Source organism: Dipodomys spectabilis, unplaced genomic scaffold (genome assembly GCF_019054845.1).
Source record: "Dipodomys spectabilis isolate Male_0828 unplaced genomic scaffold, ASM1905484v1 ptg000207l, whole genome shotgun sequence".
Taxonomy (NCBI): Eukaryota; Metazoa; Chordata; class Mammalia; order Rodentia; family Heteromyidae; genus Dipodomys; species Dipodomys spectabilis.
In genome coordinates, this window is record NW_024870884.1 from 13,074,348 (window position 1) to 13,141,638 (window position 67,291).

At 42.7% G+C, this 67,291-nt stretch overlaps 3 protein-coding genes and 3 pseudogenes across 3 annotated transcripts; 5 read left to right on the top strand and 1 right to left on the bottom strand.

The window, feature by feature from the left end:
- The first annotated feature begins 7,627 nt into the window (after window positions 1-7,627).
- LOC122122366 (olfactory receptor 2AP1-like) lies at window positions 7,628-8,584 on the top strand. The gene has a single exon (XM_042696523.1). It carries the CDS (start codon window positions 7,628-7,630, stop codon window positions 8,582-8,584), a length of 957 nt encoding a protein of 318 aa, XP_042552457.1.
- A 4,845-nt stretch (window positions 8,585-13,429) lies between these two features.
- LOC122122242 lies at window positions 13,430-15,512 on the top strand (annotated as a pseudogene).
- A 788-nt stretch (window positions 15,513-16,300) lies between these two features.
- Window positions 16,301-16,970, bottom strand: LOC122122243 (annotated as a pseudogene).
- Window positions 16,971-34,169: 17,199 nt separating this feature from the next.
- Window positions 34,170-35,155, top strand: LOC122122338 (annotated as a pseudogene).
- Window positions 35,156-43,956: 8,801 nt separating this feature from the next.
- Window positions 43,957-44,936, top strand: LOC122122346 (olfactory receptor 13A1-like). Its single transcript, XM_042696504.1, has one exon. The coding sequence runs from the start codon at window positions 44,010-44,012 to the stop codon at window positions 44,934-44,936; it is 927 nt and encodes a 308-aa protein (XP_042552438.1). The 5' UTR covers window positions 43,957-44,009.
- A 3,033-nt stretch (window positions 44,937-47,969) lies between these two features.
- On the top strand, window positions 47,970-51,613 carry LOC122122365 (olfactory receptor 6C75-like; the record flags this gene model as incomplete). Its single annotated transcript, XM_042696522.1, has 2 exons — window positions 47,970-47,991; window positions 50,685-51,613. Coding segments are annotated over 2 exons (951 nt in total), but the record flags the coding sequence as incomplete, so codon positions are not given.
- Window positions 51,614-67,291: the final 15,678 nt, after the last annotated feature.

The window sequence follows — 67,291 nt, forward strand, 5'->3', positions numbered from 1 at the left end:
TAAGAACATAACTTCTATTCACTATTTATTGGAAAAGTTGTAGTCACATTGCTTCACCATGCTGCAAGGGAGTCTGAGAAATGTAATCAAACAGGGAAGCTATATGCACTAGAGAAAGGAAAGTTGCATTTTGAAAAATTAGTGATAGCCACAAATATGCAAGAGAAAATCTGAAGATATTTGAAAATAAGACTGGTAGTGAGAGTAAAGTTTATGGTACTCTCAAAACCCAGACTGACCAAAAAACACAAAGGTAATTGTTTTATACTTCTACCCAAAGGAGGGGGAACGTAATTTAAAAAATGGAAGAAATAGAGATATTTCTACAATATATCCAAAAAGAGTCTCAATGTAGCATAACTTTGAGGATGTCCAGTGGCTCAACAGGTACCATGGGATAGAGAATACTGGAAAGCAGGAGTGCAGAATAATGCAGCAAAAAGAGGTGGGCTCTGAGCTGTGAGATCCACAGACAGGAGAGACCACTGGCCAAGTGAAAGAATATGTTTGGAAGCTTGGGAAAACTTAAGGATGTCCTGTCTGAGAAATGCTATGCCCCACGTTTCCTCAGCCCAGGCCCTAACAGCTAGGCCAGGCCACTGGGGGCGCAGCTCTGTGGTAAAGTGCATGCAGTGAGCCCTAGATTCAGACCCCTTGAACAAAAAACAATCCTTTTAATTCATTTCAGCTTGTTTCTTATCATCCAGCCATAGTCCTTAACACTTCAAGTTATTAAGCCCTGCCTTCTTTTTTCCCACCTCATCCCACTATTGGGCTCGCCTCCTACATGCTCCCAAAACATCATCCATCAAGGTTCCTAATTCTATTCTTCCCATCTCAGTATTTCCTGCACTTTTTCCTTCAGTCTGTCCATCAAACACTATCTTCTGTGCAGGTTTTCTGAGACCCAGCCACTAGGAAAGCTCCTTGTTCCCCTCAAGCAGCATAGTTATTTTCTTTCAGTGTCCATATTGGCTTGGGATAAAATGTAATTTCCATGCCAGGTGTTATTTTCAAGCCATTTATTCAAACAAGAAGGAAAATACACTCATAGCAAGAAAGGGAGTCGAAACAACACTGAAACAACAAAATCAATAAAATAAAATCAGTAGTCGGAGTCATTAGTTATTATAACCTTATTCCAAGCATGCAAAGAGATAGGGACATGATTGAGCATAAATAGAAGCAGAGAAGATATGAAAGGAAATTGAATCCTAGAGATACAAACTACAATGTTAAAAATAAATATTGTAGAAAAAAAAGACAAAGTGAATCTGCCAAACATAGATAGGAAGAAAGAAAAAGAGCAAACACAACAGCACAGTCCTAAATCATAAGACAACTTAAATAGACTAATATATACAAAATTAGTTCCTTAACATTCATGAGGGCTTGGAGAACAGAAAACAATATACTTCTATGAAAACAATATTTGTGGGGCTGGCGATGTGGCTTAGTGTAGAATGCTTGCCTAGCATGCATGAAGGCCTGGATTCAATTCCTCAGTGCCACCTAATCAGAAAAACCGAGAAGTGGCGCTGTGGCTCAAATGATAGAGTGCTAACCTTGAGCAAAAGAAGCTCAGAGACAGTGCCCACGCCCTGAGTCCAAGCCCCAGGACTAGCAGAAAACAAGAAACAAAAAAACACCCCCCAGACACCTTCACCAATATTTACATGAATCTGATTAAACTTTTTCCATATGTAATTAAAAATATGAACCTAAAAAGCCAATAAGCTCAGAGAACCAAAGCATCATAACCATGAAGAAATCACACAAGACACAGGCTGCACAGTGGGAAACTTGAAATGAGCCAGAAGAGAAAAGGGCACACTAAGAACAGAGAAAGATGTGAATTATAGATGATTTCCATAGAGAAATGTGAGTAGGAAGACAGTAAGTAAACATCTTTAAAGTACTGAAAGAAGTGGTTGCCAGTGGCTCATATATGTAATCCCAGCTATTCAGGAGGCTGAGATCTGAGGATCATGATTTGAAGCCCGTCTAAGCCGAAAAGTTTGTGAGACTCTTATTCCCAATTAACCAGCAAAAAGCTGGAAGTGGAGCTGTGGCTCAAGTAATAAAGTGTTAGCATTGAGCAAAAAAATCTAAGGGCAAGTGCCCAGGCCCTGAGTTCAAGCACCAATAGCAGGGCTTATCCATTTATTTATTTACAAAACAACCTCATTTACAGAGATAAATAGTGAGGGTGGACATGGTCATGCCCATGGACACTTGAGGTTTAAATTGCTCATTTGTAGGTATCCACATACCTGCACACCTTTCTTCCAATATGTATTGAAATATATAGAACACTGAAGAAAATATGCACCAATACACATAATCCAAATTTTGTCATATTGTGCTACATGTAATAATGAAATAATTTTGTGAGGCTATTTAATGAAGCTAGTTCTGGATTTCATTCTAGCTAAAATTTTCTCTTTTCTTCGAGGATGTGTGTGTGTGTGTGTGTGTGTGTGTGTGTGTGTGTGTGTGTGTGTGTGTGTGTGTGTACTGGTGCTGGGGCTTGAACTGATGGCTTTGAGATCTCACTTGGCATTTTCCACTCACAGCTAGTGCTCTGCCACTTGTGCACACCTTGCCCCCTTTTTGCTGGTTAATTGGAGATAAGAGTCTCATAGACTTTTGTGTCCAGGCTGGCTTTGAACGCTGATCTACAGTTCCTAGCCTCTTGAATACCTAGGAGTAAAGAAGTGAGTAGCCAGCACTTGGCACAAGAATTTCTATTTATGTTTTTACAGTATCTGCATGTTTATATTTCCATGGAGCCTTTTATGATGAGCTTTTAAACTCTGCCATGTAAGTCTGTCATCTCTGTTATCTTGGCATGGGAGTCTATCAATTGTCTTTCAAAACAACTGAGATCTTCCTAGTTTTTGTTTGACCAGTGGTGTTCTCTAGAAATGGACCTTTCAGATTCTTTGAAATGCTAGCACTCATTTAAGCTTTTATTTTGCCTTCTTTGACATGCTGTGACAGACAAAGGGGGAGCTCTTCCCCATTTCTGACAGGTTGAGTTCCCTACTTGACCTCTCAGCAAAACTTAGCAACATAATATAATTTGAGATGTCATGAATTTGGCTACAGTTGCACAGATCCCACTTTTAAAGATTTATGTGGCGAACAATTCAGACGGTTAGGAGTTCATATAATTGTATTTTCATAATACACAGTGACTTTACGAGTAGCACCTGAAACAAGAAATTTCTCTTTCCAGCAGTGCTCAATTAGCAGCCACCAGGGATCCTAGAGGGACATTGGTCTCAGTGGCTTTGTTCTTCCGTTTGCTAATGATCAGTGCAGCCACTGGTCCTGCTGGGCCCTGATTGGTGTGGAGGCTGACCAGTGCTACACAAAGGTTAGGGGAAGTTCATACCTCTTTCATTGCTGTATCCTCCCCAGTCGTGTGTGTGTGTGTGTGTGTGTGTGTGTGTGTGTGTGTGTGTCTGTGTGTCTGTGTGTCTGTGTGTGTGTCTGTGTGTGCTTCTGTGAGAGAGAAAGAGACAGAGAGTGCTTTGGAATGCATTTTGGAGGAACACTATGCATAAAGGGTGAATTTAAGTGAGAAGCCTGTTTTCTCCCATCCTTCCCTGAATTTTCTATTGGTGCTGGGGCAGGACTAGGATAGGCTCTGGGTGAAGGGGGATGCCAAAGAGGGTATGAAAGCTTCCTGGAATTCCAAGTGAACTCGCTCAAGTTACAGAAGCACATTTCCTTACTCCCTCCCTACTTCCATCCTCTTTCCTTCCTTCCTTCCTTCCTTCCTTCCTTCCTTCCTTCCCTCCCTCCCTCGCTTCTTTCTTTTTCTTTCTTTCTTTCTTTCTTTCTTTCTTTCTTTCTTTCTTTCTTTCTTTCTTTCTTTCTTTCTTTCTTTCTTTCTTTCTTTCTTTCTCTCTTCCCTTTATTTTTCTTTCTTTGTTCTCTCTTTCTTTCCCTTCCTTCCTTCCTTCCCTCTTCCCTTTATTTTTCTTTCTTTGTTCTCTCTTTCTTTCTTTCCCTTCCTTCCTTCCTTCCTTCCCTCTTTCCTTCCTTCCTTCCTGTCGCCTTTTCTTCTTCCTTTCTTTCCTTTCCTAGTTTTCTGTTATCTTCCTTCTTTCCTTCCTTTCTTCTTTACCTGATTTTCTTCTATTTCTTTCTTTACTTTCTTTCCTCTGCTCTCCTTTCTTTCCTTTCTCTTTCTCCCTTCCCTTTGCTTTCCTTCCTTCCCTTTCATCTTCTTCATTTTGTTCTCTTTTGTTTCTTTCTCTCTCCTTCTTCCTTTCTTCCTTTTCTTTCTTTCTCATTCTCTTTCTCGCTTTCTCTGTATTTCTTTCCCTCTCTTTTCTCTATCTTTCTTTAACCCTTCCTTCCTTTCTTCCTTCCTTCCTCCCTCCCTCCCTCCCTCCCTCACTTCCTCCATCTCTCTCTCTCTCTCTTCCTATCACTTCTTTATTTCCTCTTCTTTTCATCACATAAGATTTCCAGCAACTGTCACTTTTTTATTATCTTACCCTTGGAAATGGAAAGGACCGAAGTATGATAATGGGCAGATGTGATGGGCGAACTGACTTTTTCTCTGGGACAAATTAAGGGCATCTCAAATGAAACTGTTCATTACACTAGATTCCAGCTGCCTAGACAAGTGCTCTGGAGTTTTGGAGGAGTGAAGGGAGAGAAGACAGAGCCCTGAGCTGCCTGTGGTAAGTGTGTGCCCAGTGAGACTGAAGGGCTGTCCACGCATTCACTTCAAACTGAAGTGGTCTGTTTCTCTCCAGATTGATTTCATAATACTCTTTGTAAAGAAAGGGCAGCTTTGATTTGGCTAAATCAGAAGCTAGGTCAAAGATCTGAGATGAACACTAGCAAATTCTGTGTATTTAAAGGGAGAAAGAAAGCATGTGTTTTACTTGGGCAAGTAATAACAGGGAGAATGATGAGAAAATGCTAGCTGAAACTAAGTTATGCAATTCACCAGACTCTGGTAGGCATTTCTTAAATATCCAGTCAGAAGGTAAGAAGACAGTTTCTCCCCTGAACTGACAACCTAGCATCCTAGCATGAATAGGACATAGAGAAAGCATTCTCTGTCTCTGTCTCTCTCTCTGTCTCTCCTTCCTTCCCTCCCATCTACCCTTCTTTCCTCCTTCCTCCCTTCCTTCCTTCCTCCCTCTCCCTCCCTCCCTCCCTCCCTCCCTTCCTCTCCCTCCCTCCCTCCCTCCCTCCCTCCCTCCCTCCCTCCCTCCCTTCCTTCCTTCCTTCCTTCCTTCCTTCCTTCCTTCCTTCCTTCCTTCCTTCCTTCCTTCCTTCCTTCCTTCCTTCCGTCCGTCCCTTTTCTTTCTCCTATGGCAATACCAGTGATTGAACTCAAGACCTCAGTCTTGCTCAACTTGTTTGCTTGGTGGCTCTCAAGCAGTTGAGCCAGGACTCTAGCTCTGCTTTTTGCTGGTTATGTTGGAAATGGAATCTTAGAATTTTCTGCCTGACTTGGGACCATGGTCTTTAGAAGTTCACTCTCTAGAATAGCTACGTACAGAGACATGAGCCCCCAGTTCCAGGCTCAAAATCACTTCTTTTTAAAACTAAACTACTTCAGGCTCTAGCTCAACATGAACCCTGTTAGAATTCACTGATTGCTCCTTGTATCTAATTCACTCCAGGGGACTGTGCTGGGACCACAAAAACAGGTTTTCGTTTGTTTGGTTGTCATTAGGTACCGTTCTGAGGCTTGAACTCAGAGTCTGGAGATTTCTGTGAGCTTTTTTGCTCAAGCCAGCACTCTACCACTTGAGACACAGCTCCACTTCTGGCTTTTTGGTGCTTACTTGCAGATAAAAGTCTCAAGGACTTTCTTTCTTTCTGTCTTTCTTTCTTTTTTCTTCCTTCCTTCTTTCCTTTCTCTCTCTCTCTCTCTCTCTTTTTTTAAGTCAGTCATGGGGCTTGAACTCTGTGTGCTGTCCCTCAACTCTTCAGCTCAAGGCTAGAGCTCTACCACTCGAGCCACAGTGCCACTTCCAAGAGTCTCAAGGACTTTCTTACCTGGTTGCTTTGATCTGTGATCCTTATGTCTCAGATTCTTTTTTTTTTTTTTTTTATGTCTCAGATTCTTGAGTAGCTAGAATTACACTGGTGAGCCACCAGTGCCAGGCAAAAAGTTTTGTCTGAAAATGACCCTTGAATAAAAAGAAAAACAAAACCTAAAAAGGAAGATTTCTCTGATACTTATAATTCTATGTCCCCAAATGGCAACAAACGCTCAGGTACAATGAATGTATATATTTTTGTGGCTTGCTAGCCTTCTGTGGCCATCTATGGATATTCTTTTGTTTATTTTGTTTTTGTTTGAAGAGGTGCTGGGTGGGAGGGACGGAGGGAGGGGAGGGAGGGGGAAGACTAACACATACTAGGGAAGGCCTTGGCCACTGAGCCACAATTCATACCAACTTTTCTTTCTTTCTTTTTTTTTTGTTATAATTTTAGTTTTGCAACATACATCTTGTGACTAATGGTGTGAATACTACCTTAATAGAATCTGTCATCAAATATATAATTATATAAGTAACTTTCTCCAACTAAGCAATGAACTGTTTGAGAAGGTGATTCCTTCTGGTAAAATGACACTGCCCTTCATTTCCATGGGTTGCTACTTACATGGTTCTTGTTCATCTACTGCTTTTGCTGCATGCAATATGAACATGGCTGTAGATAAAAACAAATATTTTTACTTTACAATAGGCAAAAATAAGATGCTCCTTTGGGTGCTGGTGGCTCACACCTGTAATCCTAGCTACTCTGGAAATTGAGAGCTAAAGATCACAGTTCAAAGGTAGCCTAGGGCACTTGTTTCCAATTAACCAATAAAAGCCAAAAGTGGAACTGTGCTCAAGTGATAGAGTGCCAGCCTTGAGTGAACAAGCTAAGGGAGAGTATCTAGGTCTTAAATTGAAGCCCCAGGAGTGGCACACACACACAAAACACACAATATGCTAAATATAGAGCTTTAAAATAATAAGTACACCAAATGGTCATGTCTGCTTATTTTACATAGTTAATAAAATAAAGTTTTCTGTTATTCAGGGATTTTTATTGTTTTGTTTGTTTGGTTGTTCGTTGTTGGTCATGGGGCTCGAACTCTTGGCTTGGGCACTGTCCCTCAGCTCTTCAGCTCAAGGCTAGCATTCTACCACTTGAGCCACAGTGTCACTTCCAGTTTTCTGGTGGTTTATTGAAAATAACAATCTTATGGAGTTTCCTGCCTGGGCTGGCTTTGAACTGCAATCCTCAGATCTCAGCCTCCTGAGTAGCTAAGATTACAGGTGTGAGCCACCGGCATCTCGCTGTACATTTTATTTTTATTTTACACTAGTACAGGGATTGAACTCAGGGCTTCACACCTGCTTTCTTCACTCAAGGCAGGTGCTCTACCACCTAAGCCACAGCTTCACTTCCAGCTTTATTGTGGTTAATTAAGATAATTGTGTCGAAGACTTTTCTGCCGGTGCTGACTCTGAGCCACCATCTTCAGATCTCAGCCTCCTGAGTAGCTAGCATTATAGGCATGAGCCACCAGTTCCTGGATATTCTTCAGTTTTGAAGTGATCATGTAGCTCAATGACAGATGGAGAGAATGGAAAAGCTGCTGGTGGAGGAAGTAAGGAATAAGACTGCAGCCCAGGAGTTCATCTTGGAGGGATTTCCTGCCTTGCAACGCCTTGGCACCATCTTCTTCCTCATACACCTGGTGGCATACTTGACATCCATCCTGAGCAACATGCTCATAATTGTCATCACAGTGGCCGACCCTCGCCTCCACATACCTATGTACTTCTTCCTCAGCAGTTTCTCTTTTGTAGAATGCTGTTTTATCACCACTGTGATTCCCAAACTGCTGACCATCTTTCTGTTAGGGAGACAGACCATTTCCTTTGTAGCTTGCTTTGCACAAGCCTTCCTCTTTCTTTTCCTGGGGGCGACTGTGTTCTTTCTCATGGCTGTACTATCCCTGGATCGATACCTGGCCATTTGCAGACCTCTGCATTACCCAACCATCATGAGCCGGAAGGTGTGTTTCTTGCTGGTTGCTTTCTGCTCGGTGTTGGGATTCCTCTTTATGGTGATTCCAGTCCTGGCACTCTCTCACTCATCATTCTGTGGCCCCAATGTCATCCCTCATTTCTTCTGTGATTTTGGACCCCTGTCCAGTCTTTCCTGTTCTGATACCAGATCTACTGACAGTTTGTTCTTCATGTTGGCCTTATGTGTTCTCTTCACATCCCTCATGACAACCATCGTGGCCTACAGCAACATAGCAGCCACCATAGTGCGTCTCCCCTCAGCCAAGGAGAGACAAAGAGCGTTCTCCACCTGCTCCTCCCACCTCATGGTCCTCTCCCTGATGTATGGCAGCTGTGTCTTCATATATGTGAAGCCGAAGCAAACGAGCCACCTGAACTCCAACAGAGAAGCTGCGCTGGTGAACACGGTGGTGACCCCCCTGCTGAACCCTGTCATCTACACCCTACGCAACAAGCAGGTCCACTGGGCTCTCTGGGTTGTTCTGTCCAGGCTGAAGGTGCGGAAGTAGGAACATACATTCAAAAGTGGAAGTCATCTTCTGTTGGGCCTTTTCAGATTCTTCTATATATTTGGAATTTTCTATAGAAGTTGATTGTATTATTCTCCAGGTTCTGCTAGTTTAGAAATAGCTAATTTTCTAACAACTGGATCTGAAATTTGTATTAATCTTCTTTATATTGATATGAAAATATTTTCCCAAATCTTGTTTTTATTGGTTCTTCTTTTCTATTTATTTATTTAATTTATTTATTTATTTTTATGTTGTTATTACAATGGTGAAGCACCCAGGGATTACAGTTATATAAGACAGGTAAAGAGCACATTTCTTTTTGGACAATATCTCCTCTTCCCTTGCTCACTTCCAGTATTTCTCACCTGTCCCCACCCACAAGTTGTATAGTTTATTATCAACATAGTGCCTAGTGAGTACCACTGCTGCATTTGTTCACCCTTTGTCCCTACATTTCTGTTCCCCTCCCCTTACTCTCCCAAAGACAAACAAAGGAACAAAAAAGATAAAAAGGAAAGAAAACAAAAACAGTAATAAGGAAAAATCTCTTGTTTTCAATTCCAATTCAGAAGGTTCTATTTCATATGATCAGATGCAAATAGGCATTGTGTCTTTGTGTTTTCTCTTAAGAGTATCCTCCTTTGGTTTCACTGTGAGTGAATGTCTACAGCCTTGTATAACTTACCATGTTCCAGTATATATTAGATCTAATTCCACATATGAGAGAAAACATCCACCATCTGTTTCTCTGAGCTTGCTTACCTCACATGTGACTTGTTATAGGTTCATCCATTTCCCTGCAAATGACATATTTTCTTTTACTGGCTGTGTAAAATTTCATTGTAAATAGGCACTACATTTTTAGAGTTTTCTTTCTTCTTTTTTTATTGGTTGGGGGCTTGAACTCGGGGCCTGGGGGCTGTCTCTGAGCCTCTTTGTGCTCAAGGCTAGTGCTCTACCACTTGAGTCATAGTGCCACTTCTGGTTTTTGAGTGGTTAACTGGAGGTAAGTGTCTCATGGGGACTTTTCTACCCAGCCTGGCTTTGAACCATAATCCTCAGATCTCAGCTTCTTTAGTAGCTAGGATAATAGGCATGAACCAACGGTGCTCAGCTAGTTATCTTTCTTAATGAGTTAAATATGTTTCTATTTACTTGCTTCGATAAAGTTAAGAAATGATTAGGCTGTGTATTTGCTTCCTGTTGTACTGACATCTTGTACACTTTATTTTTGTGTCAGTGGTGAGGCTTGAACTCAGACTATGGGCACTGGCCCTGAACTTTTTTGCTAAATTCTATTGCTCTACCACTTGAGCTCTGCTTCCCGCTTTGTTGTTGTTGTTGTTTATTTGAAGGTAAGAGTGAAAGAAAAAATGTAACCTAGGCAGAAAGTGACCCAAAAGAAAGTAACTCAAAAGACCATATAGACAGAAGTCAAGTAGAAGAAAAGATTTATTGCCAGCAGAGCTGAGAAGGCCATTTTCAATGAAAGGCTCCTTCACATCCATTCCTGGGGACCATGCAGAAGCAGGCAGGCACAAGAGAAAGATTATTATAAGGTTTATTAGAGGAGCTATATTTCTCCCGGAAAGGGAGAACATGGCACCCTCAATTCTCCAGCAGGGTCTGGGGGCAGGAAGTGAGGTAGATGGGAGCTCAGGTGGGTCTGGGAGGAAAGAGGGAGAGACCAGCTGTATGGTGGGAACTTCAGGGCTGGGAGGAGCTCAGGTCTGGGTGGAGCTGAGGGCCTAAGGTGGGCATAATGCTTACAAAGAGTCTCATGGACTTTCATCCCAGAACTGGCTTTGGACCACAATTCTCACATCTCAGCCTCCTGAGTAGCTAAGATTACAGTCATGAACCACAAGTATCTGACAAATTTGTATATTCTGGTATGAACACTTTTCAAAAACTGTAACAACTCAAGAGCTGAGGCCAAGACTATCCCCCCAGAAAGGGGTAGAAATTGGTTCCAGTTAGAACTGTAGAATGAGACTAGTTTAAAATGTGAAGTAGCTGTAAGCTTAGAGACATCATTAAAGTTACAAAATAACAAGTGCAAAGCATGCTGAGCCCTTTACTAGGGCCTGACATTCCAGTGGCTGATAGGCTATATCCACAGGCTGTAACTCTTCTTTCCTGGTCCATTAGATTTCCATTCCTCTAAGCAAAAGATCCTTAGAAACAATAATTGAAAAAATATGAATCATTGAAGTTGACCTGGGGATCAATTCCTAAAGAGATAACCGCCCCAACTCTGAGATGACTACCCATGTTGTGCTGATTTAATGACTTCCTGTACTTCTAGTTAAACCTCACAGGCTCAGATACAACAACAGGCTCAGATACTCAACAAACAACAAAAGCCAGGCAAGAAAAAAATGAATGTTCTGTTCTGTTCAACAACAAGCCAACATAATTTTGTTTTCTCTGGGTATTTTTTGTTGTTGTTGTTGTGCTGGTAGGTACTAAGACTTAACTCAAGACATGTCCTTACTTGGCTCTTTTCACTCAGTGTTGGCACTCTAATGCTTGTTACACCTCCATTCATGGTTTTTTGCTGTTTAATATTGGAGACGAGAGCCTCTCTGCTTTGTCTGGCCAGGCTGACTCTGAAGTAACTAGGATTATAGGTGTACATGACTATCCTTGGCTCCAAAGGTGTTTGATGTTAGAATTTCAAGTAACTGGGGCTTTGGGGTACAAATATTGAATGGGAAAGACACAGGAATTTGATGGTAAAATTGAAATATGTATAGCTTGATTTGTGAACAGAATGTGAACAGAATAGATCTATACCTATAAGATTTGTATGTATTGGCGCATATAAATTGTATCTCATGTATATCATGTAAAAAAAAGAGCAAAGAGGAAAACATAAAAAGTTTAAAAAAAAAAGTTTCACTAGTTGGGCACTGGTTGTATATGCTTGTAATCCTAGTTACTCAGAAGGCTGAAATCTGCAGATTTAGATTCATAGCCAGACCTAGAAGTGCCCTCAGCCTTTCATTTCCAATTAATCAGCAAAAAGCTGGACATGAAGTTGTGACTCAAAAGTGTCAACCTTGAGCAAAAAAAGCCAAGCAAAAGTGTGAGACCCTGAATGCCAAGCCCCAGGATTGGCGTGTGCATGTGCACTCACACACGTATGCACAACCAACCCCTCCATCCCTCCACGCACACAGGTCTTTCTAATTTGAGTCTGTGTCTCTTTATCACTGCCCACTCCTTGGGGGCAGGCATGGTAAATCTAGCTCTGAAGACTGTCACAGAGGAGCGTGTTGAATATTAAGGCCAGGGGTAGTAATGTTGCCATACCCAGTAAAATAGTTTTGTCCTTTGTACTGAGATTTTCCAGTTCTAACAATGTCCTTGGGGATGCTGTTCCTGTGTCAGTGCCTCCCATTGCTCTAATGAATGTTCAGCGGTTTGTCCTTTTGGACCTGTGTGGCCTCTCCAGTGACACTTGTGTGTACTGCTGTATTAATATGATGAGGACCATACAATGCACCTCCTTTATGATGGCAACAGTCCTCACCTATTCACAATGACAGGCAGCCAGAGTGGATGAGAAAATGGCTACTGGGGCCCATGAACAGCAAAAGTTAACCTTTATCATCTTCTCACGCTGAGCCTCTTTTGGGATGGATGCCCAAGGTTCCAGGTTTGACTTTGACTATGGATTATATCACCATGCCCTATAGACATATGGATGTATGTTCTGGGACAAGTGTGTTATCATGCCTCTTAGAAGGAATTCCAAATAGTTAGACTCACCAATGTTAGTATAGATTTGGGTATTTTTAAGTTGTCAAATAGTGTAGGACCTCTCTAGCTCACTGTCATAGGGACAGACCGACCATGAATCAACACTTTGGAAATGTCTGTCTTCTTTAAAAATAACTTGTCTTAACAATTTTCTATTAAGTCAAGTCACCCATTAAGTCTGTTTTCTAGATCAAGGAGAGGTAGACCTCAATCCAGAGTGCTCTTTTTTCTTTTTCATTTCTTTTACCCTGGGAATTCCTGGTTTGTTGGGGCGGCGGGGGGTGGGGGGAGAAGGAAAGGTATAATCAATGGAGCCAGCCCCCCCCAACCCCAGGTGTAATCAACAGAGCTTTATCTCCAAGAAGCAAGCTGCTTCTTGGTAAATAGTTGACCCTGAGGACAGTTTGCAATTTAATGGATCTGATTCTTAAACTGGAAACAGATTCTCTTTAAATTAGAACTTTGGATCCTGTAGAGTTAAAACAATAGGTTTAGCTGGGCGCCGGTGGCTCATGCCTGTCATCCTAGCTACTCAGGAGGCTGAGATCTGAGGATCATGGTTCAAAGCCAGCCCGGGTAGGAAAGTCCATGAAACTCTTATCTCCAATAAACCACTAGAAAACCGGAAGTGGGGCTGTAGCTCAAGTGGTAAGGGCTTAGGGACAGCGCTCTGGCCAAGAGTTCAAGGCCCACAACCAAAACAAAAAAACAAAAGAACAAAAAAATAGGTTTACACAATTCAGAGAATTAAATTAAACACAGTTTAATTATAGGGACATAGAATATATTCAGAACATCTGCTTTCTATATGGGAAGTAGATGTGTGTGTGTGTGTGTGTGTGTGTGTGTGTGTGTGTGTGTGTCTGTCTGTCTGTCTGTCTGTCTGTATCTGTGTCTATTTGTCAGTCCTGGGGCTTGAACCCAGGGCCTGTGCTTTGAGTGTTCAAGGCTAGACCTCTACCACTTTGAGCCACAGCTCTATTCCTAGCTTTTTGGTAGAAAAGAGTCTCATGGATTTTCCTGCCAAAGCTGGCCTTGAACTGGGATCCTCAGCTTCCTATAATACTATCTAGGATGACAGGTGTGAGCCTCCTGGGGCTGGCTGGTAAGTGGCTTTTTTAAATAAGTTTTTTATTGTGAAAATACTGTACAGAGGGGTTACAGTTACATGAGCAAGGAAATGAGTACATTTCTTATCAAGCATTGTTGCCTCCTCCTTTGTTTTTCCCGTACCATCCCTTCCCTCGCACCTCCACAACTACACTCTCCCCTCCCCACCACCCTGGCGTAAATTGTAAAGTCCGTTGTTTAACAGTGTCTTGTACAACTCATTGTTCCAATAGGTCCACCTGTACCCCTATTTAAACATTTTGTTTTTTCCCTTCCCCTCCCCCAAATTATACCAACATCAATACAGTGAAACAGGGGTTATACAGTGGGGGAGGAACATACAAAGCAACAAAAAATCACGTAGTACCTTATAAATACGTTTGAAACAATAGCAAGAAAGAAAAAAACCACTTTTGTCCCTATCTTGGGGTTCATTTCACTTAACTTCATCTTATCTGGTCATATGTACATAGTTTTTGACCTTTTCTGGTTGTCCCAGACATATACTAGTTAATGCAAATCAGGAAAACCATAGGACCTATGTTTCTTTGGACCTGGCTTACTTCACTTAATATAATTTTTTTCCAAGTCTTTCTATTTCCTAACAAATGGGACGATGTCATTCTTTCTGATGGAGGCATAGAATTCCATTGTGTATGTATGTATGTATGTGTGTGTATATATATATATATATATATGTATTTATATATATCACATTTTCTTGATCTATTCTTCTACTGAGGGGCATCTGGGTTGGTTCCATATCCTAGTTATGGTAAATAATGCTTCAATAAATATAGTTGTGCTGGTAGCTCTAGTATGATCTTGTTTGTGATCATTTGGGTAAATGCCCAAAAGTGGGATTGCTTCTGCATGGCGAAGGACATAGCTAGCAAGATCAATAGAAAGCCCATGGATTGGGAGATGATCTTCACTAGTCATACAACAGATAAGGGTCTCATATCTAAAATATACCTGGAACTCAAAAAATTAAATCCCCCAACAACAAATCCTCAAAGAAACAACTGCCCGATAAATAAGTGGGCTAAAGACTTAGAGAAACTTCTCTGAAGAGGAAATAAGAATGGCCAATAGACACATGAAGAAATGCTCAACCTCTCTAGCCATAAAAGAAATGATGGAGCTGAGGAACGAGACAAGAGTCTCCGAGTTTGTCCTGGAGGGCTTTCCTGCACTCCAGCCCACCAGGAGTTTCCTCTTCCTTGTGCACTTGACAGCATACTTGGCGTCTATCATGGAAAACACTCTCAGCAACTCAGCCAATTGGCGCCTACACACCCCCATGTACTTTTCGGCAAGTTCTCCTTCTGTGAGTGCTGTTTTATCAGCACAGTGGTTCCTAAGCTGCTGGCCATCTTTCTTGTAGGCCAGCAGACAATTCCTTTGACCTCCTGTCTCACTCAGGCTTTTTCTTTTTTATTTCTTGGCTCAACCATTTTCTTCCTCCTGGCCATGATATCCTTTGATCAATACCTGGCGATTTGCAAGCCTCTGCACTACCTGGCCCTCATGAGCCCCAGGGCCTGTCTCCTGCTGGTCTTTATCTGCTACCGCATTTCCTTTGTCTCCATGCTAGCAGTGGTCCTGCGGCTTCCCAGCTGTCCTTCTGTGGTCCCCACCTCATCCCTCACTTCTTCTGTGACATTGGCTCCTTAATTCATCTCTCCTGCTCTGATACCAGCCCGATGAAATGATGGCCTTGGCCTTGTTAATCCTCTTCACATCCCTCACTGTAACCATCGTGGCCTACAGCAACATGGCCACCATAGTGGGTCTCCCTTTAGCCAAGGAGGAGCAGAGAGCTTTCTCCACCTGCTCCTCCCACCTCATGGTCCTCTCCCAGATATATGGCAGCTGTGTCTTCATATATGGGAAGCCAAAGCAAACGAGCCACCTGGACTCCAACAGAGAGGCCACGCTGGTGAACACGGTGGTGACCTCCTTACTGAACCCTGACATCTACACCCTACGCAACAAGCAGGTCCACCAGGTTCTCCGGGATGTTGTGTTCAGGATGAAAGTGTAGAAGTAGAGACATCAATTAAGAAAACGAGGTAAGGGGTGGGGTGGGAGGGATGGGTGAGAATGTTCAAAGGAGTGAGATGATCAAGATGCCCTGTATTCATAAACAGCTTTGTTGAATGACAACTACTTAAAGATAATTTTTTAAAGATTTCAAAACAATAGGGCCATAAGCTTTGGATTTCTTGGTCATTTAATTCAATGTCCCACTGTGATAGAAATCTCAGTAGAGTTTCTTCCGTTGTGATTTACCTTATGCTAAAATTCACCTAGATGAGTGACATCCAGCTCATTTTACTGCTTGAAAATCCAGTTTGGTTCCCTTATATTGTGTTGAAAAATATCTTCTATGATTTCTTATAGGTAGTTTTATATCAGTTCAATTCAGTAACATTTATGTAGACCCTAACATATATAAATTAAATAATTATTTTTTTACTTCTGTGGTATTCTGGGTTTTCTTTGGGTGGTTAATTGGAGATTAGAGTCACAGAGATTTTTCTGCCTGGGTTGGCTATGAACCTGGATTCTGAGTTGCTAGTATTACAGGCCTAACCTATGGGTCAATCCTTTTCTAAACACATAAAGAAGAAAAGCCTTTTAAGTGATGCATTCTTTTCTTGTAATTGACATTGCCATGCCCTGGACCCAATAGGTTGCTCCAAGATAGGTGATTCCAGCACCAAGATCTTCAAGGTATTTTCTGCTGGGTGATGGTTGAGACAGGTTAATTTCTTTGTTCTTTCCTTTTCGATTTTTTAAATTATTTTTAAGTAGTTGTACAAAAGGGTTTCAATTCGACATGACAGTTATTGTGAGGGATGTGAAATGAACAACCGAAGAACCATCAAAGGCCATCATTTCAGCAGGTCTGGAGTCTGAGTAGGAGAGATGGATCAGGGGGTTGAGGTCACAGAAGAAGTGAGGGATGGTGTGGGGACCGCAGAAGGTCAGCCGGGAAACACTCACCAGTAGACCAGTGATGAGTAAAAAGCTGGTGGCAAAGCCGGCGATGACCAGCAGGTCCTCGAGTTCATGATGCTGGGGTAGTGCAAAGGCCTGCAGATGGCCACGTATCAGTCCACAGCCATCACGGCAATGATGAGAAAACTGAATGATCCCACAAATTTAAAGACAAATGCTTGTGTGAAACAGGCAGCAAAAGAAATTGTCTGCCTGCCAAGAAGAAAAATGACCAGCAACTTGGGAATAACCATGCTAGTGAAACAACATCCAATGAGAGAAAGAACGCAGAGGAAGAAGTACATGGGTGTCTGGAGAAGGCATCGGCCCAGGTAATGGTGACAATGACCGCATTTCCTGTGATGGTAACCACATAGGCCAGCAGGTGCACGGAGAAGAGAATCTTCTCCAGGTGCGAGAAGAGAATCTTCTCCAGGTGCTGGACAGCTGGGAAGCTCTCCAGGCTGAATTCCTGGACATTCCCCATTTCCAGAGTCATTGCCTCCTCTTTCATATTAACCTGGGGTTAGCAGATTATAGTGTTGGCTTCTGAGGAGTCAAGACTAAGTCATTTCCCAGCATGCTCATGTGAGGGTGAAATCAGACAAACCCTGCTTTTCCCTTGTGTGATATATCTGATATGTGTGATATGGCTTCCAGTGGATTCCTACAGTCCGATGCTGTGATGGATGGCAGGTTACTTATTCTTTCAGATCATCACCACCATTACTATTGCCACCGCCACTTCACTGTCATCACCATCACTATCATCATTACATTCTACTTCCTCATTCTTATCACTGCTTTTTAATAATGAGTAGTAATCTGCTGGTCAGTTAAATATAGTATTTCTCTCCCTGATTCTGCATCAGAGAAATCTCAGTCTCCTCTAGTCTAGTGAAATCAGATGGGATTTAGCTAAGACTCCCGCAGAGCACAGCTCCTGCTGATCCCACAGGCTGCAACAATGCTTGTAACAGGACAGGCACCATCTCTCAATAGTTAGAAGTTAGCTGCATTAGTCTTTTTTCATCTTTCAGACACACGGGGGTCTGAGCTGATCCAGTGTGTGTGTGTGTGTGTGTGTGTGTGTCTGTGTGTGTGTCTGTGTGTGTGTGTGTGGTTGTGTGTGTGTGTGTGTGTGTGTATGTGTATATGTGTGCCAGTCTGGGGCTTGAATTCAGGGCCTAGATACTGTCCTTGGGCTTTCTTTTTTTTTTAACTCACAATTAGTGCTCTTGAGCCACTTGAGCCACAACTTGACTTCTGGCATTCTGGTTGTTAATTGGAGATGAGTTTTATAGACTTCCCTGCCCAGACAGGCTTTGAACTGTGATCCTCAGATCTCAGCCTCCAGAGTAACTAAGATGACAGGAGTCAGACACTGGCTCCTCTTACAGAATCGAGGGAAGATGGCCATACTTGAACACTGTGTTCAATGACATGTAACAATGGGTTATAAATCAAAGATAGTCTGTGCCCTTGGGCTGCACGTACAAGACATGTGAGGAACATGTGTGTCAGCCATACATGGAACTGACTGGCACGAACAGGAAGGACAACATGCCAGGCTGTCTTCTCCCCTCTATCAGGGCTCACGGCACCTTCCCTTCCTCTCAGATGCCTCCTCTCATGACAGCATTCCACAAGTAACACAATAGAAATAAGCTGAGCTAATGACAAAATTCCTTTCCAACTCTTAATAGTTAAAAAAAACTCATCTCTGCTTGCATAACAGCTTCAAGGAAACTTTTGGAAATGTATTTACATAATTTAAATATATTTACATCAGGAGTTGGTCCTGATACAGAGAATGGGAATCTATTTTCATAAAGAACTGAAACCACCTTCATAGTGTTTATTTTTCTCACATATTGTAATTCTAACACAGGAGGGCCAGGCAGAGGAGGATCCCCTGACAGTGAAGCAGGTCTTAATTTAGTAAAACCCAATCTGCCAGCTTGTCCTTCTAAACATGCCTCTGTGCTTAGCACTCACAGGGTTGACGACACACTGAATGATCCCAACTGAAGGTAGTGCAGATAAAGATGTAATAAACGGTCGTGTCATATACTAGTTTCTGGGTAAACCACTATTCTCATTTCTCAGACAGATGCTCAACTGTGCCATTGTTGGGCTGTAGGATGGTCTCAGGTTTCGTTTTGTAAGAAACTATCCAACAGCTGCTGAAGAACCTGTGCCATTCTCCATCAAGTCCTGCCAGGCCTAGATGGCCCTGGCTCTGTGCCCCATGTGATGGTGCCTTACCTGGTGTTTGGCCATTTTGTAGAGGGTGTGAGGACAGCTCACTGAAGGACGGCACTGGACAGTACTGGACAGCTCACTGTGTAGAGGGCTAGAACAGATCACTGTGGAGGGCAGAGGGTATGGGATGGCTCACTGTGGCAGGGCATGGTACAATTCACTGTGGAGGATTCAGGATGGCTCACTGCGGAAGGCAGAGAGTGTGGGATGGCTCACAACAAGAGGGCACGGGACAGCTCACTGTGGTTCCACCTTGCTTTTGCAGTGGCTGAAGACACCAGCCTTGCTTTGTGTGTGCCAGCCCTGGAGCTTGAACTTAGGACCAAGGTGCTGTCCCTGAGCTTTATCGCTCAAGGTGTGAGAACCTTGGGGCAGAGGGTTCTACCTTGTGCTGATGTCACCACCATGCCTCCCCTCCACCTCTCCTTCCCTTCTGGCATGGCAGGGCATCAAAAGGGCTGGGCCAGATATGGAGGGGTGGTTCCAGGGGAGGGAGGAGAAAAAAGAGTGGGGAGAAGAGTTGGGGGAAAAAAAAAGAAAAAAGAGCTGGCACCAATGGCTAACACCTATAATTCTAGCTATTCAGGAGGCTGAGATCATAATTTGAAGCCAGACCTGGCAGGGAAGTTCATGGGACTCTTATCTCCAATAAACCACCAGAAAACCAGATGTGGTGCTGTGGCTTAAATGGTAGAGTGCTCACCTTGAGCTGAAGAGCTGAGGGACAGCACCCAGGCCCAGAGTTCAAGCCCTATGAGTGACCGAGAAAGAGAGAGACAGACAGACAGAGACAGAGACAGAGAGAGAAAGAAAGAAGGAAGGAAGGAAAGAAAGGAAGGAAGAAAGGAAGGAAGGAAGGAAGGAAGGACGGAAGGAAGGAGGGAAGGAAGGAAGGAAGGAAGGAAGGGAGACACACCATGGAAAGGGAAGCAGCAAGACACACCAGAATGAGAGAGCCTTAAGAGAGGTATGTCTTGCTGTGGGGCCTGTAGAAGCCTGTGAGAAGCCCATGAGTCCCGTGAGACTGGTGGAGAGGCCCACAAGAGGAGGAGGCCAGCATAGAGGCAGAGAGTCAGAGAGGCCAGCAGAAAGCTGAGAGTCCAGTGGAGAGGTAGAGAGGCTGGCAGAGAGGCTGGCGGAGAACTGGAGAGGCCTACGGAGAGGTGGAGAGGCCTGCAGAGAGGCAAGACCTCTGGGAAGGAGGGGAAAAAAAAAAACCTTGCCCCTTGAAGGTTTCAGCTGCTCCTATTTCTGAGGTAGCCCAGGACAGGTAAGTTGCAGACCAACTAATAAAACTCTTTTGTTATGTTTAACCATGCCCCTGTGGATTTTCTTGCTCACAGGTTATTACATTTGGAGGCCCCAGCAAGACGATCCATCTGGATGGCATCGGGCCGTAAGCCCTGGGAAAACCCCTCATAGGTAACTGTCTCAGCATTTAGGGAAGAGGGCGTGTCTCTTTCCCAAGGACCAACGTGGATAGAGACATTTGGAAACCCTCCAGGGGTGAATCTGGGTAGACCTGCATCTGGGGAGACACAGGGGAAGGCTAGACGCAGTATTACTTCCTGAGTCTGAGTCTGCAATGAGACATCTCCCCCACCTCCTGGGCCTTCCTTGAGAAGCCATCTGGGACCTCCTCAAGAGGTCATGTGGGGGTTCCTTGAGAAACCATCTGGGATGGGCAGGCTGGCATCTGGGGGACTCAGAGTAAGGCTGGACACAGCGATACTACCAGAGTTTGAGGCTGGGACGAGATGTCACCTGTGCCTCCTGGGAATTCCTTGAGAAGCCATTTGGGCCTTCCTCAAGAAGATGTAGGACATGTGGATTAAGTATCTGTGGCTACTTGACTGTGTTGGTTTGTTATTTCTATCTGTGTCCTTTATACTCCTCCACTTATTCCTTTCTTCCAGGATGTGATGAAGAGCCTCTGTGTTCAGCCCTGGAATGTATGATTAACTTTTTTTCTTCTAAACAAAAAGCATCCCACTTGGGATCTTCCTGTAATCCTTATCATCTTAAGATCCTCTGTGAATTACAGTGGCCTTCTTTTGATGTTGGGTGACCATCTGAAGGAACTTTTGTCCTCCCCACAACATATAGGGTTCAGCAAGTTATTTTTAGAAATCTGATCAGGTTCCTATATTATGGTGTAAATTGACTTGATGACTAATAAGTCTCCTTGGTTTGGGGAGTGTTTAAAACAATGTCCTAAAGGTCTTGTATATAAAATTGTAACTAAAAAATCTTCCTTGCCCGCCTCCCCCCACCCTCGGTGTTACAGGATCCCCTGGGAGAAGACCCACTGGTGCACACTTCCCCTTATTCTGCGCCATCAGCACCTCCAATATTTAGTCCCCCCAATAGCAGGAGTGGTTCCTTGTACCAGCCTGAGGGCTTGCCCCCTTACTACGCCTGAGATGGACATCAACCCCTGGGGGAGACTATGGGCAGGCCCCCTTTCTAGTGTATGTTTCCTGTATAACCAGAAACAACAAAATTTGGCCTTTTCTCAAAAACCCCAGGGGCTCATCTCATTGATGGAGACAGTATTCTTCACACACCAACCCACCTGGGACAACTGCCAGCATCTACTACAGGTGCTTTTCACCTTGGAAGAAAGGAAGCACATCCAGCACAATGCCTTGAAGGTGGTCTTTGGACCACATGGTTCCATCACTGATGACCCAGGCTGTGTGGAGCAAGTCTTTCTCCTGACTTGCCAAAGCTAGGACCACAACAGTGATCAAGGTAAGGAGGCACTTACCAATTATCACCAGACTCTGTTAGCAGGGATACAGGCAGTGGCTAGGAAGCCAACTAACTTATCTAAGGTGAGTAAGACTGTACAGGTCCCCACTGAGCCCCCCCTCTGCTTTTCTGGAATGGCTCTTGGAGGACTATAGGACCTATACCTACAGATCCTGAGGCCTCAGAGAATCAAAGAGCCCTAAATATCACCTTCATTACCAGACATTAGGAAAAAGTTTCAAAGGTTACAAGATTTTGAGGGAAAGGTGTTATCTGAGCTTGTAGCACTTTCTCAGCTGGAGAAAAACCAGCTAAAAAAGGTGGTTCCAGTTTTAGTAGCAGCATCAGGACAAGGATCAAGAAACCTTCAGCAATGGCATAACTCATTTGCAAATGGCAGTAGGGAACCTCTAGGACTAGACCAATGTGCTTATTGCAAGCAAAATGGACACTGGAAAAAGGAATGTCCAATGAGGAGAAAGATGGAAAGTGACAGATTAAGTATGCACATTAGCTGCCTGGAAACTGTTCAGATCCTCTGAGAAACAGGGAAAGGATCTCGGGGCTTTGACATACAACTTTGTTGAACTTAACAATCAGCTCTCTGAACTTAACAAAACATGTGGCCAAGGCCAAGAAAAAATTCACACATTCCTGTCTGAAAACACTGGCTTGAAAAAGACTGTGAACTTCCGGTATTTGCCAGTCAAAACCCACAAAGAGGTTAAAAGTGCATCGGACAACATGCTGGAGAAAACTAAGGAAGAATTATCGGACATGAAGAAAAGATTTGAAGACATAAGTCAGGAACTTGTAAAAGTCGAAGATGAAAATAAAATGCTCAAAAGGAACTTGAAAAACACTCAGAACCAAATAAAAGCCAAGTACATCAGACTAGGTGAACTCCAGGCCAAGCTGGACGCCATAGGTCAGAGGCTGAAGCTGGTGCAGGATGCCAATGCTGTCATCCTTGTTGACTACAAGTAGGACCAGTAGGAGATTCTGACACTGAATGCAGAAATCAAGGCCCAGAAAAGGAGATGGACACGATACAAGAATGTATATTAGGCTAAAGTACATGCCGATGAACAGATTTGAAGAATGTGAGTGAAAATTCAAAATGAGAGAAAGAACTGAAAGAGCAGTTAGCAGAGCAGACACAGAAGTCCTGGGTCAGAGAAGACGAGGTCAAGAAAAGTGAGCAGGAAAACAACAGGCTCAAGAAGGAAGACTGTCAGTCTTCAGAAAGAGTTAAAGGACACACATGCTTTGATGGGAAGTGCCCAGGAAAGGGAAAGAGCATTAGGCAAAGAAAAAAAAAAAAAAACAGAAGAGCTAAACAGTTAAAAGATCTGTTGCAAAATACACCAAAGTAAAAAACTACTAGAAAAAAAAGGCCAAACAGACTTCCAAGATCCTCACCATACAAAGTGTAATACAGAAGCAGCATGTCCCAATTGAACAGCTGGAGGTGCGACAAAAGTCCCTTAGTAGCACCACTGAGACCTTCAATGAGGAGCAAGCAAAGGTGCTGTGAGAAGGAGCATCAGGCTGCGAGCAGGCTGCAGCAGCAATTGGACACTAGAAGAAACTTAGGATGCCTTTGAGAAGGAGGATGAAATCATGAAAGTGAGCTTGAAAGGAAGGACAGTCAAAACAAAACAGAGGTCTCCAAGCTCCACATTGGGTTCAGAGTACTAAACAGGTGTTAAAGAAATTAGAGACCTCTGAGATTCAGGGAAAAAACTGAGCTGATCAGGTAGCTCAGGAGGCCACCCTAAAACCAGTAGGGCCTCTACATCTACTAGCCATTTTTAAGGAAGAGACAAAAAAATAGTGGTAACAAGTGTGTAAATGTGGAGACTGCACTTGCGAAAAGTGGTTACAGGTTCAAGCCTTCTTTGTTTATATCTGGTTATTTGTCACCCTGGTAAATTACCTAGATACTCTGCCTGTCTTGAAAACCAGTGGGCCTCTGCCTGCCACGCCTATATAATGTATGTAAAATGTGGCCAACAGGTACATGCTGGAGAGATAGAATATGTGGAGAGGGTATGCATGTGAAGAACCTCACCTGGTGAATTTTGGGAAGTGGACTTCACAGAGGAAAAGCCTGAAAACTATGAGTATCAATATCTGTTAGTACTAATGGACTTTTTCAGCCTGGGCTTAGGGATTCCCAACAAAACCCAAAACTGCTCAGGTAACTGTTAATTCCTCGATTTGGCTTACCCTTAGCAGTAGAGTCCAACAATAGTCTGGCCTTCATGGCCCAAGTTACTCAATTATTAGACAAAGCCCTAAAATAAATTGGAAATTACATTGTATAGACCTCAGAGTTCAGGACATGTGGAAAGAATGAACAGGATCTTAAAGGAAATTTGAAGTAAATTAATTACAGTCTGGCCATGACTGGGTAAGCCTTCTCCCTTTTGCTCTTTGCTGAGCAAGATGGATTATTCAGAGACACAAGAGGATGCCCTAAAGATAAGATTTACCAAGTGTTAATATGTTTCTTGGTTTTTTTTTTTTTTTGGCAGGGATGGGGGTGGGGGTGGGGGAGGGGTAGTCCGGTCATGGGGCCTGAACTCTGGGCCTGGGCTCTGTCCCTCAGCTCTTCAGCTCAAGGCTAGCACTCTTCCACTTGAGCCATAGCACCACTTCCGGCTTTTTTCTTTTTGCTTATGTGGTGCTGAGGAATTGAACCCAGAGCCTCAGGCATGCAAGGCAAGCGCTCTACCACTGAGCCACCTTCCCAGCCCCATGTTTCTTGTTTTTGATGCATTACTATAGGAAGAGATTTTTTGCCCACACCTTTGTACAAGCAGCCTGGTTTTTAGCAGCAAATTTTTTATTGTGATTAAGTGATTATATAAATTTCACAAATTTCACAGTATTGTGAGATAGTGATACTTGCTAAAGTCACAAACACATTCTAACCTTCATGGGACAAATTGTCCTTATCATGGTCTATAAAGTTTATGAGTTCTATGAGCTTTGACAATACAGTTTTTTCTTCCACTTTGGGTGATATATAATTTCTTTCCTTTTGCTTAGTGTCAGCTGTTCCCTCTTTCCCACTCATTCCCTCCCTCCCATCGCTGCCATTGAGTTGCTTAGTTCGTTTTGATCAATATCCAGTGCAGCTAATGGGTCCTGCTGTTGTATGTTTTCCCCTGTTTCCCTCTGTTTCTGTTTCCTCCTCCTAGTTTCCCTCAGATGTGCACATATATACCATATATGTGGTCAGCAGCATGGGGTCATTTAATATTCATTCAACCAGCTGAATGGAGGTCTTTTGGTTCTCAAGTCTTGTTTACTTTGTCATATCTCCTTATGTTTTGGATTTAACATTCACTTATCAAGGAGACCATGTGCCATTTGTCTCTTTGCTCTTGGCTTACCTCACTCAACATAATTTCTTCTAGTTCCATCCATTTCCCTGCAAATGCCATTATTTCATCCTTTCTAATGACTACATAATATTCCATTATATATAGGTACCACAATTTTTGGATCCATTCATTTGTAGTGGGGCATCTGTATTGTTTCCATATCCTGGCTATTGTGAGCAGCAAGGCAGCCTGTTTTTGTTGGATTTGCCACACTGTAAGCCTGTTTGATGGAGGAGTGGGGAAGTTTAGGATTTGGCCCAAAAGAGGTATGTAAAAATCAATGATTTGATTGGACAGAAAAACAAGTGGGGAATGTGAGAAACAGCAGGGCAGAGGGTTACGCCCCCTGCTGATGTCATGGCCATTCCTCTCCCCTTCTGCCTTCCAGAAAGGGAGAGGTATGAAAGGGAGTGGGGCAGTGGGCAGCTTGGGGGGTGGGCCACTGGATACAGAAGGGAGTTCCCGGGGAGAGAGGAGAAAAAAAAAAGCAGAGAGGAGGCTTGAAAAAAAGACAAAAAGAAAAGAGACACAGTGGAGAGAGAAGCAGCAAGACGCACTGGAATGAGAGAGCCCAAGAGAGGTGTGTCTTGCCTGCAGGCCCTGAGGAGAGGCCTGCAAGAGGTGTGTGAGGCTTGGGGAGCCTGTAGAAAGGCCAAAGAGGTGGAGAGGCTGACAGACTGCTGAGAGGCCAGCAGAGCTGGAGAGGCCAGGAGAGAGCTGAGAGGCTTGCAGGGAGGTGAGACCTGTGGGAAGTTGGGAAAGAAGAAAAAAAAAATATCTGGCCCCTTGGAGGTTGCAGCTGCTCCTAGTTCTGAGGCAACCCAGGACAGGACAGTTGCAGACTGACCAATAAAACTCTTCTGTTACCTTTAACTGTGCCTGGGTAGATTTTCTTGCCTGTGGGTTGTTACAAGGATTAGCACTGTACTGCTTGAATCACACCTCCACTTCTGGCTTTTGGCTAGTTAACTGGAAATAACACTCTCACAGACTTTCCTGCCCGGGCTGACTTCCAACCTTGATCCTCAGACCTCAGCCTCTAAGTAGCTAGGATTACAGGTATGAGCCACCAGTGCCAGGCTGACCCCAAGCATCTTAGATTTGCTTATGGCCATCCATGACTCCTTTGGATGGAGGATCGGGTGTGCCTCCTGCCTGTGTTCAATCTGGATTGTTCCTACATTGTGTCCTATGGCTTCATCATCTCCAGCATCCTGAAGATGAGGACATCAGAGGGAAAGCAGAAAGCCTTCTCCACCTGCTCCTGCCACCTCATCGTGGTGTGCATGTATTACACAGCTGTGTTCTATGCCTACATCAGTCCCGTGTCTGGCTACAGGGCAGAGAAGAGCAAGGAGTGGCGAGCCCCACCCTTAACCCCCTCATCTACACTTTGAGGAACAAGGAGGTCAAAGCCGCCCTCAGGAAACTTGTCCCTTTCTTCAAAAGCTAATACACCTGAACTCCAGGAAATGGAAGCAAGAGCTTTTATTCTTTATTGTTGTTGTTTTCTTTTGTTTTTGTCCTATTTATCTGTCTTAGGAGTATAAGCAGAGGGGCACTGAAATGATGGGACAAAGGTAAACAAATGGAGCAATGGAATTCTCTAGATACTATGTGGAAAATGAACTATACAACTTGTGGGTGGGGTTGAGAGGGAAGAAGTGGGAGACAGGGAGGGGAGAGATGACATTGTCCAAAAAGAAATGTACTTTACCCGACATTTGTAACTATAATTCTTCTGCACATCACCTTTATAATAACAAAAAATAATAATTAACAAAAAGATACCCAGACTCCTGAGCTCATACCTATAATTCTACCTATTTAGGAGGTTGAAATCTGAAGATCGTGCTTCAAAACTGATGGACAGGAAAGTCCGTAAACTCTTATCTCCAATAAACTACTCAGAAAAAGCAGGAAATGGCACTGTGGCTCAATGGTAGAGATCTAGCCTTGAGCAAAAAGAACTCAGAACCAGTGCCCAGGCTCTGAATTCAAGACCCAGGACTGGGAACAAATAAAACGCTACATAAAAATACACCTTCCCAGAAGCTCTTCTACTGGGAGGCAGCAGTTTCAGTAAGGCTTGGCCTTCCTTCATGAGCACAGAGTACTTTGTGGGGAAAAGGCTGTTGGAGGATTGTATTTGGTTGAGATCAAAAGCCTGGAAGACGCTGGTTTTTTTTCATCATTCCGAAGGTGGTTCAGGGTTTTCTGGCTGTGAGACAACCCTTCCTTATGGAGGACACATGTGCTTCAGATTCACAGCTGTGTGAAAGTGACTCTTTCCTCTTTTTCTTTAAGAATATTTAGAGTAGGGACCACTAGTTTCTGGGTCCTGCTGCTCATTCTCTTGAGTGGCTTCACTTTCTCATTACTGAACAACTTTTTTACATCAATGAAAAATATTTAGGATATAAATCTGTAAATCACACCTGATAGTTGTGTGGTCATCCACAACATTTGTGGGACTGTCGAACTGGAGTTCTTCTATGGTGACAGTGTGTCTTGGGTTCAATTCTGTGCCTTTTATTTGACCTCATTTACTGTCACTAGAGCACTATGGTGACTGTGATGCAGGCTCTTTCTTCTGTTCTTCCCTTTCTCCTCACCAACAATAAAGGTGAGACTATCCCTTGACTTGAAGGTAGAAATTCCTCCTTTAACAGTAGATTTGTGGTATATGAACCTAGAAAAGCAAGAGTTCTCATGTATTGAGTTGCTGTCGGCAGTGAGGATCTGGTCTGCCTCATTGCCCTGGAGTGGGGAACATGGATGTAAATGACCTGTAATCAGAATGTTCCGGGCAGGCAATGCTGTCCTTCCATTGTTCCTGAACGAAAGCCAGTGCACAAATCACCTGGAATAAATAATAAAGGCAAGTCTTGTGTGCCAGGAAACAATCCTGGAAAAGCTACTTCTCTATCAGGATGACAGAAGCTGAAGGTGGGTGTTTAGTTACATCTTCAGAACTCACCGCAGACACATTGCTCACTACTTGACATGGAAGCTGAAAGAAGAGCTTGATTTTTATTTCAAATAAGTGAATGGAATTTGGCTTTACTTTTGGGCAAGTACAGGTGCACTGTGCAGGTGCAGATGTGGCCCTGGCCTCTAGATGGTTATGGACCAGGTCTGTTCTCTCCGATAGAATTTGGACCCATAAATAATATGTTGAGTGGTCTTCAATGGTCTCGAAGACTTTCCATTACACTACCACCAATGCCTCTGGGTGATTACTGACAGATTTTTATGACATCACGAAGAGTGTTTGTTCTGTTTTTGTCTTACTTGCCAATTTTATATTGGGGGCATTTTATAGTATATTTAAAGAACTAAATACTATTGCAGCATTGAGAGTTGAAGAGTACATTGTCACATATTCAGAATCTAATCCTTCAAAATTGGATGCAGAAAAAGAAAACAAAGAATTCTTCAGGGTTAACGACCAGCAGTGGAAAGTCAACGCAGAAGGTAAATAGAGTGAATGAGATTAAACCATCTGTGTATATGAAAACATATTGATGACACCTGTTGAATATTTTTTCACCAAAGAAAAAATTGAGAAAGTGTAACAGAAATATATTCTTTGCATATATGAAAATATCATAGGGAAACATCTTTGTGCAATTGATATATTACGTATAATTAAACTATAAAAATGTGTATTCACAAGTAAAGCATGAAACTCAAGAGTTGATTGATATCCTGATTGAACTGACAATCACAATAAACAGATGACGTCAACATGGCACCTGTGTCATCAATGCAGAGGGAAAGGCACAGGTGCTCCTGTACTCGTGGGGTGCAAAGTCATAGACATAGCAGAAGAAAGGTACATGGATCACAAGCTTTGATTTGGGAGGAGGAAGATCTCAATTTGAATCCACACATTATTAGAAGCAATCAAATGAACTGAGCCCTAATTTCCTTCTAAGAATAATCACAGACCCTAAAGATCATGAGAATCTCAAATTCTTGTATTGAGAAGTGCTGGGGTGCTCCTGTTCTTTGAGGTACAGAAAGTCATTTTTGGCCAGCCTGGCCCCCAGTCATGTAATGAATCTAATAACTCCCGTTTTATAGCTGTGTATATTCTCTTCATTCTGTTCTTCAGCACAGCTCTGACTTGTACATTTGATTACTTCCTTTCTTGCAGTTTTATGGAGGGATAATTAGCATACTGTGCAATCCAGAAGTTTTAAGACTATCATTCTATGAGCAGCCACTTTTCCATTCCCACAGTCATCCCTCTAGCCAGGGCAAAAATAAACATACTTTTTGTCTCCATATATTTGTCAATTCTCAACATTTCATATACCTAGTATAATGTAATATGTGACCTTACGGCTTGCATCTGTCACTTAGCCTAATGTTCTCAAGGTTGTTCTATGATACAACTTTAATAATATTATTTAGTACATAATATCTCATTTTATACTTATTCTACATTGTGTTTATCCACTTGAGCCACAACTGCATTTGTGATGTTTTGCTGGTTAATTGGAGATAAGAGTCCCACAGACCTTCCTGCCTGGGCTTCCTCCACACCATGATCCTCATTTCTCAGTGTCCTGAGAGGTTGGGATTACAAGATTACCACACCTGCCCAGCACCATGCCAGTTTTGTTCCTAGGATTCTGTCATATAATAAGAAGTCAGGTATTGTGGTAGCTCCAGTGTATTTAGTTTGGGATTGCTCTGTCTCTCCAGGGTCTTTTTTGTTTCCAATCAGAATTTTAGGATCGGTTTTCCTAGTTCGGTGAAGAAAAATGCTGATGAGGTTTCCACTGGATCTGTACATAGCTCTCAGTAATATGCATATTTTCATATGAATTCTGCTTCTCTGCTATGGAGGATTGTCTTTCCACCATCAGTGTCTTTCTCAATTTCATCTGTATGTTGTAATTTTCACTACAGAGATCTTTTATATTCCTGGTTGAGTTTACCCCTAGTTTTATTAGTGAGTGGGATCAATTTCTTGGTCTCATTCTCAGCATGTTTGTGGTTGGTATCTATTAAAAAGTACTGATTTGCAATACCACTGTTTCCAAAACTACTCATCACATCTACAACTTTTCTGATAGAGGCTTTAGTGCTCTTCACTATAAGACCCTATCATCTTCAACTAGTGATGATATGACTCTTCCCTTCTCATGTAGATACTTTTCTCTCTCACACACTTCTTCTAAGACCTAAAGCACTACATTGAGTAAACATGAAGAAATGTACATTTGTCTTGCTTAGGGGAAATGCCTTTAAGCTTTTCACTTGAGTCCCAGAATGGGTATAAGTTTCATTCACCAAGGGTGAATTTTCCATTACCGCTGGAGCTTACACCCATCTCCCCTGTTTGGACTTCAGCGTGAACTGTCCTTAAGGCCAGCACCAAGGACAACTAAGTCCCATGTAGAGAGATGTAATTTAATTACTCCTTCAGGGTCCACTTAGAGCAGCAGCTGTGAAATCCTCCCAAGGGCTTCCCACAGAGAAGGACAACTCTGGCTAACCCTGAATCAAAATTTCCTTTCAGGCTTGTTTTAAATAAGGGACAAAAACATTCATTTGTTCAGATGGATGATGATGAAAATTCTACACATTGTCCTAGAGTTTCCAACCTCCACTGTGACAGAGAACAAGAGCATACATACATACGGTAGCTCCATAGAGCTGAAAGTTGTTTTCAAGGTAATTATGAATGTTTTAAGGATTATTCATTCCTTAGGACAATATGTGAAATGAGAAAAATCTGCTCATAACTAACTACTAGATTTGTCCAAAAACCTGTCAAGTTTTGTTACCCTGGAGCCAGTAACATGAGAAGTCTTTTTCCTAGGTATTATTACTGTTTGTAAAATAAATGAAATCATAGAGCAAATGATGTGCCCAAATGAGCTGAAAGGTTATTGTTTTGTTGCATGTTCCAACCATAAAAAGGATCATAACAAATCTTGGTTTATATTTATATTTCTTCATTATTTTGGGACACTGAGTATAATTCAGAAAGGCAATGGAGAAATTACACAGCAGAGAACTCTGAACTGGAATTCCAAAGCCTGGGAATTGTCTGTAGGTTTCTCACATACATTCTGTGTGTCTAAGTCACAAATTCTCTTGTGAAACTCCAATGAAAAGATCTAACAAAGTAATTATGAAAACATCTTTCAGCTTCAAAGATGAACATTAGAAATTTTTACATGCTCTGAATTTTTAGCTTGGTATTCTTAAAATATGTTTATAGTAGGAATGAGTAACATTTAAAAGAGAAAGACAGTAGATTAAGAATGTAGTGTCTGTGGCAATCCTGAACATTATAAATAAAAAACAAAATATTCAAGTTCCTCTCTATTACTTAAAGATATTTAAACAGCAATAATATACAATATATAAAATTGGAACAATAAATTAAATTAAGGTGATATCACTAAAAGTGCATTGAATTCCATGCCAAGCTCAATCTGCTTTAGGATAAATTTCACTATGAACCAGAAACATCGAATGTCAGGGATTTTGATGACACCTATTCCTGTGTTTCTAAAGTGATGAAAGGTATCCACCACACACTATTTTTGTCCTGGAAGTGGACCTCAGGAGGTTGAGAACACCACCCAGTTACACAGCCTGCACCGGGCCTGCGGGGGAGAGGGGGCCACTGTGTTGTGATTATAGCATGACTTAGCTGGGTCATGGCTATCTGCAATCTTGTTCTTTCCACAGGTGCCTGGTCCTTATCCTGTGAGCTGGATGAGAATTATAGCCAATGCTATAGAAACGTCTTTGTTCCTCTCAGAAGAGCAAATGACTGGCTGAGGTTGAGGGGAGGATTCATGGTCTTTGTCATGAAATCTACTTACTGTCCTGATTCTGGATGGGATAAGGACCTGTCCTGCCCTGGAAATCACAGCAAGTATGTCTTTATCTGGGGGTAATTTGTTCTCTAAATGTGGATGGGTGCTGCAATTTCTTGTATTCAGAACCTGTGCAGACTGCTCATTCACACTAGAGGTGTTCCCTTATTCGTCTCTGCAGCTGAGTGAAGACAAGAACTGGGTTTGAGTTTCCAGTGAAGGGGTCTCCTGATGCCCAGCACATGGCAATCAATTGCTCTGTGGATATAAGAGACAGATGAGCTTGTGTGCTCCAGTTGCAGTTGGGGAAGTGTGACTCTGGCTTGTCACTAATATGAGCTATGGAGTTGACCAATATGGCTGGGAGTCATAGCAATGTTGTGCCCTTTAGTCAAACACAGCTGCACCTCAGCCAGATGTTTCAGGCCTGTAACCCTAACTACTCAGGAGGCTGAAATCTGAGGATCACAGTGTGAAGCCAGCCTGGGCCAGTTAGGTTTTGAGACTCATATCTCCAATTATGTACCAAAAAAAAAGCTTTAAGTGAAGCTATGACTCAAGTGGTAGAATGCTAGCTTTGAGCACAAACATTTGAGGACAGTGCTGAAGCCCTGAATTCAATTGTCTGGTTCGACACACACACACACACACACACACACACACACAAATTGTTGAACCTTACAAATAAGTGATATAACTTGAATGGTAGGTGATGTTTGGACTTTTTGTGTAAGCCTTAGTTTAGGATGGGAAATGTGTTTTTTGAAGTTGGACTGAAACTGGAATTCTTAAATTAAAAGTACACATTAATCCTTTTTGTTTTTAAATGAAGAGGTGAAGAAAACAGCAAATGGGGTAGGTACCAGCACATTGGATATGTTGGAAGGGAAGTGAGGACCTGGAGGAAAGGGGGCGCTGGAAGAGCAGTTGGGAGAATTTCCTTCTCAGTGAGCACTGTGTGGTGTGGAAGGGCTGCTACAAGGAGATTTTCATGATACATCTAAGGGAGATCATTCAAGAGAAAAATAAAAAGCACATTGACAAAGAAGGAAATGAAAATCAACCACAAGTGTCCCCACCATGAAACTCTGGTCTCACTCACCTGTTGGTTTTGCATATACCCATGTCCATAACCCCTGCAAATCAGTCCATGTTTGGGCATGTTATTTCAATTTTTTATACTATTTTAAGAATGATCACTAAGACACCTCAAAAATATCATACAGCATGATGTCAATATACAACAGAAAACTCATCTTTAAGAATAAATTTTTTTTAAATCAGTCATAAATATTGCGATACAGATAATTTGAAAATTTTTTTTTTGGGTCCGGTCGTGGGGCCTGAACTCTGGGCCTGGACGCTGTCCCTCAGCTCTTCAGCTCAAGGCTAGCACTCTACCACTTGAGCCACACCGCCACTTCCGGCCTTTTTCTTTTTTGCTTATGTGGTGCTGAGGAATCGAATCCAGGGCCTCAGGCATGCAAGGCAAGCACTCTACCACTGAGCCATCTTCCCAGCCCCCAATTTGAAATTTTTTTAATGACAGTACTAAGACTTGAGCTCCGGACCTGGATACTGTCCCTAAGCTTTTCTATAAAGGCTGGCTATCTGCCACTGGAGCCACAGCTCCACTTCTGGATTTGTGCTAGACCATTGATTTTTTTTTAAAGACACATGGATTTCCTACTCAGTCTAACTTTGAACCTGGATTCTCAGATCTCAGATTCCTAAATATCTAGGATTGCAAGAATGAGCAACCATCATTGGCTTGAAGGTACTATGTATAGGGAGCAGGGAGGATGGTTGGACATGGGGCTTGAACACAGGGCCTGGGTGCTGTCCTTGAACTTTTGTGCTCAATGCTAGTGTTCTAACATTTGTGCTACAGCTCCACTTCTGATATTTGGGTAATTGAAGATAAGAGTTTCATGGGCTTTCCTCCTCGGGATGGCTTCAAACTACAAATCTGAGATCTTACCCACCTGAATTAGTTAATATTACAGGGTGGCCTGAAAACATTTTAAATATCTTTCTAAAGACAAATTTCCAGAAAGAAAAGTTGAGGCTCAAATGGAATACAGATATATATCCAAGAACTGATGGAAATGCTAGGCAACATCTAATTTTTCCAACCCTGTACATTCCTGAAAAATGAAGGGAGAGCATCCATTTAATAATATACCTTTTTCTGTTTTACTGTATTGAGTGATACTTACTGAGGTTAATTGCTAATAAAGGTTAGAAATGATTAATTTGTATTTGTAGTTTATGAGCTGAATGCTTGTTTTCTTTCTTATGCAGTATTGGTATGTGTGCCTTAAACAAATCTACTGCAGCATTCAAATGCTCAAATCATGTTATCATGTATGCAGAAAACATGGCAGCCTTTCTTAGGAAACCAATTATTTTTCATTCTAGCTGTGATGTCACATGCAGCTGTGGGTAGAGATCCTCCTGGTAGTTCCTGAAAACCCTCTCAGCCCAGGACCATGAACAACCACACAGCAGTAACAGAGTTCATCCTGCAGGGCTTCTCAGAGCACCCGGAATACCACATCTTCTTGTTCTGCTGTTTCCTGTCCCTCTACTGTGTGGCCCTCACAGGCAATGTCCTCATCATCATGGCCATCAGCTTCAACCCTGGCCTCCACACTCCCATGTACTTCTTCCTGCTCAATTTGGCTACAATGGACATCATCTGTACCTCATCTGTCATACCAAAGGTGCTGAAGGGGTTGATGGTAGAGAAGAGCTCCATCTCTTTTGGGGGCTGCATGGCCCAGCTCTACTTTCTCACCTGGGCTGCTTCTTCAGAGCTGCTGCTGCTCTCAGTCATGGCCTATGACCGCTATGCAGCCATCTGCCACCCCTTGCATTACAGCACCATGATGAGCAAGGCCTTCTGCAGCCTGCTAGCTGCTGGAGTGTGGGCACTCTGTGCCTTTAACTCAGGCATCAACACAGGGCTGACGGTGAGACTGAACTTCTGTGGACCCAATGTCATCACCCATTTCTTCTGTGAAATCCCTCCTCTGCTCCGTCTCTCCTGTAGTTCCACTTATGTGAACAATGTCATGACCACACTGGCTGATGCATTCTATGGCATATTGAACTTCCTCATGACCATTGTGTCCTATGGCTTCATCATCTCCAGCATCCTGAAGATGAGGACATCAGAGGGAAAGCAGAAAGCCTTCTCCACCTGCTCCTCCCACCTCATCGTGGTGTGCATGTATTACACGGCTGTGTTCTATGCCTACATCAGTCCCGTGTCCAGCTACAGTGCAGAGAAGAGCAAGGTGGCTGGAGTGCTGTACACCATGGCGAGCCCCACCCTCAACCCCCTCATCTACACTTTGAGGAACAAGGAGGTCAAAGCTGCCCTCAGGAAACTTGTCCCTTTCTTCAAAAATTAATACACCTGAACTCCAGGAAGTGGAAGCAAGAGCTTTTATTCTTTATCATTGTTGTTGTTTTCTTTTCTTCTTGTCTTATTTATCTGTCTTTGGGAGGGTGAGGAATGGGGTACAGAAATGGAGAGAGAAGGGTGAACAAATGAAGCTGTTGAACTCGCTAGACACTGTGTGAAAACAGAACTGTACAACTTAGGAGTGGGAACAAGAAGTCAAAAATCTAGGGCAGAAAAGGAAGGGGTGACATTGTCTAAAAAGAAAAGTACTCTTTACTTTACTTATTGAACTGTAACCCCTCTGTACATCACCTTTATAACAACAATAAAAATAGTAACAAATAAAAATAACCAGACTCCTGTGAATCACACCTGTAATCCTAGCTATTCAGGAAGCTGAAATCTGAGGTTTTTGATTCAAAGCCAACCCAGGCAGGGAAGTTCGTGAAACTCTTATCTCCAATGTATTACTCAGTAAAAGTAGGAAATTGCACTATGCCTCAAGTTGTAGAGAGCTAGCCTTGAGCAGAAAGAACTCAGGAAAAGCACCCAGCCCCTGTATTCAAGCACCAGAACTGGAAACAAATAACATAAAAATGCATCTCTCCAGAAGCTCTTCTACTGGAAGGGAGCCTTTTAAGTAAGGATTGGCCTTCCTTCACAGCCTGATGACTGGAGTTAATTATGCCTACTTGTGTGAGCACAGAGTAGTTTGTGGGGAATGGCTGCTGAGGTATTGTTGTTGGTTGAAATTGAAAGCCTCCAAGATGCTGGCTCTGTTGATCTGCCAAAGGGTAGTTCAGGGTTCTCTGGCTGTGAGACAACCTTTCCTTATGGAGGACAAATGTGCAGTGTGAATGTGACTTTCTCCTCTTTTGGTGTAAGAATATGTACAGTGGAGACCACGGGTTTCTGGGTCCCACTGCTCATTCTCTTGAGTGGCTTCACTTTCTCTTTACTGAATAAACTCTACATCTGTGAAAAATATTTAGGATATAAATCTGTAAATCACATCTGATAGTTGTTGTGTGGTCATCCACAACATTTGCGGGACTCTCAAACTGAAGAGTTCCTCCATGGTGACTGAGTGTTTTGGGTTCCATTCTGTGCCTTGTGTTTGACCTCATCTACCATCTCTAGAGCACTATGGTGACTGATGTGATGCAGAATCTTTCTTCTGTCCTTCCCTTTTCTTCTCATCAACAATAGAGGTGAGACTAACATTTGGATTATCCCTTGGTTTGAAGACAGAAATTTCACCTTTAAAAGTGGACTTGTGGTGTGTGAACCTAGGAAAGTCTGGGACTTCTTGTGCATTGAGTTTGCTGTCAGCATTGAGGATCTAGTCTACCCTGGAGTGGGGAACATGGATGTGATTGACTTGTGATCAGAACCTTCTGGGCAGGCAATGCTGTCCTTCCCATTGTTCCTGAACAAAAGCCAGTATACAAATCACCTGGAATAAATAATAAAGACAAGTCTTGAGTGTGTCTTTTGTGCTATTAGGAAGCAATCCTGCTCCTCCATCAGGATGACAGAAGCCGGAGGTGGGTGTTTAGCTATATCTTCAGAATTCACCACAAACACATTGTTCACTACTTGACATGGAAGCTGAAAGTAGAGCTTGATTTTTGATTTAGAATAAGTGAATGGACTGTGGCTCTTCTTTGGGGCAAGAACTGGTGCATTGTGGTTGATGTGGCCCTGGCCCTGGTGGTCATGGACCAGGTCTGTTCTCTCCAATAGAATTTGAACCCATAAATAATAGGTTGAGTGGCCTTCAGTGGTCTAGAAGACTTTCCATTACACTACCACCAATGCCTCAGGGTGAGTACTGATAGATTTTTATTGCATCATGAAGAGTGTTTATTCTATTTTGTCTTACTTGCCAATTTTGTATTTTGGGCATTTTACATGTTCCCCACTCCAGGACAGTAGGGCCGACTGTCAATACTGTTGGCAGCAAAAAAATGCATGAGAAGTCTTAGACTTTCCTAGGTTCATGCACCACAAATCCACTATTAAAGATGGATTTTCTACCTTCAAGTCATGGGATAATCCAAAAGTTAGTTAGAAGAAAGAATCTGCACCACAGTCACCATAGTGCTCTGGAGATGGTAGATGAGGTCAAGTACAAGGCACAGAATTGAACCCAAGACACACGGTCATCATGAAGGACCTCTTTAGGTTGACAGCCCTACAAATGTTGTAGATGACCACACAACAACTCTCAGATGTGATTTACAGATTTATATCCTAAAAATGTTTTTCACAATTTTGTATTATTAAGTATTAAGAGTTGAAGAGTACATTGTCACATATGCAGAATCTCATCCTTCAGAAATGAATGATAGAAAAAGAAAACAAGAACTGTTCAGGGGTAAGGACCAGCGGTGGAAATTCAAAGCAGAGGGATAAACAGAGTGAAGAGGTTAAACCATCTAATATGTGTGCATGGAATCATAATAATGACAATATTCCTTAACAAAAGAAAAAATTGAGAAATAGTAATAGAAATATTTTTGCATGAATAAAAATATGACAATGCAACTTCTTTGTGCAATTAATGTATTATGTGTAATTAAACTGCAAAAATATGACTTCACAAGAAAAAGAATGAAAGTCAAGATTTGATTGATAGCCTGATTGAAAAGATAATCATTATGAACAGATTAAGTTGACATGGCACCTGTGCCAGCAACGCAAAGGGAAAGGCACAGGTGCTCCTCTACTTGTGGGTGCACATAGACACTAACAGAGGAAAGGTACATGGATAAGGAGCCTTGATTTGGGAAGAAAGATCTGAGTTCATATCCAGACATGACCAGAAACAACCAAATGAACTGAGTCTTAGTTCCCTTCTAAAAATAATCACAGATGCTGCCAAGGTCCTGATGCTTTCAGATTCTTATATTAAGAAGTTTTGGGGTGCACCTGTTCTTTAGGATGCACAAAGTCATTTTTGGACAGCCTGACCTCCAGTCATGTAATGAAGATAAAAAATCCCCTTTTAAATTGGATTATTTGGTTATATATTATATATACTTATATGTTTTATATTTATATATATAATATAATTATATATAATATATTATAATATATGATATACTTCTACTAGTCTTTCTCAATTTTTCTTTTGTTAAAGAATATTGTCATTATTATATTTCCATACACACATATTAGATGGTTTAAACTCTTCATTTTATTTATCCTTCTGCTTTGAATTTCCACTGCTGGTCCTTACCCCTGAGCAGTTCTTGTTTTCTATTTCTGTCATTCATTTCTGAAGGATGAAATTCTGCATATGTGACAATGTACTCTTAAACTCTCAATACTTAATAATATTTATTTCTTCAATACCCCAAATACCATATATAATATATAAGTATATAATATGTAATTATATGTTATACCATAATATATAAATAAGTATATAGAATATGTAATTATATATTATGATATTATATTATAATAAATCCCCTGTGTAAATTCTATTGCTTCTGTTCCAGAGGACAGCCCTTACTTATACAATTGATTTCTTCCTTTCTTGCAGCTTTATGGAGGGGTAATTAGCATACTGTGCAATTCATACATTAAAAGGCTACAGTTCAGTGTTTTACAGTAATATTTATGCAGTTTTAAGAACATCATCCTATGAGCAGTCATTTTAATGTTCTCACAATCATCCCTCTAGCAAAAATAAACGAACATTTTTTCTCCCTATATTTGTACATTCTGGACATTTCATATAACTGGAATCATATAACATTTGACATTATAGCTGGCATCTGTCATTTAGCCAAATGTTCTCAAGGTTGTTGTATTTACAACTTAATCCTTCTCATTACTAAATGATATTCCATTTAATGCTTATCCTACATTGTGTTTACCCACTTGAGCCACAGCTTCACTTCTGATCTTTCTGGTTAATTGGAGATAAGAGTCCCACAGAATTCCTTGCCTGGGCTGCCTTCAAATCATGATCCTCAGACCTCAGCATCCTGAGTAGCTAGGGTAACAATTTTACTAGCACCTGACTAGCATATGCCAGTTTTGTTCCTAGGACCCTGTCATATAACAAGAAGGCAGGTATTGTGGCAGCTCCAACACTGCTCCATTGTATTTTGTTTGGGATTGCTTTGTCTCTCCAGGGTCTTTTTTGCCTCCAATCAGCATTTTAGGATCGATTATTCTATTTCTGTGTAGAATACCATGGGATGAGGATTGCACTGAATCTATACATTGCTTTCAGTAATATACTCATTGTCATGTTAACTCTGCTCCTCTGAGATGAAGGGTTGTCTTTCCACACTCAGTGCCTGTCTCAATTTATTCTGTGTTTTGTAATTTCACGATGAGATCTTTTATATGCCTGTTGGAGATTATTCCTAGTTTAAGTGGAATCAATTTCTTGGTGTCATTCGCACCATGATTGTGGTTGGTATTTATATATAAAAAGTACTGATTTGCAATCCTACTATGTTTCCAAAACTGCTCATCGCATCTATAATTTTTCTGACAGAGGCTTTAGGATCCCTTCAGTGTAGGATCCTATGATCTGCAAATAGTGATGATATGACTCCTCTCACTCCCATGTATACACTTCTTTCCCTCACAATCTTCTTGAGTCAGGCTGAAGAAATGTACATCTGTCTTACTCTTCAGTTTAGTGGAAACATCTTTAAGCTTTTCACCTTTTAGTCCCGCACAAACACTTTCGTACACCAGGGATATGTCTTCCACTACTGCTGAGGCTTACATGCTGTGTCCCCTGTTTGGCCTTCAGCCTGAACTGGCCTTGGGACCAATTCCCCTGTAGAAAGATGTAATTTAATTGCTCCTTCTGAGTCCTCTTAGAGCAGCAGCTGTGAAATCCTCCCAAGGGCCTCGCATAAGAAGGACAACTCTGGCTAAAGATGAGTCAAGAATCCCTTTCATGATTGGCTTAAATAGGGGACAAAAACCTTCATTTGTCTAGATGGATGATGACACAGATTCTACACCCATTGCCCTGGCGTTTACATCCCCTCCTATTGTTGACAGAGAGAGCAAGACCAGACATACATGTGGTAACTGCACATTGTTTTCAAGGTAATTATGAATGTTCTAAGGTTTGTTCATTCCTTTGCGTAAAATATATGAAATAAGAAAAATCTACTCATAACTATCTACTAGATTTGCAAAAAAAACTCTTCCAAGTTTTGTTGATCTGGAACAAGTAATATTAGAATTCTTTTTCCTAGGTATTATTACTGTTTGTAAAATAAATGAAATCATAGAGCAAAGGGTGTACCCAAAAGAGCTGAGAGCTTACTGTTTTATTGCATGTTCCAACTGTAAAAATAATCATAACAAATCCTGGTTGATATTTAGTTTTCTTGGCTGTTCTTGGACACTGAGTACAATTCAGAAAGACAACTGAAAAATTACACAGCAGAGAACTCTGAACTGAAATCCCAAAGCCTGGCCCTTGTCTGTAGCTTTCTCATATACATTCTGTGTGTCTAAGGTAAGTCACAAATTCTCTTATGAAACTCCAGTGAAAAGACCTAACAAAGTAATTATGAAAACATCTTTCAGCTTCAAAGATGAGCATTGGAAATTTGACATGCCCTGAATTTTTCCATTCATATCCCCTGTAATTATCATGTGAGGTTAGTAAGAATTAAAGCCAATGCCCAACAAACCTCAGGGTAGACAGGTCTTTGTTCCTCTCCATAGACCAAATGACTGGCTGAGGTCATTGTCATGAAATCTACTTACTGTTCTGATTCTAGATGGGATCAGGAGTCTGTCCACCTGCCCTGGAAATCACAGCAAGTATGTCTTTATCTGGGGGTAATTTGTTCTCTAAATGTGGATGGGTGCTGCAATTTCTTATATTCAGAATCTGTGCAGACTGCTCATTCACACTGGAGGTGCTCCCTTATCAGTCTCTGCAGCTGAGGGAAGACAAGAACTGGGTCCGAGTTTCCAGTGGGTCCGAGTTTCCAGTGAAGGGCTCTCCTGATGCCTAGCACATGGCAATCAATTGCTCTGTAGATATAAGGGACAGATGGCTTGTCTGCTCCAGTTGCAGCTGGAGAGGTGTGACTCTGGCTTGTCACTAATATGAGTTATGGAGTTGACCAATATGGCTGGAAGCCATAGCAATGTTATCAAACACAGCTGCACCTCAGCCAGACACTGATGGTTCATGCCTGTAACCCTAACTACTAAGAAGGCTGAAATCTGAGGATTACAGTGGGAAGCCAGCCTGGGCCAAATAGGCTTTGAGACTCATATCTCCAATTATGAACCAAAAAAAACTTTAAGTGAAGTTATGGCTGAAGTGGTAAAGCACAAATGTTTGAGGACAGAGCCCAAGCCCAATTCAAGTGTCTGGATCAACACACACACACACAGACACACACACACACACACACACACACACACACACACACACACACACACACACACACACAGAATTTTACCTTACAAATAAGTGACATAACTTGAATGGTATGTATGGACTTTCTGGGTAAACCTTAATTTAGGATGGGAAATTGTTTCTTGAAGTTGGACCAAAACTGGAATATAAATTTTAAATTTTTAATTGAAGAGATGAAGGAAAAAGCAAATGGGGTAGGTATCACATTGTTTAATTTGGGTGGGAAGAGAGAAGCTGGAGAATAGGGGGCTCCAGGAGGAGCAGTTGAGAGAATTTCCTCCTCAGTGAGCCCTGTGTGGTGTGGAATGTCTGCTAGAAGGATATTCTCATGCTGTATCTCAGGAAGGTCATTCCAGAGAAAGAACAAAAAGCACTTTGAGAAAGAAGGAACTGAAAATCAGCCACAGTCTGTCCCCAACATGAAACGCTGGTCTCGTTTACCTGTTGACTTTGCTTAAGATACATACACCAATGTTCATAAGCCCTGCAAATCAGTTCATATTTAGGAATATTGTTTTAGTTTTTATATTATTTAAAAATGGTCACTAAGACACTTCAAAAACACCTTATAGCATTGTCACTATACCACAGGAAACTCATCTTTAATAATATAGATTATTTTAAAATACTTAGTCATATATAGTGCCATGCAGATATTTGAAGAGTTTTTCATGACATTAGCAGGGCTTGAACTCAGGGCCTGGGAACTGTCCCTTAGCTTTTTGTCTAAAGGTTGGCTCTTTGCCACTGGAGCCACAACTCCCTTCTGGCTTTCTGCTAGATAATTGAGGAAAAGAGTCTCATGGATTTTCTGCCCAGTCTGATTTTGAACCAGAAATTTCAGATCTCAGCTTCCTGAATTGGATTTCAGGTGTGATCCACCATCACCTGGTTTTAAGATATTGTGTGTGTGCGTGTATGTGTATGTGTGTGTGTATGTGTGTGTGTGTGTGTGTGTGTGTGTGTGTGTGTGTGCGAGAGAGAGAGAGAGAGAGGGAGAGAGAGAGAGAGAGAGAGAAAGGGAGAGAGAGAGAAAGAGAGATAGTGTCCTGGGGCTTGAATACAGGGTCTGAGTTGTTGTACCTGAGTTTTTGGGCTCAATGCTAGTGCTCTAACACTTGAGCCATAGTTCCACTTATGACTTTTTGGGTAGTTAATTGGAGATAAGACTTTCATAGGCTTTCCTCCTCAGGAGAGTTTAAACCACAATTCTCAGATCTCAGCCTCCTGAGTTAGCTAGGGTTACAAGGTGACTTGAAGACATTTAAAATATCTTTCCAAAGATAAATTTCCAGAGAGAAATATTGGAGCTCAAATGGAATATATATCTTTTCCCAAATCCCTTGGAAATGTTAGGCAACATCTAATTTTTCCAACCCCGAATAATGAGTCATGAAGAGAGTGCATCCATTTAATAATATGCCTTTATATACCAACATCAAATACAATGAAAGCAGGGATTGTACTGTGGGGAAGGGACATACAAAGCAACAAAGTAATCATCTTATAAATATGTTAGAAACTATTGCAAGAAAGAAACATTTGAATACTTAACTTGGGGTTCATTCCCCTAACATCACCTTATCTGACCTTTTCTGCTTGACTCAGGCATATACTAGTTATTGCAAATAAGGGAAACCATGGGACCTATGTTTCTTTGGGCCTGGCTTACTTCACTTAAAATAATGTTTTCCAAGTCATTCCATTTCCTAACAAATGGGGCAATGTCAGTCTTTCTGATGGAGGCATAGAATTCCACTGTGTATATATACCACATTTTTTGACCCATTCATCTACTGAGGAGCATCTGGGTTGGTTCTATATCTTAGCTACATGGACGGGAAGGGAAAAAACAAATCATTTAAATAGGGATACAGGTGGACTCATTGCAACAATGAGATGTACAAGTCGTTATGTCAAAAAATGAGCTTTACAACTTTGGCCGGGGTAGGGGTGGGGGGGGGGGGGAGATTGGAAGGGATGGGAAGGGGAATCAAAAGAGGAGGCAACAATGCTTGATAAGAAATGGATTCATTACCTTGCCCATGTAATTGTAACCCTTCTGTACGGTATTTTCACAATAAAAATATATAAATAAAAACAGCAGAAAAAAAAGGATATGACTTTTTATTTTTACCGTACTGAGTGATATTTGCTGAGGTTAAATTGTTAATAAAGGGGAGAAAAGATTAATCTTGTATTTGTAGTTTATGAGCTGAATGCTTGTTTTCTTTCTTATGCAGTATTGGTATGTTTGTGTCAAACAAATCTACTGCAGCTATCAAATGTTCAAATCATGTTATCATGTATGCAGAAAACATGACAGCCTTTCTTAGGAAACCTTTCATCTTCCATTCTAGCCATGATGTCACATACAGCTGTGGGTAGACATCCTCCTGGTAGTTCCTGAAAACCCTCTCAGCCCAGGACCATGAGCAACCACACAGCAGTAACAGAGTTCATCCTGCAGGGATTCTCAGAGCACCCTGAATACCACATCTTCTTGTTCTGCTGTTTCCTGTCCCTCTACTGTGTGGCCCTCACTGGCAATGTCCTCATCATCATGGCCATCAGCTTCAACCCTGGCCTCCATACTCCCATGTACTTTTTCCTGTTCAATTTGGCCACAATGGACATCATCAGCACCTCATCCATCATGCCAAAGACGCTGGAAGGGCTGATGGTAGAGAAGAGCTCCATCTCTTTCAGGGGCTGCATGGCCCAGCTCTACTTTCTCACCTGGGCTGCGTCCTCAGAGCTGCTGCTGCTCACAGTCATGGCCTATGACCGCTATGCAGCCATCTGCCACCCCTTGCATTACAGTACCATGATGAGCAAGGCCTTCTGCAGCCTGCTAGCTGCTGGAGTGTGGGTGATCTGTGCCTTCAACACAGCCATCCACACAGGACTGATGGTGCGATTGAACTTCTGTGGGCCCAATGTCATCACCCATTTCTTCTGTGAAATCCCTCCTCTGCTCCGTCTCTCCTGTAGTTCCACTTATGTGAACAGTGTTATGATCACACTGTCTGATGCATTCTATGACATATTGAACTTCCTCATGACCATTGTGTCCTATGGCTTCATCATCTCCAGCATCCTGAAGATGAGGACATCAGAGGGGAAACAGAAAGCCTTCTCCACCTGCTCCTCCCACCTCATCGTGGTGTGCATGTATTACATGGCTGTGTTCTATGCCTACATCAGTCCCGTGTCCAGCTACAGTGCAGAGAAGAGCAAGGTGGCTGGAGTGCTGTACACCATGGCGAGCCCCACCCTCAACCCCCTCATCTACACTTTGAGGAACAAGGAGGTCAAAGCTGCCCTCAGGAAACTTGTCCCTTTCTTCAAAAATTAATACACCTAGAACTCCAAGAAATGGAAGCAAGAGCTTTTATTCTTTGTTGTTGTTGTTGCTGTTGTTGTTGTTTTCTTTTCTTTTTGTCTTATTTACCTGTCTAGGGAGTGTAAGAGGAGGGGCACTGAAATGGTGAGACAAAGGGTAAACAAATGCAGCAGTGGAATTCTCCAGACACTCTGTGGAAAATGAACTGTACAACTTGTGAGTGGGGACAGGATGGGAAAAAGTGGGAGATAGGGTGGGTAGACGTGACATTGTCCAAAAAGAAACGTATTCTTTACCTGATTTATCTAACTGTAACCTCTCTGTATATCTCCTTTATAGTAACAATAAAAATGATGATTAATAAGTAAAAAATAGCCAGAGACGGGTGGCTCAGGTCTGTAATCCTAGCTATTCAGGAGGCTGAGCTCTGAGGATCATGGTTCAAAGCCAGCCTGGGAGGAAAGTCTGTGAACTCTTATCTCCAATAAACTCTTCAGAAAAAGCAGGAAATGGCACTGTGGCTCAAGTGGTAGAGACCTACCCTTGAGCAAAAAGAGCTCAGAGAGAGGGCCCAGGCCTTGAATTCAAGACCCAGGACTGGAAACAAATAAAATAGACATAAAATATACATCTTCCCAGAAGCTCCTCTGTTGGGAGCAAGAGTTTCAGTAAGGATTGGCCTTCCTTCACAATCTGATGACTGGAGTTAAGTATGGCTGCCTGCGTGAGCAGAGAGTACTTTGTGGGGAAATGGCTGCTGGGGGATTGTAGTTGATTGAGATCAAAAGCCTCAAAGATGCTGGTTCTATTCATCTTCCCAAGGGTGGTTCAGGGTTCTCTGGCTGTGAGACAACCCTTTCTTATGGAGGGCAAATGTGCTTCAGATTCACAGCTGTGTGAAAGTGACTTTCTCTTCCTTTTGTTTAAGAATATTTAGAGTGGGGACCACTGGTTTCTGGGTCCCACTGTTCACTCTCGTGAGTGGCTCCACTTTCTCTTCACTGAATAAACTCTTTACATGTGTGAAAAAATATTTAGGATATAAATCTGTAAATCACAGATGTGTGGTTATCCACAACATTTGCAGGACTGTCAAAGGGAAGAGCTTCTTGATGGTGTCTGTGTCTTGGATTATATTCTGCGTCTGGTATTTGACCTCATGTACCATTTCTACTAATTTTTGGACAGCCTGGCCCCTAGCCATGTAAGCCAATCTAAGAAATCCCCTGTTATAACTGTGTATGTTCTATTGGTTCTGTTCCTCAGGAGAGCCCTGACATACAATTGATTTCTTCCTTTCTTACAGTTTAATGGAGGGGTAATTAGCATGGTGTGCAATCCATACATTTAAAGGCTACTGTTCAGTGTGTTATAGTAATATATACACAGTTTTAAGAATGTTATCCTATGAGCAGTCCCTTTTCTATTCCCACAACCATCCTTCTAGACAGGGTGAAAATAAACATACTTTGATCTCCTCATATTGTTGATTCTAGTATCATAAAGTATTTTAACATTATGGCTAGCATCTTTTTTTCCAGCTTAATTTTTTATTTCTTTAATTGTGTGAAAATACCATACAGAGGGGTTACAATTACATGGGAAAGGTAATGAGTACATTTCTTATCAAGCATTGTTGCCTCCTCTTTTGTTTCCCCTTCCTATCCTTTCCATCTTTTAGTTAGACTAATGTTTTCAATGTTGTTCTATGTTACAACTTTAAACTTTCTCATTACTAAAGAATATGTCATTTTATCCTTATTCTACATTATGTTTATCCACTAGAGCCACAGTTTCACTTCTGACTTTTTGCTTGTTAATTCTCCAATTAACAAGAGTCCCATGGACTTCCCTGCCTGGGCTGGCTTCAAATCATGATCCTCAGACCTCAGCATCCCTAGTAGCTAGGGTAACAATTTTAGTAGCACCTGACCAGCACCATGCCAGTTTTGTTCCTCAGATCCTGTCATATAAGGAGAAGTTAGGTATTGTAGTAGCTCCAATATTGCTCCATTGTATTTTGTTTGGGATTGCTTTGTTTCTCCAAGGTCTTTTTACCTCCCATAAGAATTTTAGAATAGATTTTTCTAGTTATGTGAAGAATAGCATTGGAATGCTGACAAAAATGCACTGAATATGTACAGTGCTTTTAGTAACATACTCATTTTCATATCAATTCTGCCTCTCTGCAATGGTGAGCTGTCTTTCCGCCACCAGTTTTTTCCTCAATTTCTTCTGTGTTTTGTAATTTTTACTATAGAGATCATTTATATAGCTGGTTGAGTTTGTTCTTGGTTTTTATTAATGAGTGCAGTCAATTTCTTGGTCTTATTCTCACCATGTTTGTGGTTGGCATTTATTTTAAAAAAGAACTCATGTGCAATCCCACTGTTTCCAAAACTGCTCATCACATCTACAATTTTTTCCGATAGAGGCTTTAGGGTCTGTTTAGTGTTGGACCCTATGATCTGCAAATAGTGATTATTTGACTTCTTATCACATAGAAATTTAAAGAGAACAGGTTTATAACCGTGAAACTTTAAAAGGATTGAGGGGTAGAAAAAGAGAATACTAGAAGCTGAATAATAACAACTTACAGAGTATCTGTAAATAAAGAGGGGAAAATAACATTCACTGAAAGTTTTCAAATAGTAGCAAGTAGTAAGCAAGTAAGTAAGTCATTGGGAGTAAGCAAGGGGTGGTCATCCTGATTAAAATGTATATGCATGAAATACCATGATGAATCCCCATTGATGAATTAGTATACACTAAAAGAAATATAAAACAACTCCTTCACTGGGGATGAGGAGGTAGGAAGACAGAGGGTTAAAGAGATTGAGTGTACTCAAAATACTGCTTAACTATGGAGAATGGAACAGTGAAACTTGTTGAAACTGTTTTGGGGATGAGGGAAAAGTGTGAGGGAGAATGTCAGAGGGGATGAATCTGATTTAGAGTTCATTACATTCATGTATAGATATGACAGAAAAAAACCCACTTGTAGCTAGGAGAGGTATCTCACACCTGTAACCCTAGCTACTCAGGAGGCTGAGATCTGAGGATTCCAGTTCAAAGCCAGCTGGGGCAGGCAAGTCTGTGAGACACTTATCTCCAATTAAAAACTAAAAGGCTAGAAATGGAGCTGTGGCTCAAGTGGTAGAGCACTAGCCTTGAACAAAAAAGCTCAGGGACAGCCTCCAGGCCCTGAGTTTAAGCCCTAGGACCAGAACAAAATAAAAGTCCCACCTGTACAGCTAACTGATGCTAATAAAAATGTGGGGAAAATGTTCACTCAGAAGTTGTAAAGATAAACATAAGGGTCTTAATAGTCTTGTTCACAAAAGTGATGAATTAGCTGCCTCTGGGGATTGCCCTGGCTGGGCTTCGCACTGCTCCTTCAGCTACTAATGAGGTCTGGGACCGGAGTGCTGTGGGGACACTGCCTGTGACCCAATACACGTGGGGAAACCATGGCAGAGGCCTCTGGCCTTTGCTGTGTTGGCAGATCGCATGCCTGAGACAACAAATTATCACAGATCTTCTGTGCACAGAAGGCAGGGCCATGAGAGTAGAAATCAACTCAGAGACAAGGAGAGCAGGACAGAAGCAGCCTTGTCTCCACACTCCCCATCCAGGCCCTGAGACGTGACTGACTGCTCCTCACCACTGGCAAGGCAGGGCATAGCACTGGCACTGCAGGCTGGTGGAGAGGCTGAGCCAGCTATGTCACCAGATCCTCAGGGGCCCACGGGGGCCTGCAGCAGGTCATACAACTGAACAGCGGCATGCAGTTGTTCTATTCTGCTCTCAACCCTTCCAGGCCTCAGTGGAATGGACTGCCAGGTAGACATAGCTGTTAACATGTGAAGCATCCAGCCGGGTGCTGTGGCTCATACCTGTGATTCTAGCTACTCAGGAGTCTGAGGTCTGATGATCACAGTTAAAAGCCATCCCGGGTAGGAAAGTCCATGAGACTCTTTTTTGGGGGAAGGGGGAGAGGGTCCAGTCATGGGGCCTGAACTCTGAAGGCTAGCGCTCTACCACTTGAGCCACAGCGCCACTTCTGGCTTTTTTCTTTTTACTTATGTGGTGCTGAGGAATTGAACCCAGGCCCTCATGCATGCAAGGCAAGCGCTCTACCACTGAGCCATCTTCCCAGCCCATCCACAAGACTCTTATCTCCAATTAACTTCCTGCAAAAGCTGGAAGTGGCACAGGGGCTCAAGTGGTAGAGCACTAGCCTTGAGCACAAAAGCTCAGGGACAGTGCCCAGGCCCCAGGATTGGTCCAAAAAAAAAAAAATGTGAAGTAGCCTACATTACAAACTTACCTGTGAGGTGCTAGAGAGCAGCCGGTGCATGTTCAACCTACTCTGGGATCACAATTCTTTTTAGTCCCTTCCCCTCAGCCTGGATGAACTTTCAAGTACTTGAAGAATAGCTGTGAGTAAAGAAGTTCAACTCAGAGTGATCGCCTGGTCTAAGTGACCTAGTACACCACTGCACCAAACACAGGCTTATCAGACTGCAGCTGTCCTGTGGCTCAGAGGTGAGCAGCAAGGCTGCCTGGGCAGCATAGTCAGATAATGAGTGGCACCTTACAGAGGTGCCCTGGTAATGAGATGTTAGTTGTCAAACAGTTGTAAAAGAACCTAGTAAGGGGGGTGAACAGAGGAGGAGAATGATTAGTGAGCTTTGAGGTGTGTGGGGGATGGGCCTGACTCTTTCCAAAGGGTGCTTATCTTGTGCACAGGTGACCTATGTGCACCTCATATGCCTGCTGGAGCCTGTGACAAAGACCCTCCCTTGAATAGCAGCTTACACATGTCACTGAGCAGCCTGGTGCCTGGTCAGTTCGCTGTATCTGTAAGATTGCCGTCCTACCAATAGATTCTCCAAAGACTCATGAGCATTTACTGATTGGTTATAGAAAGTAACATGAATGGGATTAAATGTGTTTTTTATTGAAAGGTCAATAAGATTTGAACCTGTTACAGATATTTTTTCGCCTCATTTGAACACAACAGGAATTCTGGGAAAGTCCTGGATAGATTCCAGTGGTAGCATTCCTGCCATACTGTCTGGCCTTCCTGGGTCACTGGAGGTTGAGATCTCTCCCCCTGTGGAGACAGGGGTGGGGGCACCTCACACTTATAAGTGTTGTTTAGAGTGCCAGAAATACTATGTTTGGTGACCAGGTGATTACTAAGTATTTTGTGTGGGTATGCTGGTCCTGCAGCCTGAACTCAGGGCCTGGACAATGTCCCTGAGATTCCCCCCCCTCCTCTCCCCAGGGCTAGCATACTACTGCTTGAACCATAGCTCCACTTCTGGCTTTTTTGTGTGATTAAATTTGACATAAGAATCTCACAAACTTTCTTGTCCAGACTGACTTTGAATTGTGATCCTCAGATCTCAGCCACTTAAGAAGATATGATTACAGACGTGAGCCACTAGCACCAGGCAACCAAATATTTGAAAGTCTCCAGAAGTGAGGCTGACAATGAGGACTGTCATGGCGACAAGTATGAAGCTAATGATAATCTGAGACAAACAATAATGTGATATTGATCATATCTTTAGGTGTCAGGAACACACAGGTATCACACCAAGGCAGTGCCATGCCCTGCATGGTTATATCCTCACCAGAACTGCAGAGCACCGCAGAACCCCTGAGCCTTGTGTCTCCCTCAGAAGCCTCAGGCTGTCTGTAATTTGCCAACCTTAGCTACACTGATGAGAAAGATGTCTCTGAGAACAGGAAATGGAACGATTGTCCAGGAATTCATCTTGGAGGGATTCCCGGCCATCCAGCACCTGGGGAAGATTCTCTTCTCTGTGCACCTGCTGGCCTACCTGGCCTCCATCACAGGAAACATGGTCATCATCAGCATCACCTGTGCCGATGCCCATCTCCAGACACCCATGTACTTCTTCCTCTGCGTTTTTTCTTTCATGGAGTGTTGCTTCACCAGCACAGTTATTCCCAAGTTGCTGCTCATTTTTCTTTTTGGCAGGCAGACCATTTCTTTTGCTTCCTGTTTCATACAAGCATTTGTCTTTATCTTTGTGGGATCATCTGGTTTCCTCATCATCGCTGTGATGTCTGTGGACCGATATGTGGCCATCTGCAGGCCTTTGCACTATCCCAGCATCATGAGCCCGAGGACCTGCCTCCTGCTGGTCATCGCCTGCTTTGCCACCAGCTTTCCACTCATCACTGGTCTACTGGTGAAGATTTCCCGGCTGTCCTTCTGCGGTCCCCATGTCATCCCTCACTTCTTCTGTGACCTTGGCCCTCTGATCCATCTCTCCTGCTCTGACACCAGGTCTGCTGAAATGATGGCCTTTGCCCTGGCCTTGTTAATCCTTTTCACATCCCTCACCATAACCATCGTGGCCTACAGCAACATAGCGGCCACCATCATACGTCTCCCCTCAGCCAAGGAGCGGCGGAGAGCGTTCTCCACCTGCTCCTCCCACCTCATGGTCCTCTCCCTGATGTATGGCAGCTGTGTCTTCATATACGTGAAGCCGAAGCAAACAAGCAGGCTGGACTCCAACAGAGAGGCTGCACTGGTGAATACAGTGGTGACCCCCCTGCTGAACCCTGTCATCTATACCCTGCGCAACAAGCAGGTCCACCAGGCTCTCCAGGAGGTACTGTGCAGAAGGGAGACATTGAGGTAAGAAGAATCACATGACCTGGGAGTGGAAGGTGGCAGAGAAACATTTTCCCTATTTTAATGGATATTGGAGATGGGCACCTGTATGTTATGCCTGTAATCTCAGCTACTCAGGAGGCTGAGATCTGCAGATCAAGGTTCATAACCAACCTGGACAGGAAAATCTGTGAGACTCTTACCTCTAGTGAATCACCAAAAAGCTAGAAGTGCATCTGTGGCTCAAGTGGTAGAGAGTTAGCCTTGAGCAAAAAATCTCGGACAGTTCAAGCCCCAGTACCAGCACACACCCCCAAAATGGAAAGTAGCTCACCATGATTGTCCAGGTAGTTTCTGACAAAATCCTCTGGACTTTGGTGTGCCAAAGAATAAAATCTCTCTTTCTTATGGCTACATTTACTTTGTTGGGCCTATCTGTAATTGCTATCAATATTCTTCATATTCATGGTTTTGATTTTAATGATAAAATTCTTTTGAATTTGTATCTGTCTCTGATTCTAAGACCTTTGGCGCAACTACTAAACAACCAAAATAGCTACTTCCCCAAACTGTGCAACCCTCCTCATTTTGTTAACCATTTATTCCCTCCAGCCAGTCACAGCCAGTCTTTTTGTTGTTGTTGTTCTGGTCCTGGTGCTTGAATTCAGGGCCTGGGTACTGTCCCTGAGTTGTTGTGCTCAAAGGCAGTCTCTACTACTTGAGCCACTGCTTCACTTCCAGGTTTTTGGTAGTTGACCAGAGATTAGAGTCTCATGGACTTTCCTGCCTATGCTGGCTTGGAACCATGATCCTCAGATTGCAGTCTGAGGAGCTAGGTTTGCAGGGCTCTGAGCGTGAGTGAGTCTCTGGTGTCCAGCCATTTTTATGTCTTTTGGGTTTCTATTCTGAGCTATTAGTGTCTCCCTCTCCAGGAGGGAGACAATGGGCTATGCTTTCTCCCAAAACACAGAGGGTAAATGACTTGTGTATATATTGTGCATTGCTAGTAAAAATAATTTAGTTAAATAAATACTTATTTTCCTGTTGAATTTGTGTTTCCAGTTACAAACTTATTTTCAAATGATAACTTGTAGTTCTATCACTTGGGATTCTAAGGCAGGAGAATCACGTGCTCCAGGCCACCTTGAACTATGGAATAAGTTCAATATCAATGTGACATATATATTGAGATTTGTCTCATTAAAAAACAAATAATAACAATATAAACAATAAAAATGTACAAACTCTACCTGAAAAATATGCATGTCTCTGAAGAAAACCTTGAAATGGTCAGTTGATTCATGAAAAATGGTCAACATCACTAATCATCAGGAAAACACAGATTAGACCCAAATTAAATATGAATGTACTCTGGTTACAATGATTATTATGCAAAAGACAAAAAGATAAATGCTAGAAAAGGAAGACTGTATATGCACAGGTACAAGACTAAAACTATATCCTTTCTCTCTCCATATAAAAATCAATAAAAATAGGTCAATATCTTAATGGATAACCTAAAACATTGCAACTCTATGGGAAAACATTGAAAAACACTTAACAGACATAGGCAACAATTTTCTAAGTAGTATGCTATTAGCTCAGGAGATCAAAGCAAGGGTTAACAAATGTTACAACAAAACATGAGAAAGTGTCAGTCATCCCACCATATAGGAGGTTGAGATTGGGCAAATCAGGATTTCAGGTCCACACAGGCAAAGGTTTGTGAGGTGCCTTCTCAACTGTGAATGGTGATGATCACCACCATGTGATAAGATAAGTAGCATGGACAAGATGTTCTTGATCTAGGCAGCCCAACCAGAAAAGCAAAAATGAAGTTGAGCACTGGTGGCCTATACGTCATCCCACCTACTCAGGAAGCTGAGAATTGAGGATCCAGGTTCAAAGCCAGCTCGGGCAGGAAAGTGTCCATGAACTTCTTATCTCCAATTAGCCACCAAAAACCAGAAGTGGCACTGTAGCTCAAGTGGGAGAGTGCTAGCTTTGAGCACAAAAGCTCAAGGACAGCACCCTGGCCCTGAGTTCAGGCCCCAGTACCAACACACTCACACTGACACAACAAGAGAAAGTTAAAGTGCGTTCTGAAACAACACACAAAACATCCTTTAATATTTTTAGGAAACACAGAATAGAAAGTCTTTGGACCCATTTTGCAACAATGAGATGTACAAGTCCTTATGTCAAAAAACGAACTTTACAACTTTGGTCGGGGTGGGGGGGAGATCGGGAGGGGGGTTGGGGGAGTTTGGGAAGGGATGGGTAGGAGAAACAAAGAGGAGGCAACAATGCTTGATAAGAAATGTACTTGTTATCTTGCCCATATAATTGTAACTCCTCTGTAAGGTAGTCTCACAATAAAAAAATAATAAAAAAATAGCATTCTTAGATTTGAAATAATACACTTCTTCAAAGAAAGATTAGGAAATTGGACCTCACTAAAGTTCACCATTTTCTCTGTGTAAGTTCATTCAGACAGGATAAAAGGGAAGGTCTGGACAGTTGTGAAATTTTTGCTTATGACATGTAGTAGCAAGGGATGGTGTTAGCAGATAAGAAATTTCTAACATGAGAAGTAGGAACAATCCAGATTGAACACAGGCAGGAGGCACACCCGATCCTCCATCCAAAGGAGTCATGGATGGCCATAAGCAAATCTAAGATGCTTGGGGTCAGCCTGGCACTGGTGGCTCAAGCCTTAATCCTAGCTACTTAGAGGCTGAGGTCTGAGGATCAAGTTTAGAAGTCAGCCTGGCCATGAAAGTCTGTGAGAGTGTTATTTCCAGTTAACTAGCCAAAAGTCAGAAGTGGAGGTGTGATTCAAGCAGTACATTGTTAGTCCTTGTAACAACCCACAGGCAAGAAAATCCACCCAGGCCCAGTTAAAAGTAATAATAGAGGGGGCTGGGAAGATGGCTCAGTGGTAGAGCGCTTGCCTTGCATGCCTGAGGCCCTGGGTTCGATTCCTTAGCACCACATAAGCAAAAAGAAAAAAGCCGGAAGTGGCGTTGTGGCTCAAGTGGTAGAGCGCTAGCCTTGAGCTGAAGAGCTGAGGGACAGCGCCCAGGCCCAGAGTTCAGGCCCCACGACCGGACCCCCCCCTCCAAAAAAAAGGTAACAATAGAGTTTTATTGGTCAGTCTGTAACTGTCCTGTCCTGGGTTGCCTCAGAACTAGGAGCAGCTGCAACCTCCAAGGGGCAAGATTCTTTTTCTTCTTTCCCAACTTCCCACAGGTCTCACCTCCCTGCAAGCCTCTCAGCTCTCTCCTGGCCTCTCCACCTCTGCCGGCCCCTCAGCTGTCTGTCGGCCTCTCCACATCTCTGGCCTTTCTACAGGCTCCCCAAGCCTCACACACCTCTTGCAGGCCTCTCCTCAGGGCCTGCAGGCAAGACACACCTCTCTTGGGCTCTCTCATTCCAGTGCGTCTTGCTGCTTCCCTCTCCACTGTGTGTCTCTTTTCTTTTCGTCTTTTTTTCAATCTTCCTCTCTGCATTTTTCTTCCCCCTCCCCTGGGACTCCCCTCCATATCCAGTGGCCCACCCCCCAAGTTGCCCACTGCCCCACTCCCTTTGATACCTCACCCTTTCTGGAAGGCAGAAGGCGGGAGGCATGGCAGTGACATCAGCAGGGGGCGTAACCTTCTGCCCAGCTGGTTCTCACATTACCCACTAGTTTTTCTGTCCAATCAAATCATTGATTTTTACATACCTCTTTTGGGCCAAATCCTAAACTTCCCCACTCCTCCATCAAACAGGCTTACAGTGTGGCAAATCCAACAAAAACAGGCTGCCTTGCTGCTCACAATAGCCAGGATATGGAAACAATCCAGATGCCCCACTACAAATGAATGGATCCAAAAATTCTGGTACCTATATATAATGGAATATTATGCAGCCATTAGAAAGGACAAAATAATGGGATTTGCAGGGAAATGGATGGAACTAGAAGAAATTATGTTGAGTGAGGTAAGCCAAGAGCAAAGAGACAAATGGCACATGGTCTCCTTGATAAGTGGATGTTAAATCCAAAACATAAGGAGATAGGACAAAGCTGGTTGAATGAATATTAAATGACCCCATGCTGCTGACCACATACATGGTATATATGAGCACATCTGAGGGAAACTAGGAGGAGGACACAGAAACAGAGGGAAACAAGGGAAAACATACAACAGCGGGACCCATTAGCTGCACTGGACATTGATCAAAACGAACTAAGCAACTCAATGGCAGTGATGGGAGGAAGGAATGACTGGGAAAGAGGGAACAGCTGACACTAAGCAAAAGGAAAGAAATTATATATCACCCAATGTGGAAGAAAAAACTGTATTGTCAAAGCTCATAGAACTCATCAACTTTATAGACCATGATAAAGACAATTTGTCCCATGAAGGTTAGAATGTGTTTGTGACTTTAAGTTATCATTATCTCACAATACTGTGAAACTTGTGAAATTTATATAATCACTTAATCACAATAAAAAATTTGCTGCTAAAAACCAGGCTGCTTGTACAAAGGTGTGGGCAGAAAATCTCTTCCCATGGTAATGCATTAAAAACAAGAAACATATTAACACTTGGTAAATCTTATCTTTAGGGCATCCTCTTAGTGTCTCTGAATAATCCATCTTGCTCAGCAAAGAGCAAAAGGGAGAAGGCTTACCCAGTCATGGCCAGACTGTAATTAATTTATTTCAGGTTTCCTTTAAGGTCCTGTTCATTTTTTCCACATGTCCTGAACTCTGAAGTCTATAGAATGTAATTTCCAATTTATTTTAGGGCTTTGTCTTGTAATTGAGTAACTTGGTCCGTGAAGGCCAGACTATTGTTGGACTCTACTGCTGAGGGTAAGCCAAATCAAGGAATTAAGTTACCTGAGCAGTTTTGGGTTTTGTTGGGAATCCCTTAGCCCAGGCTGAAAAAGTCCATTAGTACTAACAGATATTGATACCCATATTTTTCAGGCTTTTCCTCTGTGAAGTCCTCTTCCCAAAATTCACCAGGTGAGGTTCTTCAGATACATGCCCTCTCCACATATTCTATCTCTCCAGCATGTACCTGTTGGCAACTTTTTATATACATTACATAGGTGTGGCAGGCAGAGGCCCACTGGTTTTCAAGACAGGCAGAGTATCGAGGTAATTTACCAGGGTGACAAATTCCCAGATATAAACAGACAAAGAAGGCTTGAACCTATAACCACTTTTCGCAAGTGCAGTCTCCACATTTACACACTTGTTACCACTATTTTTTTTGTCTCTTCCTTAAATATTAATGGCTAGTAGATGTAGAGGCCCTACTGGTTTTAGGGTGGCCTCCTGAGCTACCTGATCAGCTCAGTTTTTTCCCTGAACCTCAGGGGTCTCTAATTTCTTTAACACCTGTTTAGTACTCTGAACCCAATGTGGAGCTTGGAGACTTCTGTTTTGTTTTGACTGTCCTCCCTTTCAAGCTCACTTTCATGATTTCATCCTCCTTCTCAAAGGCATCCTTAACCTGCAAGTGTTCTGCCAGGGGCATAGAAAAGTTTCTTCTAGTGTCCAATTGCTGCTGCAGCCTGCTCACAGCCCGGTGCTCCTTCTCACAGCACCTTTGCTTGCTCCTCATTTAAGGTCTCAATGGTGCTACTGAGGGACTTTTGTCGCACCTCCACCTGTTCAAGTGGGACATACTGCTTCTGTATTACACTTTGTATGGTGAGGATCTTGGAAGTCTGTTTGGCCTTTTTTTTCTGAAAGTTTTTCTTTCTCGTTTTTTAATTTGGTGTATTTTGCAACAGATCTTTTAACTGTTTATCTGTTTTGTTTTGTTTTGTTTTTGCCTACTGCTCTTTCCCTTTCCTGGGCACTTCCCATCAGAGCATGTATGTCCTTTATCTCTTTCTGAAGACTGACAGTCTTCCTTCTTGAGCCTGTTGTTTTCCTGCTCACTTTTCTTGACCTCTTCTTCTCTGACCCAGCACTTCTGTGTCTGCTCTGCTAACTGCTCTTTCAGTTCTTTCTCTCATTTTGAATTTTCACTCAAATCCTTCATATCTGTTCATTGGCATGTACTTTAGCCTAATATACATTTTTTTTTGGGTCCGGTTGTAAGGCCTGAACTCTGGGGCTGGGCGCTCTCCCTCAGCTCTTCAGCTCAAAGCTAGCACTCTACCACTTGAGCCACAGCGCCACTTCCGGCTTTTTTGTTTTTGCTTAAGTGGTGCTGAGGAATCGAACCCAGGGCCTCATGCATGCAAGGCAAGCGCTCTACCACTGAGCTACCTTCCCAGCCCGTAATATACATTCTTGTATCGTGTCCAGCTCCTTTCTCTGGGCCTTGATTTCTGCATTCAGTGTCAGGATCTCCTACTGGTCCCACTTGTAGTCAACAAGGATGACAACATTGGTATCCTGCACCAGCTTCAGCCTCTGACCTATGGCGTCCAGCTTGGCCTGGTGTTCACCTAGTCTGATGTACTTGGCTTTTATTTGGTTCTGAGTGTTTTTCAAGTTCCTTTTGAGGATTTTATTTTCATCTTTGACTTTTACAAGTTCCTGACTTACGTCTTCAAATCTTTTCTTCATGTCCGATAATTCTTCCTTAGTTTTCTCCAGCATGTTGTCCGATGCACTTTTAACCTCTTTGTGGGTTTTGACTGGCAAATACCAGAGGTTGAAAGTCTTTTTCAAGCCAGTGTTCTCAGACAGGTATGTGTGAATTTTTTCTTGGCCTTGGCCACATTTTTTGTTAAGTTCAGAGAGCTGATTGTTAAGTTCAACAAAGTTGTATGTCAAAGCCCCGACATCCTTTCCCTGTTTCTAGAGGATCTGAACAGTTTCCAGGCAGCTAATGTGCTTACTTAATCTGTCACTTTCCATCTTTCTCCTCATTGGACATTCCTTTTTCCAGTGTCCATTTTGTTTGTAAATAAGCACATTGGTCTAGTCCTAGAGGTTCCCTACTGCCATTTGCAAATGAGTTATGCCATTGCTGAAGGTTTCTTGATCCCTGTCCTGATGCAGCTACTAAAACTCGAACCACCTTTTTTAGCTGTTTTTTTTCTCCAGGGTGTATCTGTTATAAAACACCTGCTGAGAAAGTGCTACAAGCTCAGATAACACCTTTCCATCAAAACTTTCTAACCTTTGAAGCTTTTTCCTAATGTCTGGGGTTGATTAGGTAATGAAGGTGATATTTAGGGCTCTTTGATTCTCTGGGGCCTCAGGATCTGTAGGTATAGGTCCTATAGTCCTCCAAGAGCCATTCCAAAAGAGCAGAGCGGGGGCTCAGTGGGGACCTGTACAGTCTTACTCACCTTAGATAAGTTAGTTGGCTTCCTAGCTCCTGCCTGTATCCCTGCTAACAGAGTCTGGTGATAATTGGTAAGTGCCTCCTTACCTTGATCACTGTTGTGGTCCTAGCTTTGGCAAGTCAGGAGAAAGACTTGCTCCACACAGCCTGGGTCATCAGTGATGGAACCATGTGGTCCAAAGACCACCTTCAAGGCATTGTGCTGGATGTGCTTCCTTTCTTCCAAGGTGAAAAGCACCTGTAGTAGATGCTGGCAGTTGTCCCAGGTGGGTTGGTGTATGAAAAGTACTGTCTCCATCAATGAGATGAGCCCCTGGGGTTTTTGAGAAAAGGCCAGATTTTGTTGTTTCTGGTTATACAGGAAACATACACTAGAAAGGGGGCCTGCCCATAGTCTCCCTCTGGGGTTGATGCCCATCTCAGGAGTAGTAAGGAGGCTGTGGTCTGATACACTGGCAAGCCCTCAGGCTGGTACAGGGAACCACTCCTGCTATGGGGAGGGGACTAAATATTGGAGGTGCTGATGGCTCAGAAAAAGGGGAAGTGTGCACCAGTAGGTCTTCTGCCAGGGAATCCTGTAACACCAGGGCAGGGGTGGGGGTGGGCGAGGAAGGTTTTTTAGTTACAATTTTATATACAAGACCTTTAGGACATTGTTTTAAACACTCCTCAAACCAAGGAGACTTATTAGTCATCAAGTCAATTTACACCATAATATAGGAACCTGATCAGATTTCTAAAAATAACTTGCTGAACCCTATTTGCTGTGGGGAGGACAAAAGTTCCTTCAGATGGTCACCCAACATCAAAAGAAGGCCACTGTAATTCACAGAGGATCTTAAGATGATAAGGATTACAGGAAGACCCCAAATGGGATGCTTTTTGTTTAGAAGAAAAAAAGTTAATCATACATTCAGGGCTGAACACAGAGGCTCTTCATCACATCCTGGAAGAAAGGAATAAGTGGAGGAGTATAAAGGACACAGATAGAAATAACAAACCAACACAGTCAAGTAGCCACAGATACTTAATCCACATGTCCTACATCTTCTTGAGGAAGGCCCAAATGGCTTCTCAAGGAATTCCCAGGAGGCACAGGCGACATCTCGTCCCAGCCTCAAACTCTGGTAGTATCGCTGTGTCCAGCCTTACTCTGAGTCCCCCAGATGCCAGCCTGCCCATCCCAGATGGTTTCTCAAGGAACCCCCACATGACCTCTTGAGGAGGTCCCAGATGGCTTCTCAAGGAAGGCCCAGGAGGTGGGGGAGATGTCTCATTGCAGACTCAGACTCAGGAAGTAATACTGCGTCTAGCCTTCCCCTGTGTCTCCCCAGATGGAGGTCTACCCAGATTCACCCCTGGTGGGTTTCCAAATGTCTCTATCCATGTTGGTCCTTGGGAAAGAGACACTCCCTCTTCCCTAAATGCTGAGACAGTTACCTACGAGGGGTTTTCCCAGGGCTTACGGCCCGATGCCATCCAGATGGATTGTCTTGCTGGGGCCTCCAAATGTAATAACCTGTGAGCAAGAAAATCCACAGGGGCATGGTCAAACATAACAAAAGAGTTTTATTAGTTGGTCTGCAACTTACCTGTCCTGGGCTACCTCAGAAATAGGAGCAGCTGAAACCTTCAAGGGGCAAGGTTTTTTTTTCCCCTCCTTCCCAGAGGTCTTGCCTCTCTGCAGGCCTCTCCACCTCTCTGTCGGCCTCTCCAGCTCTCCGACAGCCTCTCTGCCAGCCTCTCTACCTCTCCACTGGACTCTCAGCTTTCTGCTGGCCTCTCTGACTCTCTGCCTCTATGCTGGCCTCCTCCTCTTGTGGGCCTCTCCACCAGTCTCACGGGACTCATGGGCTTCTCACAGGCTTCTACAGGCCCCACAGCAAGACATACCTCTCTTAAGGCTCTCTCATTCTGGTGTGTCTTGCTGCTTCCCTTTCCATGGTGTGTCTCCCTTCCTTCCTTCCTTCCTTCCTTCCTTCCTTTCTTCCTTCCTTCCCTCCTTCCTTCCTTCCTTCCCTCCTTCCTTCCGTCCTTCCTTCCTTCTTTCTTTCCTTTTCTTTCTTCCTTTCTTTCTTTTTCTCTCTGTCTCTCTCTGTGTCTCTGTCTCTGTCTCTGTCGGTCTGTCTCTCTCTTTCTCGGTCACTCATGGGGCTTGAACTCTGGGCCTGGGTGCTGTCCCTCAGCTCTTCAGCTCAAGGTGAGCACTCTAGCACTTAAGCCACAGCACCACTTCTGGTTTTCTGGTGGTTTATTGGAAATAAGAGTCCCATGAACTTCCCTGCCTGGTCTGGCTTCAAATTATGATCCTCAGATCTCAGCCTCCTGAGTAGCTAGAATTATAGGTGTTAGCCATTGGTGCCCAGCTCTCTTTTCTTCCCCCCCCCCCACCTCCTCTCCCCAGTCTTTTTTCTCCTCCCTCCCCTGGAACCACATCTCCATATCTGGTGGCCCACCCCCTTTAATGCCCTGAAATGCCAGAAGGGAAGGAGAGATGGAGGGGAGGCATGGTGGTGACATCAGCACAAGGTAGAACCCTCTGCCCCAAGGTTCTCACACCTTGAGTGAAAAAGCTCAAGGACAGCATCTTGGTCCTAAGTTCAAGCTCCAGGGCTGGCACACACAAAGCAAGGCTGGTGTCTTCAGCCATTGCAAAAAGCAAGGTGGAACCACAGTGAGCTGTCCCGTGCCCTCTTGTTGTGAGCCATCCCACACACTCTGCCTTCCGCAGTGAGCCATCCTGAGTCCTCCACAGTGAATTGTACCATGCCCTGCCGCAGTGAGCCATCCCATACCCTCTGCCCTCCACAGTGATCTGTTCTAGCCCTCTACACAGTGAGCTGTCCAGTACTGTCCAGTGCCATCCCTCAGTGAGCTGTCCTCACACCCTTTACAAAATGGCCAAACACCAGGTAAGGCACCATCACTTGGGGCACAGAGCCAGGGCCATCTAGGCCTGGCAGGACTTGATGGAGAATGGCACAGGTTCTTCAGCAGCTGTTGGATAGATTCTTACAAAACGAAACCTGAGAGGAGGGACCAAGATGACGACGGGGCAGTAGGGAAATGCCACAGCTCTCCCCAACCAAAAAGAGAGTTCGAGTTCCAATGCTTAATCTCCCCAAGAGACGGACAACAACAAAAAGATGAACACTCAGAGAAAAACAGGAGGTGGAAAATAACAAAAAAGAAAGAGAGGAAAAGAAGAATTTCAGAACAGAGAAGAGCAAAGACCCCTCTCCCAACTTGTACTGGCAGCGCAGTAGCGGGCCAAGCTGCGGCCAGCCGGCCTGGCGGGGGCTGCTGGAGCCCCAGAGACACAGGGGACTGCCTGCAGATCACCCGCACAGAAGCCGCCTGAGGTACCAGTTTGCAGACCTGCTGATCGCCAGGAACAGAGAAACCTACCAGCTGGGAGTCTCCATGAAGATCCTACCCTCACCCCTCACTCTCCATCAGAGCAGAGAGGTTCCATCCTGCTAAAGCCTCCCAGCACCGGCAGCGGGTTTAGCCTCCACCAGCCAGCCCGGCGGTGGACTGATAGAGTCCCAGAGACACAGGGAGCTGTCTGCAGATAGCGCAGAGGCCACCTGAGGTACCGGTGACAGGCCCGCTGATAGTGATGACCCAGCAGGGACTGCCAGGGTCCCAGAGACAAAGGAGGTGGTCTGCAGATCACCCACGCAGAAGCCAACTGAGGTACTGGTGTCACACCCACCGATTGGGATAAACGGAGAAACCCCTGAGCCCAGAACATGGCCCCACGACGGGAGCCCCAGAGCTACACAGGACACCCACAGAACACCAAAGCAAAGACCTACAAGGATCTGGTGCTGATAGGGAGAGTGCAAACCCCAGCGCTCAGAACCTGTACGGAGGCCCAGCCCCCACCCCTCGCCAGCGGCATGGACACTGTGGACCGGACAACTTGAACAGAGGCAGAGACAGAAGAGAATCACACAGAGCCACCACCACCCAGCCCAGCCCGCAACCACCCCAACTGAACTCGGATTGCAACAGCAACTGACGACCTACACCACACAGAAACAACTAGCTCCAGGATGAGTATCCCACAGAGGACAGTGTATCCCTCAAGGGAGACCAGAGCTGAGGGAATTCCCAGGCCCTGACCCAGACTCCCTACCCGCTAAAACTGGGAACTGTTCGAGAGCTCCACCAGCCTGTGGAGCACACTCCGCTGGCCAGGCTAGAGCAAGAGCGCCCCTGGAAGGGAGCTTAAATGCTCAAGCCAGGAACAGTGCCCCTGGGTCAAGACAACCAACAGTAGAAGAAATTTGAACTGTGTACCCCACTTTGGAAAGCAGTCTGGAGGGTCCTTAGAAAGCTAAAGATTGACCTCCCTTACGACCCAGTCATACCACTTCTAGGCATCTACCCTGAACAACAGGAACCAATATACAAGGACACGTGCACCTCCATGTTTATTGCAGCACTGTTCACAATAGCTAGGATATGGAAACAATCCAGATGCCCCACCACAGATGGATTCAAAAATTGTGGTATCTATACACAATGGAATATTATGCAGCCATTAGAAAAGACAAAATAATGGCATTTGCAGGGAAATGGATGGAGCTAGAAGGAATCATGTTGAGTGAGGTAAGCCAAGAGCAAAGAGACAAACAGTACATGGTCTCCCTGATAAGTGATAGGTGATACTACAAAATTAACAGGACTTAAGAAACAAAGAACTCCCACTCATCTGGTCGAACCACTACTGAATATCCCCATGCTGCTGATCACATGTATGGTATATATGTGTACACTGTTATATGTTATAGACTGTGATAGATAATTTGCTCCAGGAAAGTTAGAATGAACTTGTGACTTTAAATGAGTATCATTATTCCACAATATTGTGAAATTTTGGAAATTATGTAATCACTTAATCTCAATTAAAAAAAAAAAAGAACCTTGGGGAAGGTAGGGAGGGAAGGGATGGTAGGGGGAAAACAATGGAGGGGGTAACTGCTCAATAGGAAGTGTACTCATTACCTTGCTCATGTAACTGTAACCCTCTGTATAGTATCTTTACACTAAAAAATTTTCAAAAAAATTTCTATGTGATAGATACATAGATTGATATAGATATAGATATTTATAGACATACATATATGTATATATATTTTTATTAATGCCTATTTGACTCTGTGTGTGTTTGAAGTCTAGTACCCACATATGCCCTCCTGAACTAACTTTGCTTAACATGATCTCTAGTTTCATACATTCATCTACAAATGATATCATTTTTCATTACTAATAGTCTTGTGTATATAAACCACATATTCTTTTTCCATGCCTCAGTTGTAGGGCATCTGGGCTGTTTCCATTGCTTGACAATTGTGAAGAGTGCTATAAGGAACATGTGTGTAGGTGACTGTACTATCTCCTGACTTACATTCCTCTCAGATAAATGTCCAAGAGTAGATATTTGGTAGTTGAATCATATGGTAGTTGAATTTTTTTAGATTTTTACAAACCTCCACACTGATTCCATACTAATTTATATCCCTATCAACAGTGTACAAGGTTCCTTTCCCTCTTCATTCTTGCAAGCATTTGTTGTTTGATTTTGTGATGATGGCCATTCTGACTAGAAGAGATAAAGTCTTCATGCCATTTTGATTTGCAGTTCCCTTGTGACCAGGGATGTTGAAAATTTCTTCATGTATTGATGGCTCATTTGCTGCTTTTGTTTCTGAGAATTGTCTGTTCAGTTCATTTTCTCATTTATTAATTTGGGTTGTTGATTCTTGGGGAGTTTAGCCTGTTGAGTATATTTTGGATATTAATTCCTTGTCAGGTGTACACTAGAAAATATTTTCTCTCATTATGTCTATTGAATTTTATTTTGCTGTACAAAGAATCTTTTCAATTTGATTCAATTTCCAGTTGTTGCTCTTTAGTCGTATTTGCTGGAGTTCCTGTATTTTTCTATATTTTCCTATAATAACTTAAAAATTTTAGTTCTTAGATTAAGATGTTTCATCCACTTTGAACTGACATTGGTACAAGGTAAGAGACAGGTATCTAGTTCAGTCTTCTGGATGTGTATATCCAGATTTTCTAGCATAATTTGTTTCAAAGCCTATCTTTTCCCCAATATATGTTTTTTAGCACTTTTGTGAAAAATCAATCATTTCTAATTGTCTGAGGGACTTCTAATCTGTTCCACTGATATTTTTGTCTGTTTTGGGGCCAGTACCATGCTGTTTTGTTATTACAGTTCTGTGGCATAGTTTGAAGTTAGATATGCCTTCTAACATTTTACTTTTTGCATAGGATTCCTTTGGGGTTTTTGAGATTTTTTTCCTCCCCTTCTGAAAAATGGCATTGGAATTTTGATGGGGATTGCATTGAATCTGACTATTGCTGACTATTGTCCATTTTCATGGTGTTAAGTATCTCAATACATTAGTATAGGATACTTTTCAACTTCTGGAGTCTTCAATTTCCTTCTTTCAAATTTTGTATTTTTTATTGTGGAGAACTTTGACCTACTTGGTTAACTATTCTTATTGTATTATGAATGGAATTCAGATTTGTTTCTCAGCCCATTCGTTGTTGGTACACAGAAAATCCACTAGGTTTTCTATGTTGATTTTGTGTTCTTTTAAATAATCAGATGTAGGAGTTCGGGTAAAGAGCTTTGAGTATTTAGATATAGTATCATGTCATCTGCATATAAGGATAATTTAACTTCTTCCTTCCCTACTTGAATTGTGTTTTTTTCTTCTCTTGTCTTGTTGTTCAGCTATCATTTCCAGAACTATAATGAATAGGAGTGCTTGCCTTTATAAGAAATCATTTCAGGTTTTATGTTAAGTGTGATATTGACTATTGATTTATCATGTAAAACCTTTATTATGTTGAGGTACTTTACTCCTGTCCTTAGTTTCTTTCCAGCTTTTATCCTACAAAGACTCTGAATTTTGGCACTACTGCCAAAGGCTATCTACAAATTCAATGCAAAAATCTATCAATATTCTAACCTCATTCTTCAATGAAATAGAAGAAGCAACCCAAAAGTTCATATGGAACAATAAAAGACCCCGAATAGCAAAAACAATCCTTAGCAGAAAGAACAGTGCTGGAGGAATATCAATACCGAATTTCAAACTCTACTACAAAGCCAAAGTAATCAAAACAGCTTGGTACTGGCACAAGAACAGACCTGAGGACCAATGGAATAGAACTGAAGACCCAGAAATGAACCCACAGACCTATAACCACCTAATCTTCGATAAGGGAGCTAAAAAAATAGAATGGAAGAAAGGCAGCCTGTTCAGTAAATGATGCTGGCAAAATTGGTTAAACAGCTGTAGAAAACTAAAGCTAGATCCTTGTATATCACCCTGCACCAGAATCAACTCCAAATGGATCAAAGACCTCGGAGTCAAAGCAGACACTGAAAACATTACAGGAAGGAATAGGAGAAAGTCTAGGGCTCCTTGACACAGGCCGAAATTTTCTTAATAAAGACCCAGAAACACAACAAATCAAAGAAAGGTTGGACAAATGGGATTGCATGAAAGTACAGAGCTTCTGCATGACAAAGGATATACCTAACAAGATCAATAGAAAGCCCACAGATTGGGAGAAGATCTTCACTAGCCATAAGTCTCATTAGTCTCCTATCTAAAATATCCTTAGAACTCAAAAAATTAAACCCCCAACAACAAATCCTCAAAGAAATAACTGGGCTAAAAAATTAAAGAGAATTAAAGAGAAACTTCTCTGAAGAGGAAACAAAAATGGCCAGTAAACACATGAAGAAATTCCCAAGTTCTCTAACCATAAAAGAAATGCAAATCAAAACCACCTTGAGATTCCACCTCACCCCAGTTAGAGTGGCTATAATCAAGAAATCTAATAACAATACATGCTGGAGGGGATGTGGCCAAAAGGGAACCCTACTGTTCAAGCAATTTGGAAAACAGTGTGGGGGTTCCTCACAAAGAGCTCCCCTATGACCCAGCAATCCCACTTTTGGGCATGTACCCAAACTATCACAAAAAGGCTATACTAAAGCTACCAGCACATTATTTACAATAGCTAAGATATGGAACCAACCCAGATGCCCCTTAGTAGATGAATGGATCAACAAAATGCAATATATATATATATATATGAAATCTATACCTCCATCAGAAAGAACAACACGGCCCCATTTGTTAGGAAATGGAAAGACTTGGAAAAAATTATATTAAGTGAAAGCAAGCCAGGCCCAAAGAAACATAGGTCCCATGGTTTCCCTTATTTGCAATAACTAGTATATGTCTAGGACAAACAGAAAAGCTCAAAAGCTATGTACATATGACCATATAAGATGATGCTAAGTGAAATGAACCTCAAGATAGGGACACAGGAGGTTT

Bases quoted from the DNA above. Each gene is read 5' to 3' on its own strand.
- LOC122122346 (XM_042696504.1), top strand. From the start codon at position 44,010: ATGAGCAACCACACAGCAGTAACAGAGTTCATCCTGCAGGGATTCTCA.
- LOC122122366 (XM_042696523.1), top strand. From the start codon at position 7,628: ATGGAAAAGCTGCTGGTGGAGGAAGTAAGGAATAAGACTGCAGCCCAG.